At 32.6% G+C, this 51,170-nt stretch overlaps 1 long non-coding RNA gene and 1 pseudogene across 1 annotated transcript; both read left to right on the forward strand.

The window, feature by feature from the left end:
- The first annotated feature begins 3,013 nt into the window (after positions 1–3,013).
- LOC134234639 (uncharacterized) lies at positions 3,014–28,559 on the forward strand (annotated as a pseudogene).
- On the forward strand, positions 14,686–15,563 carry LOC134234638 (uncharacterized). Its single transcript, XR_009985219.1, has 2 exons — positions 14,686–14,960; positions 15,457–15,563. It is a non-coding gene; the product is annotated as an uncharacterized LOC134234638 (long non-coding RNA).
- Positions 28,560–51,170: the final 22,611 nt, after the last annotated feature.

Below are 51,170 nucleotides of genomic sequence, written 5' to 3' on the forward strand. Positions count from 1 at the left end.
GAATCTACACTACAAAAGGATGCTTCAATATGACAAACCATGACTGCTGTTCTTGAGAGGAAGCTTTCAGATTCTTTTTAAAAAATTCCTATGTTAAATTTTGATACACCATTGATACCCAATCTTGGCCCCACCCAACCCCCTGGGGTCATAATTTGAACAAACATGAATCTACACTACCTGAAAATGTTTTCATAGGACTATGACCAACCATGGCTTTGCTTTTCTTAAGAAGAAGATTTTTAAAACTTTACCTATGTATTCCTATTTTTAACTTTTATCCCCCATTGTGGCCTCACCCTACCCTCTTGGCTCATGATTTGAACACTTTTGAATCAAAACTACCAGAGGATGCTTCCGTAGAACCTTGGCCAATCATGACTTTGCTGTTCTTGAGAAGATATTCCACCATTCAAGTTCTTGAGAAGAAATTTTAAAGAGTTTTCCTATGTATCCATATGTTAAAACTCAATATCCTATTGTTGCCCCACCTTAACCCTGGGTGTCAGGATTAGAACAAACTTGAAGTTACAATACCTGAGGATGCTTCCACATGAGTTTAATCTTTCCTGTGGCATTCCCGTGTTAAACATTGAACCCCCATTGTGGCCTCATCCAATGCCCAGGGGGCATGATTTGAAAATAAAAACTTGAATCTATACTACCCGAGGATGCTTTCACATGACTTTGATCTTTCCTGGCCTATTGGTTCCATTAATTTTTCGCTAATTTATAATTATCTCCCCTTGGAAGAGGAGGCGGACCTTCATTTAAACATACTTGAATGCCCCTTACCCTGGGATATATTGTGGCAAGTTTGATTGAAATTGGTATATTGGTTCTTGAGGGGAAGATGAAAATGTGACAAGTTTACAACGACAGACGGAGGACACTTTTTGCTCAGAAAAGCTCACTTGAGCCTTCGGTTCAGATGAAAAAAATGTGATTTTAGATTTCTCAAAAATCTACACATTGAATATATTGTTTCAAAGTGATACAAGATTATTGTTAACTTCATTTATTCTGAAATTCGTATTTCTCATACTTAGGAAAAGTATTTTGTCTCATCCGCTGAAAGTTAAATATTGTATTTTCTATTGTAAGTTAAGTTGAATTTTTAAATTGTTTTGTGATACATGTACATATATTTGTATTTTTAATTTTGTTGAAAAGTATTTTTAGAAGGCTATCAAATTTTAAATCAATAGTATCTGGATCATAAAACTTTTTTCTTATATCTTCATAAATAAAACTCTTTTTTTAATAAGAGGTGGGCATTTTGCTCACTCTCACATAATTTGCATATGTACACGCAACTTTTTGTTTACATAATTTCACAACTTTTTTTAAGATTCACATATGAGACATGTAATATGCCTTCTATTCCATTTCATTTAGGAAAAAATAATATAACATAATATACCTTACTAATAAAATATCGTCCTGTGCCTAACTTCAAAGTTCGAGAGTTTACGTTGACTTGAAAAAGTATAACATTCCATAATAGTGCTCTCAAAAATTCGTATTTCTTTATAACATTGTCATTTATTTTAATATATAAGCATACTCAGTACTTATATCACATTCATTTGAAAGAGAACATATTAATTTTTTTCATGAAAGGTAAAAAAACACTTTTTCTTTAATTTCAACTTTCACATTTCTATCAAATAAGTATACAAAGTATATTCATACATATATACTCACTCAATAACTTATTATAAATACTGTATAAAGATATCAAACTTACATAAAGACACACCCATAAACATATACACATCTAAACACATGTGAAAGTTGTTTTAATATAGAAGATAAGCCAAAGGAGAAGTAAAGGAGAGAAACAAAAAAAATGTATAGGGGCATAGTGGGTTTTTTGATACATTAGGGGGGTAATAATCAACGTTAGTATCGTGAAAATTTTATATACACAAAGGCATGTACAAATAATATATAACATATCACATATGCTCTGCCAGTTCTTCTCAAGCTCTATATAATTACATTGTTTTAAAAGTAAAAATATCTATATCAAGAGTCTTTCCACAATAATTGTCTTTAGTGTCACAGTACGTAGAACTGAGGGGTTTTAATATTTAGTCGAAAATATATATAACTTTTAGTTATCCATGTAATCAAATTTTGAACTTTATGGAGAAGTAAAGGACACTTGTTGATGACTTCAAAACGACATTTAGATATGTAGACAACGTATTTTCAATTATTTATAGAAACTTCAATTCAGGTGTTGACTCCACTTTATTACAGTGAACTTGAAATAAAAAATAGAATGCGAAGTAGTTTGACACTTCTTCTTCATATTTGGATATTTTTCTAGAAGAGGATGTTAATATAAAACTACCACAAAACTATAAGCAAAGCAAAGCGCGATGACTCTATGTACTAGGATCATTATGTTTCTTAAATTGAACTGTTCGTTGACAATAATTTGCTAAAAAATGATGTTTTAAAAAATATGTCCATCCTTTGTTACGAGTAAAAAAAGTCTCTTGTGTACAGTATAAATATATTTAAGTATTTCTGTTTGCAGTAAATAATTTTATGTCGATATTTAGAAATATCTTATTCAAACTTATGCGTATGTAAAAAAATTAGTTCATGAGTTCAGGAACAAGCCGACCAACATCACATCGGTGTTAAATTACATTTGAATCTAATTTTTCCGTGATTAAATGCAAGGAAAAAAGATATAGGTTGATATAATATTTTAGTCTTCATATTTAGAATTATCATATATATTTTGCAAAAAGACAAGCATGCATGTATACTTTGACAGAAAATTAAATCTGTAATTCCTGTTTAGGAAACATTCATTGCAAAGGTAGGATGCAGGAAATTGTTTGGAATTGTTAGCATACCAATATACATGTATGCTACTTTCCAGTTTATAGTATCTAGGTTTATTCTTTTAATGGAGTGGAGAGATTGTTTTTGTAAAATATCTCATTATCAAAATCACACCTTATTTCTTTCTTAGATGGCGACGTTTTATCTAGCCCTGGTTGTTTCTTTTTCAATGGCACAAGGGGAGACACAGACCGGAAGTTGTAAGGATATGTTACAGGGTTATCTAACCGGACAACTGTCGTCTGCTCTTGGAGTGTATCAGGTGGAAGCTTTAAGGCGGGAATTCAAAAGCTTTACTGACGTCATTGGGGAGTCTATGAAAAAGTTCAAGGAGCAAATAAATGCTAGCATACAGTATGAAGGTATGAATTCAATGTACATGGGAAATGTTTTTTATATTATGCCATGTTTCTAAAATCAAACAATTTTTTATAGGTATCGGAAACAGAGACATCGTATATACAAGATGGGGAAAGAAGAAATGTCCTTCAAACGCTAAATCAGTCTATTCAGGTGAACATATACATTTTTAAAATACGTTCACGAAGAAAATACTTTCTAGGAGAAGTGTAACCGCGTAGTTTTTTTTTTTCTTTTCAAATTTTCATAAAAATGGAATTTTTAGTGAAAAATATCTGTTTAGATTAATAAGGATTGCTGCTAAATGGTAGAATTCTAAACATCATAGACGGTTTACAATTTCTAAATATTTTGGAAATTTATTAGCTGCATCATTTGCAAGAAAGATATGCCAAGAAATATACACTAGTGCAGACATCCATTTTTGTTTGTATTATATGTCCTTAATTGAAAAATTAATAATTGAATTAATTTATGTTTTTTTAAATGTAATTTAAACACAGTTATATAACCTTTGAAAACAATTGATAGGATTCGTCGGAGGATCTCATTATACCCATAAAGGAGCAGCTGTAGACCCTCTTTGTTTACCGAGTGACCCAGAGTGGTGGATCTATAGGGATGGATTTCAAGGAGATAGAGCTTATGTATACGGAGCAGAGTATGAAACAAATACCTTTACCAGTCACTTTACTTCCTTACATAATCATGATGTACCGTGTGCCGTGTGCCTTGTTCAAAATAGATCCATAGTTAAAATGTTTCCAGGTGAGAAAAATTTTATTACTACAGGTTGTCTGGAAAGAAAGGTAACATTTTCAAACTTTTGGAATTCTTAATATGTCAAATATGTCAAGTAGGGTTATTTTTAACAGCATTTAGAATCCATTCAACCCGCAATTATAGATCTAAAAGTTATTAATTTGGAATTCGAAGAAAACCAGGAATCAGCAAGAAACCTGGCGAAAGACATTAAAAGGATTAAGATGTTATCGCCAGCAATCAAAGTTTAAATTGAATTTTATTTCACTTTATTTCTGAAAAGGGGGAAATCGATTTTTAGTAACAATCATTTTGTCTTCCGTCATTTAGAAAGTGTTTCGTGTACGTTGACTCATCTCCTGACTAAAAACGCTTTCGTTCCTGTTTGCTAGCAAATCCTTGAAAACGGTTTAGAACCTTACTAATTTTTACATTTTATCCCGTTTTCAAAATATTTTGACATTACTTGTAATTTTTAAAATGTCATCTATATCTCATATCATCCTTTATCATTTATAAGTTATACATCGTTCGAGAGTATTCTCCCCTCTGCTTTAAGCATTGTTTTTGTAAAAGAACATACACCCACTGTTTAAGGTTCATTTTCAATTTCAACTGATGTTGTATGTTTTTAAGATTTTATGCATTTCAAGATTATCTTAATAAGAACAATATTCTAATATTTTATTTCAGCAAGGAAAACCTGTTACAAAGGATGGAACCTAGAGTACGAGGGTTACCTAATGGCTGGATATTATAAACATGCTGCTGGTACCACATACACATGTGTAGACAAGGATCCCGATACCCTGCATGGCGGCCATGCTGATAAAGATGGCTACCTATTCTATTTTGTAGAAGCTTATTGTGGTTCACTGAAATGTCCACCATATGTTCAGGGAAGAGAACTGGTTTGCGCTGTTTGTTCCAAAAAGTAAAAAGAATAAAACATTTTGTCCTGACTTTTTATATTCAATTTCATACTGTTCGGTTGCCAACATTAAATTTTATATGTGAATTTCCATGTTTCCTTTAGGTGTATCGTTTAATCGGGTCACATCAAAGCAAGTGTACTGTGGTCAAATCTACCATTTACGTAAGAACACAGAAAGTGTACACATTAAGTTTATATGGTACACAAACAGCTGATAAAACAGTTTTTAAAAAAAACATGAATCTGAAACATGTATATTTATAAACAAGAGGTACAAGGGCCTTAAAGACCACCTTTGTATCATGCAACAACTTTCCAACAGTTTACATTTGGTTTGTATTTAAAACCAGAGCCCAGTCACCCACTTGGTTCATTGGTTAGAGCGTTTGCTTTAGAGTCGCAAAGTAAGGAGTCGATCCTTACGTCACGGGTTCAAATCCCACTGTGGGACGTAGAGACCCATCCTGCGGATAAGACCATATAAACCGAAGTTCCGTGTTACAGTAGGTGATGGCAATAAAATTTGTATTTTAATTTTAACTTCATATGATGGTGTTTTATCTTGTACTTGGAGACTGGACGATGTAAGGACATGATACAGGGTTATTGTCGTCTGCTTCGGGTGGAAGCGTTAATGCGGGAATTCAAAAGCTTCACTGACGTCAATGAAAAAATCTATGAAAAGGTTAAAAGAGGATGAAGTGAATGCAAGCATGCTATTCGAAAACATCAGTTCTGTATGCAAGCGGTGTAACAGGAAAAGAAAGATGTATGACTGAACCAGGAATCGAAACTGGGGTCACAACCCTTCATATAGTGATGCAGGGTTGTGATTCAGGGTTGTGATCCCAATATCGATTCCTGGTACTTATAACCACATAGTGACCTGTTAACTAAAGTCCATGATAATTATATTATATAATCACTCAAAGTGAATTATCTCACACAGTTCCAGCTGAACTGACTTGCTTGTCACAATGTACCAATGTTTCTTATATATTATGACGTCAAATTCTTAGCAGAGACATGGAAATGTATATAATATAGCGAGTTAATTTTGCGCAGCTGAACAGTGTATCGTGAGATATCATAATCCTAAGACGCGCTTTGGTGTCAGTATTAGAAAAGAAGGAATATGATATGACGCCCTATCAGCCAATAAAAATTACAAAATTAATCTTCTTATATACCATTAGACAATTATAGACTTCAGTGTTGGTCGATGATTACACGAATATGGGTAAAAGAATCACAGCAAGTGATATTGATCTCGGACTTTTTCGGACCTTACTTCGCCGGATAAAGTATCTAGTGATGCACGACCACAATTGCTTCGGATACTGAGTTTGACCGGTACATGTACCCACAGTTCATTTTTGGATGTAAAAAAGTCAATCAGGCAATAAGCAGAATTAAACATGTAGATTTAGTTAGAACAACATCAGAAAGGATCAGGTGTTCGGCAGCACATACAGAGAAAAATTGATTTATATAGGAAAAATACAAAGAAACATAGAATGATCAAGGCGGTAAATCGAAAAGTAATTGTAGAATTTTTAAAGTATCGTCAAAAGCAGAAACAAGAAAACATTGATGTAACCATCAATTTTCGCCCGGGAAATATATAAAGTAAACCATGAAAACGAGTCTTGATCAACAAACCGCTTCAATGTGTGTACAAATGTAAAAAAGGCATGCGTCTAATTAATGGAGACGATAGTCGCAAATATTTTTAAAAACTTGTAGTCAGATAAAAATCAATTAAAAACGATACCATTTTAAACTTGGTCAATTCCTCGAGTAAATGTTGGCTGCATAAAATATAAATTGAAGTTAGACACACGCATCATTTATATTTAAAAATGTATTAATTTTTAATTTTAGAATATAAAACACGAACTGTGCAGAGTACGTTTTTATCCGAGAAGTAAAACTCGATGTTCTAAAAAAGGGGACCTGTCGTTGTTTCGATAGTAAATGATAAGTAACTTTATATATTAAATATTAAAAACATATACAATTGTGTATATTTTTACAGATTTACTTTATGGAAGTAAATATACTATGTATCTCGTAATTTATAAACGGAAAAAATATTCTGATTAAAAATCTTTTCAATGTTTAGAAATCCTTTAATTCTGCATAACTACTCCCACCCCAATCCCCATACACCAACACTTAAACTTATATGTATAGAGCAGCGCGGTCCTCCGGGCTCCAATAACGAAAATGGAGGCCAAATTGCATAGACTAGATGGGCAACAACAGAAAGAAATTCGATTAAGGAGAAATCTGAAGGATTGGATTATATAGCATCCTATTCCTACTAAGATCCTACTAAGACCAATCTGATTTTTTCCCATTATTAACAAACTATACAAGTTGCGCCTTGCAGAAAACATGAACAGAGAGCAGGTAAACACAATAGAGAAAAGAAATAGCATATATTTTAGATAAGGAACGGGAAAAGAAGATGAAACAGAACAGTGGCTACTGAATCTTAGAAAGGAGAATCACTCTAAGTAGTGTCGCGTCGTGTTTTTTGCACGATATGTTTAGTTGGGGAAGTTAACTCGCTGGCAGTGCAGAGGACCCTTAATGACGTAATGTCCAGTCCAAATAGGTTTGGGACGATAAGTTTGAAATTAGACACAGGGAAGCGTTACGTAAATGATACTGCTTTATTCAGGTCTCCTATAAGATAGTCATGTTGGTAACTTAGTAACTTGTTGATTAAAGTTTAATTAAAATGTTTGATAACAATACTGGAAACTATATTGGGAGTAATAGTTTTAATTCAAAGCAAATGTTTGCTATGCGTTTCTATTTCCTTTCAGTATATATAGAGATTTCCAGACAGCATCAAGTAAATTGACTTCAAAGCTATACCAACTCTGTTTGATTCTATTTATCCATGAACAATAATACGTTTCAAAGCTGTCAAAAACGTTTCATTATTTTTTTATGTTAAATACTAAAATCTGATTAGTTTAGAAGCAGTTAACAATCCGTTCTATTACCCTTAGCCTTAGCAACACCTGCGATAACGGGTAACACAATGATAATGTTACATGCGTGTAAGTAATGTGCGTGTTGTTCACCGTAGAATCTCAAAACGTCAGTTGTGCGTTCAATGGAACTGGAATAAACTTGACGTTAATAATGTGACGTCATAGGTAACCATATAATGGCAATGTCCATGTTTTGCTATCGGAATCCTAAAATACGTGTCAAATAAGTAAAAGAGGAGATGCACAATTAAATAATAAGTAATAAGCAATAAGTAATAAAGATTCTGTGAAAGTTTCATTTAATTTCACTCGGTAGTATAAGAGGAGTTGCGGATAAGAGATTAAGCGTAACAGACGTAACAGAAGCTTCTTGATAACATTTGATAGGACGAGTCATTCCTCTATACACATTACCCTGAAATAATATATAGCGACACATGGACAATATGGGAGACGGGGGTTATCATTTAGTGAGCTCATTGCTCACAGTACCTCTAGTTTGAAATAATAAAAGTACGAGTGATTTTAAATGTAATATAATGAAATCAAACGAAATTAAATAAGCTAAATAAGCTATTAAATAAGTTATAAATTCCATTAAAGACCCATTTTTTACCGTACGGTTACCTGAGGAGGGGGAATGGTCTTAGTAACAGTGGTGTTATTTACCTGGAGACCCCCAATACCCAAGATGTCAAAAATCTATATACATGTACACGAAGCATTATACAGGAAGTCTGTGCCTGGTTATCAGGGTCAATATTCCCTGTTTCGTGTCTAAATTTGAGTGAAACTACTTGAACTAATTGAGATATTTCAATAAAAAAAAATTATAAATACTTTCAGCGATATATAAAGAAGAAAAAAATTATATACAGAAATATCGTTTTCATATTTTTAAAAAAATGACAAATTAAAGAAAAGAACACAGAGTAAAACTACAAAGTAAACATATATTTTTAATCAAACTTTTGTAAATATCAAAATAAACAAAAATGATAAAATATTCCATTCATAGGTAGGCCTATCCGTCGTGTGATATAATAGAAAGTTGTTCAATGTACATTTGAAAACATTCCTTGACGAGTAAAGCAATATGTGTTTCCTTTTTTGTTGAGTACATATATGAAAAAGGACTCTTAGAGTATTAAGGTAGTCCGATCCTCAGGTTTATAAAATTAGCAGTTAAGTAATCAAAAATACTCATAAAAGTATCTCTGAATCCACAACGTTATGTAAATTTATCCACAATATTTCTCTAAAGTTAAAGATTAAAGTTAATCATATTATATAGGGAAAATTGTCAAATCTCCAATATTTTTGAAGGAAAAGCGAATTAGAATATCAACAATGCATTTTCTAATTGCAAATTAATCAACAAATACATTTTAGGCTAAAAAAGATAGGTATCCAGGCATTCAGAGAAATTGTCATAATTTTTATACTTATTTGGTATTTTTTTGTCTTCTATTTCTGTCATGTATTCTATAATACATAGTGTAAAAGGCTTTTGCTATCATTGCAAGGCACCACAAATCACTTCTCATTTCATATTATGCTTATAAGCATTGGTATCTAAGGCTTGATTCAAGAAAATCTTATTTTTCTAAAACTGTATCATTTTTTTCTTCTTTTATGGAGTACAATTGTCAACTTTCATAAGACCTTTTCTAAGACTTCCAAAGACCTTGAATCTTGTAAAGATGCATAAAATGACAATTGTTGCATGAAAAAATTTCATTTTTAAGCTTTATTTTAATACATTTCAAATTAAATATTAATTTTTGGAGTTATCCTTCCTGGCTGAGGATCGGATATCCTTAAACAAACAATAAAGAGGTCAATTAATCTTTTTCGAAGAAGCGGGGAGTTTGAAACGTGAACGTAAAGACGATCGACAATTTTTTTGCTGACATCCTAAATCAATAAGACATTCAGTATAATAAAATAAATCGTGCATGTTTTGGAGAGAAACAATTGAAATAGACACTCCTCGGAAAACCTTTGTCAATGGTTTTCCTTGGGTTGTCTATTTCAAATGCTACCCTCCAAAACAGGCGCCATTTATATAATATTAAATGCAATAATTTATAAAAAGTGTAAAAACCATTCTGATCAATGTCAAGAAATAAAAGGGAAAAGAATTCTTATACATGCACTACTGGTACTTCTTAATATGTGCATATATGCATGAGCAGATGCATGGATGTAAAAGTCTTTGAAGCAGTAATGTATACTTTAAATGAAGCAGCAATAAAATAAATAAATAAATAAATAAATAAATAAATAAATGCAGCAAAAATCGTTTAGTACGAACACGGATATTGCGAATTCATGGATATAGCGAGGTCTTATTGGATCCCCAGCTATATAAATGTAATGAATTTCTTATATGTGTATATATTATATGGTTATATCTTATATGGATATATCGAAGTAATTTCATAGGTCTCAGCGACTTAGTTATAACCGAGTTTTGCTGTACTTGTTTGCAGCAGTAATGAGTATAAAGTGGTAAGAATTATTATGAAATGAAATGGTTATCAATATGCCTCCACTCAAACTCAGTGTATTTGTAAAACAAACAAAGGTGTGCTGACCAGAAGAAAGATTTGACAGCTTTCAAACTCAGTGTAAAGGTACGAGACGAAAACAAAAATGTTCTACTCGGGAGCTCTCAAACTCAATGTACAGGAGAGAGACTCATACAAAGTTTTGTTGACCAGGAGAAAGCATTGGCAGTTCTCAATCTCAGAGTATTGGTAAATGCTCAAACAAATATGCGATGACTAGGAGAAAGCATTGGAAACTCATACAATTGTTTACTGATCAGAAGGAAACATTGACACCTGTCACATTCAGTGAAGAGATAACAGACTCAAACATTAGGGTGCTGACAAACATAAAGCTTACACAGCTCTCAAATTCTGCGTACAGGTAGAGAGTCTCAGACAAATATGCATTATATGACCATGAAAATGCAATGGCAACTCTCAAACTCAGTATATGGGTAGACTCAAACAAAGGTGTGATGACCAGAAGAAGGCTTTGACAGTTTCAAAATTCAGGATATGGGTAAAAGACTCAAGCTCAATGTACAGGAAAGAGACTCAAACATACGTGTGCCGACCAGGAGAAAGTTTTGAAAGTTTACAGGTAAGAACAGCTCTCAAACTCATTGTACAGACACATACAAAGGGTGTGATGACTAGGAGAAAACTTTGACAGCTCTAAAACGTACTGTACATGTACGAGGCTCATACAAAAGAGTAGTGATCAGGAGCTCTTAAACTCGGTTCACAGGTAAGAGGATCTTTTTAAGATGCGCTGACCACAGTATCACGGGAAGAGTTGAAGTGCATGATGGGTTTTGTTCACTGCCAATGAATCCATTGCTAAAAGAATTAAGTATACTTACCCTTCAATATTATAGAACAAATGGCAATGTCAATGTTTCGCTCTGGGAAACCGGACGCTGAAATATGACTCCAATGATCAAGTATAATAGGATGTGCACAATGGCAATATGTAACAAAGATTCTGTTAAAGTCTCATTAAATTTTATTCAGCGGTATAAGAGGAGTTGTGGATAAGAGATGGTTACCCCAAACAGACTGACGGACGCTCAGACAGACATAAAATTGTCTGTTGTTGTTGTCGTTGTTGGCATGGTTGTCATCATTGTCGTCGTAAACTTTTCACATTTTTATCTTCTTCTCAAGAACCATTGGTCCAGTTTCAACCAAACTTGCCACAAAGTATTTTTGGATAAACAATAATAAAGTTTCTTCATATAAAGGGCCAAACCTTCTTCAAGGGGAGATAATTATGACTCAGTGAAAAATTCATTGCATTTTTTAAAAGTATTCTTCTCGAGAACCACTGGTCCACGAAAAATTAAACTCATGTAACTAGAATCATTTGCAGGTAGTGTATGTAGATTTAAATTTGTTCAATTTCTTACAAACAATCACATTTACCAAATCAGCTGGATTCTGTACATTCTATCCTAAATCGAAAATTCGTGGGATTCATTGGACGAGGGATTTGTTGGCTTTCGAATAATACACCTACTCTCAACCATTAAGACTACCGTCGGAAGGGTTTTATTAATAATATTATGAGAAAAATATATGCTCTGATAAACTCAATACACAGAAAATCAACCCTGTTACTGATGCACAAGGGAGATAAAGTGAATATTCATTTGAATATTTTTTTGGGGGGGAGGGGGGTATTGACATATCAATTTCAATGACTCATGAATTATCAGTCATAACACAGATTTTGAAAACATGTTGTTGATAGATGAATTAAAATATTTGATTACAGTTCTGGTAAACAAATTTGAAATTATAACAGATTTAATTTAATTTACCATGCGTTTCTTTTTCCATTCAGTATACGTATCTGTACATGATATGCCCTCTTAATGAGACTGTGTGCAGTATACATTTAAAGGTAGTTATTTGTTATATTGTTTCATTACTTTACTTTTATGTATATGCAAATAATTTCATTTAAAAGTTCATTAGAACCTGTCTTATTTTTAACTACCATTCTGACTTACATAAAGCTTATCTTTTCAAATCTTATTTTATCCGCTCTATTTTTTATTGTGATTTATCATTGTTTATTCGAACATATGTTCGATTGTTTATTCCCGGTCGTGACAAGGAGCACACGGTGAATACTTTCAGTCTTCATGGTTATTTAGACTGTTTGAGTTTTGTAAACTGTATTTATCACAATTTCATCCAGAATGTTTCTATCAAAAATATAATTTGACTCTTTTATGCTTTCCTTTTGAACAAAGACGAATGAGGTCCAAATTATATCAATTCTTAATGCCGTACATGTAGCTTACTTCATATATGTATTATACATTGCTATCTAGGAATAATAAAATGTTCTCATACTTTTAGTTGTTTTATTACAATTTGATGGACTTCCATAAATCGGTGTTAAATGATATTTTAAGTTATCTTTTTCGTGTCTCAGAATGTGTAGGTTGATACCAGATGTTCCATACAAAGAGAATAAAACATATACACGGACTGAAAACCACATTGTCTTCATCAAGGAAACATATAACCACGAAGGTAGGATATAAAGGAAAAAAAATATTGTTGTGTAGATCTGTGTGTCCTTTTCAAGAAAAGAAATTTATCTTTTTTTAACTGAAATTAACCATACAAAATTATTATATATTTTTTTCGTCTTTGGAATGGATATTTCATTTCAGCAGTACAATATACGAGGTAACCTTTCAAAAAAAAATTTTAAAATAAAGAAAAATCAATTATACTGATTTAATATCTGTATCTAAGTTAGAAAATCAATTATACTGATTTATTATAATATCTTATTTTGACTTTAGATGATGGCGTTTTATCTTATTCTGGTTTTTCTTCTTCACGCTGCAAACGGAGATACACAGACCGGAAGTTGTAAAGACATGTTACAGGGTTATCTAACAGGACAACTGTCGTCTGCTCTAGGAGTATATCAGGTGGAAGCTTTAAGGCGGGAATTCAAAAGCTTCACCGATGTTATTGAGGAATCGATGAAAAAGTTCAAGGAGGAAGTGAACACTAGCAGAAAGGATGAAGGTATTCTATTCGATTGATTGATTGATTGATATTGTTTAACGCTGAATTGGCAATATTTCAGCCATATTTCGACGGGAATTCTATTAATCGAACATACGGTGAAGATAATGTATATCTAAATTGATATTTATCATTTCGCACAATAAAATGATGTGATTTTGGGGCTTCTCAAGGTACAGGAACAAGAAACGCTGTATACACAAGATGGGGAAAGAAGACTTGTCCCTCCAACACAAAACTTGTTTATTCTGGTAAATGAATTTTCACTTAGAAACATAAATTGTGTTTTTGTAAATTATTTTGAACGTGTTTTTAAATTGTATTTATTCGGGAAAAAATGCTCATAAATTGAGAGAATATTTTCTATTTTTAGTGTACCTTATGTGTAAAGAAACGAGAGGAATTGCAAATGAAACTCATCCTGGATTCCCAGGTAGCACAAAACATTTTCATAACATTATATTCCGGTTGTAAGGAAGTTATTCCAAAACGTTTTTGACATAACGTTTGAAAAATGTTTTTATAACGTTTTATCTAGGTTATAATGACGTTTTTAGAAAACGTTTCTCAAAAACATTTTAAAAATGTTTTTCATAACGTTTAATACTGGTTGGAAGGAAGTTTTTAGAAAACATCTTTGCATTACATTTTTATAATTATAATAAGATTTTTTTTATTGCTTAAAAAGCATTATAAAATATGTTTCATATTCCATTGTTTGAGAAAAACTATTTCAAAAATTCATAATATGATATTAAGAATATACACAGTGTGTTGTGTACGTTGACTCAAATTTTAAGAATATTTATTTTGAAATTGAATGAAATTTATTATAAATTCCGATTACAAATGATACCAGAAAACATGAATATAACATTGTCTTAAAATGTTTGGAAAACGTTGTTAAAACGTTATAGAAACAACAAATATCTCTATATATTTCAATTCTTAAAAATATACATTATAGTATTTACTTTTTTGTTTGTTTGTTATTAATACTAAGTGATATCTTTTAAAGCATATTAAGGAAAAAAATTAAACAAAAATGTTTTTAATTCAGTTCTTTTTTAATTGTTTTATATGCCACATTGATTTCCTAAAAAAAAAAAATAATGATTGTGAAAAATGTATAAAAAGCCATTTTAAAGTATTTTTTTCTAAGATGTGATGTAGTTCATCAAAGTAATGCAGTGCATTTATTCACTTGTGTTGTTTCCTCCTGGATAACGCGTTTATCAAAAGTTAATTGATTGACACAGCGGGATGCCGTGGTCAGCGCTGATGAAACCGCTCCTTGCTGCAAACTATTTCCACGTGATCTATATAGGTCAACTTATCAAGATTTTGAAAAACCGGGCAGCATTCTTGAGAGACAAAGAACAGGATTTAGGGAATATTTTACATCACCGTAAGGTATGTTGAATTTAAAGTTGTATTCATCGTGTATACATGTATTAAGAAATAGTATTATAGCTGCATGTGTATGTATAAGCCTGAATCATTCCTTGTAAACAATGGTAAATGATTGTATAAATCTTGGATATTTGAGGGCGGTTAATTGGTTGTTTTTGAAGTAAACTGATCATTGAAGTTTATCATGATTGTGCATTTATTTTACATATGTATTATGTCTTGTGTCTAGTGTGAATTTTCTTTACTAATGTGTACTTTAGTATAATCACCCCAGGCTTAGAGATAGATTTTCAAATGGAAAGCTTCAAAACATGATTTAAATAGATCGAGTAGGTTGAGTTTGCGTGTTTGTGTGTGTGTGTGGAGGGGGGGGGGGCTTAACGAGTTGGTTTAATACTTCTTTGGGAATGTAAAATGATTTGTATTTATATACAGTGTCATGTATATATTTTTCAATTTACAATTCTCAAAATGAATATCATTTTTCATTTTACAGTGGCTGTTTGCAAAGACTAAATATTACATGTTATGAGAGGAATTGGACAGAATGAAGTTTGCTACATACCATCTTTGAGGGATTTACCGGGGTATTAATTTTAAAGATATGTTTGAAATTTCCTGACACGAATGCATAACGGAGATAGATTTATCATGTTTATTTAGTATATATTTTATAGAACTGTTGCCAAAAACATACACACTTTTCTTGTATTTATCGGATTTATGACTATGCATAGTTTTTAAATCTTCTAAAATTATTCTCTATATCTTTGTTTTTCAGAAGAAAACAAAGAAGTCCAAGTGCCAAACAGATGATTTCCAAAGGAAGAAGGATATTGTGATTTTTTTTCTTATTTCAATTGTGACAAATCTTCCCTGTTAAGAAGACTGTTATTGACTGTGTTGATGTAAAAAGAGTTCATGGATTATATTTGTGAAAGAGTTTAAACGAATTAAAACCATAGGAAGTACAATACTTTTTTTGTTGTAAATTTTTTTAATCCTTTAAAACATGTTAGAAATGTTCTGAAAAACGATTTTAAAAATGTTTGGAAAACGTTTTCAAAAATGTTTTCCAAACATTGCAGGACAATGTTTTTGAAAAACGTTATGATAACGTTTAAAAAACCATACAAAATAACGTTGTAATAACGTTTTAGAAAATGTTTTTATAACATTTTGAAAACGTTTTGATAACGTTTTAATAACCTTGTTGTGCTACCTGGGTTGATCTTTTAAAGGATTCACCGGAGGATCATATTATTCACAAAGGGGCAGCTGTTGATCCTCTTTGTTTACCGAGGGATCCAGAGTGGGGGATCTACAGCTGGGATGGAAATCAAGCTGATAGGGCTTATGTTTATGGAGCAAAGTACCAACTACATTACGTCAAGAATAGCTTCAGTACCAAGATGTACCCTGTGCAGTTTGCCTTGTTCATAATAGATCAATTGTTAAAATATTTCCAGGCGAGTAAATAATATTGAATAATTGTAACAGGCTTGAAAATCCATTTGTAATAGCTAGAGAATTATTTAAATATTGTATCAGGATTTTAAAAATTATATTTGAAAATGAAAAAAAATTACAGTTTTATTAAATAATGACAATAAATACATTCCTTGTTTGAAAAGTTTTCTAAATAAAAAGCATTTTTTATGCAGTTAAAATTTCCGGACAATATCAACTTTTTGTAACATCTCAAATAAAATGTCAAAACCTGTACTTATAAATTCAGAATAAAACCTTCTTTATATTTTTAAAGATGCTTTTATATGCTATTGATATTGTACATGTTACACAATTTTAAAGGTTTTGAGCATATATATACTTTAAAGAAAGCTGTGTAATTTTTTTTTCTATCACAATCCATTATTTTCTTCTCTTATGGATTTTTTTTTGTTACAATTAATAATATTTTTGTTGTATTTTTTTAGCGAGAAAAACCTGTTACAAGGGGTGGAAACTCGAATACCAAGGCTACCTAATGGCTGGGTATCATGGTCATCCTGCGGGAACAGCATACAAATGTGTTGACGAGGATCCAGACACCTTACATGGCGGCAAAGCTGGTAAAGAAGACTACCTATTCTATTTTGTAGAAGGTCGATGCGGTTCATTGAAATGTCCACCATATGTAGATGGAAGAGAAATTGTGTGCGTCGTTTGTTCTAAAAAATAAAGAATAAATACAAAAAGTGCTTTATTGAATTATTTTCATCAGTTTATAATCATTTATCTATCATTGTGTGCGTCCAATGTATTTTGTTTCGTTTAAAAATGTTTTAACTGCAGGGTTGTCTCGTACAAATTAATTTTATCACTTAAATATTGTTTTTCCTTTATTTTACCAAAGGTAAATGAAATAAAAAAGGAAGATTCCGTTGAAGTACAAAATACGTATGTAAATATCTATGGAATTTAATCGAGTTCTAAAATCCAGATCTAGATTTGTAAGTTTGTAAATCTAATCTTGTAAGTTGTAAATCTAATCTTCTAAGTTTGTAAATCCAAACTTGTACACATGTACGTGTATGCGTTTAATATAATCTACATATCTAAGTACGTAAGTCTGACATCCAACAACGTACTTCCGCACAAAAACTGTGTTGACTGAGTTATTATATGAATATCAAGAGGAGCGATGTGGGGCATCTGTGGAGACATTGCTGATTTTTAACTACAACTTATTTTCTACCAATGACCCCCACCAATTCTCCAAAATGGCCTCAGTCACCGTCAGATTACAAAAGGTGTCCGGATGGCAATCAAAAAGTGCTGTATTGGATTATCAAAAGATACATCGGTTTCTCAACGTATACCCCATCGCTGGATAATGTGACTGATACCATAGTGGGATTCGAACCGGTGACGTAACTATCAACTCCTTACTTCACAATTTTAGAGCAGATACCCTAACCACTGCACGCCTTGATTTAAGAATTATTGTAGTACATAAAATGTCGCGGAGTCATTGCGTTTTGCTTTGTTTGAAGTTGTGTTGTAAGGTTACATTTACGTCTTTTTTTTTTTAGAAATATATCCAAATATGAAAAGTTAATGTCAAAAATGGCATCCACGTTTTATTTTAGGTTCACTGGAATAAAGCGATTCAACATCTAAATTGAAGTTTCCATATAGATTTAAAAATAGGTTGACAATTGAAACATATCTAAATATCGATTTGAAGGCATCTTGTTAACAAGTGACTTTTTCTTCTCATGAATTAGATTATGAATACCTTCTCCTTGAACTGAGTATAAAAGTAAGTCTACTTATAGATTTGAAAATTTAAAAAAAAATGATAAGATTTGTAGATTTGTAAGTTTGTAAATCTAATCTTGTAAGTTTGTAAATCTAATCTTCTAAGTTTGTTAATCCGAACTTGTACACATGTACACGTATGCGTTTCATATAGTCTACATATCTACGTACATAAGTCTGACATCCAACCATGTACTTCCGCACAAAAACTGTGTTGACTGAGTTTTTATATGAATATCAAGAGGAGCGATGTGGGGCATCTGTGGAGACATTGCTGATTTTTAACTACAACTTATTTTCTACCAATGACCCCCACCGATTCTCCAAAATGGCCTCAGTCACCGTCAGATTACAAAAGGTGTCCGGCTGGCAACCACGCCATTTTTATCAAAAATGCATCGGTTTCTCAACGTATACCCCATCGCTGGATAATGTGACTGATACTATATGGTGGGATTCGAACCGGTGACGTAACTATCAACTCCTTACTTCACAATTTTAGAGCAGATACCCTAACCACTGCACGCCTTGATTTAAGAATTATTGTAGTACATAAAATGTCGCGGAGTCATTGCGTTTTGCTTTGTTTGAAGTTGTGTTGTAAGGTTACATTTACGTCTTTTTCTAGAAATATATCCAATTATGAAAAGTTAATGTCAAAAATGGCATCCCCCTTTTATTTCAAGTTCACTGGAATAAAGCGATTCAACATCTGAATTGAAGTTTCCATATAGATTTGGAAATAGGGGAACTTAAAATCCCAATGAAATGGGATAGAAAGAATATTACATGTATCATATATGAATCATATATGAATATATATATATATATATATATATATATATATATATATATATATATATATATATATATATATATATATATATATATATATATATCTGCATGTACATATGCAAAATATGTGAGAGTCAACAGCAGGTGAATCGAGTGTTCCATCGATTTCTACAAATTGACTGATTTTAAGTATTATTTAGAGAACGAGACGGGTTCTGAATCGTAGATACATTTTCTTTTTTTTGGGGGGGGGGGGGTAGAGTGCGTAGCACGAGTCTCCAACCCAAAATTTGTATTCACGATACAGAATCTGACGAGTTCTCTAAAATATTTGTGACACGATCAAAGAAAAATAGCTCTGCCCACTTTTTAATTGTAAAGCATCCAAACTTCTGCCTAATTCTGTATATGAGGCCTCGACGGGGAGTACGCATCCGCAGTATATTTCCACGGAAAACGTAAAATTCGGTCTTCGGACTTGAACGAGTTTGCACGAGGAAAGTGGATGTTCTCCATTATTGTGATTTTCCTTTTCGTTTGGATCGTAATTACATGTAGATTCTGTGTGGAATAAGTTTTTAAGTGATTAAGAAATTTTGACATTTTACATTTCCAGGGAAATATTTCTCCAAAATTTATAATAAAACAAACATCTGCATTTACTATTTGTACGTGCTTCTGATAAATAGAATCAGATTTATTTTTAGACTGTGCTGTATTTTAGATACAAATAAGTTGGCTAATACAAGACAGTATATAGGGTTAATACAGAACGAAAAGTAGCTCCGCCCACCATGGTCCCGTTCTGTATTACTAAAACAGAACAGTAAACAAAGAAAACCCCGCTATCCTGTCACAATTCCCTTTTATTGAATAAGAAGTCGTAGCGTAATTGATATGGTAGCAGATTCTCACGCTAGAGGACAAAATTGATTCTGGCCTTGGGCCCCTTTTTTGTACTAATTCTTTTTAAAATTTTTATTTGAAATAAGATGAATTAAATGCTATTGTATCAGGAAAAAGTGTAATACAATTTTCAGTTAAAAATAAGCCGATTATTCAATAAAAGGATTCGACTGAATGATAACTGAAAGGTCGCTGAAATGTATATGCGATTCAGTCGACTAAATGGTAACTGGATGGTCACGAAAAAGACACGGGAAAGGATCTTTTCAATGACCTTTCAGTGACCATTCAGTGGGCATTCAGTAACCATTCTGTCGACTGAATGGTGTAATTTCATCCTGTGTACATTTATATATGTGGATAATGTATTTTCAAATACCTATGGGAACTTCAATCAGATGTTGACTCGCTTTATTATTGTGAACTTGAAATAAAAGGTGGGATGCCCCTTTTGACACTTTGTTTTATATATGAATATATCTCTAGAAAAAGACGTAAAAGTAACCTTACAACCCCATTTTAAAACAATATGAGCTGCAGGCCTGAAGGTGGAAAATTTTATTGCAAATTTAATTATCAACTATTTCAATGACAGAAAAATAGAACATTTTTAATCTTCTTTTGTTCATATTTGTGATGGAAGAATTTTTTATAAACTTTTATTGAAGCAAATGACATTATTGTCGTCCTGTACATTATTGATTTCTTATATACTTCTATATATTTGATTGTACAGAAATACTTCTTCTGAAACAATCTAAATGTTTATATTGCTTTAATTAATCGAAAGGGTTTAAATTACATGTACATAAATATTAATTATGACAACACTTTTTACAGCAAAAAATTTTTCTCAAAAACGAATCTCATATTGCTTTAAACAAAACAAAACGCGATGACTTGGCTACACTTCACGTACTACAATAATTTTCAAATCTAGGCGCGCAGTGGTTAGAGCATCTTCTCTAGAGTTGCGAAGTAAGTAACTGATCCTTACGTCGCCGGTTCGAATCCTAGGACGTAGAGACCGATCCTTCGGATGAGACCGTATTAACCGAGGTCCCGTGTCACAGTAGTGTACTGGCACGAAAAAGATATCTCTCTACTCGATGGCCGTAAGTACAGAGTCTACAAATTTGTAGCAAACTTATAGCTATACATACATGTAAGTCAAAAACCAGTTGTAAGTCACGAGGCAGAGTTCAAATACATTCCGATCAATTTCAGGTGTTAAATTACATTTAAATATAATTTTTCCGTGATTAAATGCAATGAAAAAGATATGGTTGATATCATATTTCAATCTTCAAATTTTTTATATTTGAGTTGCGTCAAGCGAAAAGGGACCTTCGTGACATAAACGTAATTACGTCACAATAGCGCTTCAAAGACGTGACGTCGCGTCTGTGCGTTTGCCGATGAATTCGTACGATATAAAACAAAACAAAAATATATTATCGGAATACATATATATTTTTAAAAAAGACACATCTAAAACTATCTTGAAAAAATGTTTAATGTCGTCAATATATAGATTTACTGGTAATTTTCCAAAATAATATATAAACTTATTTAATTTTGATTGTTTTTGAATGGTTTTATTCTTGAGCTGTCAAAAAATGTTCATCAACAAATCAATGTACCTGACTATCTCATTAAGATCTGAAACCAATCGCTTCTTTGGCCTTTACGGCTGAGCTCCATTTTTTACAGGTAAGCAAGTGATCCCTGCATTTATTTCAATGTTTTGTTTTTTCTTTTGTTTTGCTTTTATTAAGGGGGGGGGGGGGGGATATGTGTAAAACATTCCAGATTCTTTCTCCGTTAGACAGAAAGGCCCGAGAATTGGCGACTCAGTGCCCACAGTTTGTCGTCCAAGATTAAATATTCGAATCAAGTTAACCACTTGCAACAGCATTTTGTAAATTCATATAAGGAAAAAATAAGAATGCAGCAGCTGAGAAACAGCCATGTCATAAAGGATGAAACGGCGAAACCCATACGGACTTCCGTATTTACTCATAACACGTAACACGTTGGCGCAACACTATGAGGTGACGCAATAAAATGTGAAGATAATAAACATTGGTCATTTTCAAAACTAATTTGTGGTCTTGTATTCATTGCCTAAATTAATTTCAATAAATTAACACTAAACACGGTGACTTTAGGTAAAATTGAAGTCGAAAATTACTGACGAGCGAATTCGAAATACTGTGTAGGCCATGTTAAATCAGACGCATGAAGGCCATTTGTTTTATTCTCTGATAACTTCAGGGAAAAACAGTACTGTAAATATACTATAAATACTATACTATACTATAAATATGAACACATCTTGAGATTAAAATCTTACATATTATTGTAATGAAATGATTTGATTCCCCCCACCTTTTTTTTGCATGTTTTATTACTAATGAAACGGGAAAGGGAAACCTTTCAAAGAATAATTCCGATTTTTTTTCTTTATTCTTTCTTGCGTTTTTAAAATCAATTAATTTTTGTTCATTTTCATTTTTACGTATTTAATTTAATACTTTATATTTTTTAGATCGACCATTACCACTTTGAAAACATACCCCCCCCTTTTTTTTTTAAATAAAACATCGATCATATATTTGATCAATGAACAAGGTACCGGATTATTGTCTTGAAATTCACATCATCAGTAAAGTTTCGTAAATACTTCTTCGATAGAACTCCATATTCTTTCTTAATTATAGACGATATTTGCAGAGGATCATGATAATTTGATATTTGGGATTTTTGATTATTTGCTTATATTTACGAACACTTATTTTTATGAACTCTATGAACTATTGGGAATAATTTTTCCCAATGACTCCCTTTTTATCTCTGTAAAGTAACCTTTTCCGCAAATGGAGTTGCTTTGAAGAATCAGGAATGATAGAAATTATTCTTGACCTTTTTTATTTTAAGAATTACACACCCTACCATAACCTGACTATAAGAAAGAAAAGTTAGGATTATAAAAAATTAAAATACGCTTTTTGAATATTATCCTACAATCATCATTAATTTGTTACTTCGTGATTTTTTTTTGGGGGGGGGGGGGGGGGTAATTGCGTACACATATATATCCCTCGGAGCTCCTCGGATGTCTCGTATACGAAGTGTAGCGCAGTAAGCCGAGGATTACCGACTGTAGTGTGCACATTATGCATAATGAGATCTATCTATCAAAAAAAAAAAATGCAAATAATTGAAGCTTATGCTTACAATCACATGCTGAGAATAAATTTAAGAAATTTTATACCGATGACAGCATGTATACATATTGAATACTGTTTTGATTTTCAGGGGTGAGGCCCATTTCCAACCATCTTTACATTATATTAGTTGCAGCCATAAAATATGAATTTAACTCATATGCATCGGAACGGGGGGGGGGGGGGGTAGGTATTGAAATTGGGATTTACCTTTTTGTTGCTTTAGCCCCCACTTTCAATTTGCTTCCGACGCCCATTTAACTGATTATTCAATTTACATGTATGTAAATTTGTAATGTACTTCTATATTCAAGTGATGTTTAGATTGTATATATATGCAAGTTAAAATGTCGTCGGGACCCTGACTTGGTCAATAAAATATTTCATAAAGGATCGGACTAACTCGTGAAAAGTTGGCACATAAGAAAAGCTTAAACCGGTCAAAAATATATCAACCATTTTAGTACACTCTGAAAGTCGAATTTTACGTCTGACATTGAATTGTGGTCCATCAAGCCTAGATATATATTACGTAACCTATACGTAACCTAGGTATTTTTCATCGGTATTTTTAGTGCAGAGCAAATTAAATTGAACTCCTTGATATTTCGAATGAGAATAAAAAGCACGTTTTTTCACACTGTACAACACAAATCAAATTGAATGAATGAATGAATGCATTGAAGTAACGCAAATTTGTTTCTGTCAGAATATGCCGGGCTCATTTTCGAAGAAGACGTCCCCCTCCCCCCATTTCCCAATGTACAAAAATGTTCAAAAATTTTATTAATTTCACTGATGTATGGTAAAGTCACAATTTTATTCTACAATATGTAAACCAGTATATTTAATTTAATTTTAACACAGGCAAGTAGCATCACTGGAGGGGATAAAAAAAACACGTTTATTCTGATTTGAATTTCTAATTTTCTAGATTTTCTTTATTTCAATACAATTTTCAATTAATATAAAATAAAGGGAAATCGTTTATGAAAGAAGTGTGAAATAATTGAAAGGTAAAAATTACGAAGCTTGAAGTTTCACCCCCCCCCCCAACCACTCCCAAAATTTAGTTCAGGGAAGCCATAAAAATATAAAGGTACTGCTTCAGGGTTTGTTTTTGTGAAGGCGAGTTTGCCGATTATACCGAAAGAGAAATAACATTACTTTGACCAGGATCAATCCTTAAGACCTTACTACATGCCTGAACAGCGATGTCAGATATTCTTTTTACCCCACTGCGAGCAATCGTAAAAACTCGGTGAATTCCGTGAACACTAAATGATTTATCTTGAAAAATAGCCATGTTGTTACGAATGTCTTGCAAGATGATTTCAGAATACTAGGAACTTAATTGTTTTTATTGATGGTCAGCGATCTGTCCTAGCTGGTCAAAGATCCTTTCAAATACAAATTTATTTCAATATGTACATGTACATTTAGATTACTGTAAAAGTACTTTTTCACGTGTGGTATTAATTAACACTATATACGTACGCGGCCATAAATTCTCCAAGCGTACTTAATGTAAATGTAAGGCATACAGTGCCAGTCTAGAACATCCGCGTAATTTTCTACCCGTGGATTAAACAGAAATTGAGATTCCGCGGAATTTTATGACCCCCCTGAAAAAAAAGTACGTCTACAGTATATATTTTTTAACAACCTTTAAATTATCACTATTTCACAATAAAAATGCTAATATATCGAGAAATATATATTTAAAAACTTTAAAATACAAGTAGAAAAAATGATTTATAACCAGTTCAAAAGGGTATTTTATTAATGACGTTCCAATTATCAACATATGACGTTATGTGACGTTATTCAACGTTTTACGGCGTTATCTTGTTAGATTAAAATTTTGCATTGTTTTAAATTGGAATTTTAATTAAGATTTAAAAGGTATAATAAAAAGCTTGGTATCAAAATATTCAGAAAAACTAGATCTTTCAGAAACGGTGAAAAACCGATTTTCGAAAATTTGGTCATGAAGGTCCCTTTTCGCTTGACGCAACTCAATTTATATATATATTGCAAAATATGTATATTTGACAGATAATAAAATCTACATTTCTTGTTTGAGAAACACTGATTGCAAAGGTAGGATGCACGAAATTGCTTTGGAATTTGTAAGCATTCTAAAATATGATACATTTCAGTTTATAATAGCTGATTGATTGTATGTTGTTTAACGTCCCTCTCGAGAATTTTTCACTCATATGGAGACGCCACCACCTGCCGGTGGAGGGCTACAAATTTTGTCCTATGCTCGGCACTCAGGGCCTTTGAGCAGTGAGGGTCTTTTTCGTGCCAGCGCCTACTGCGACACGGGGCCTCGGTTTATAAGGTCTCATCCGAAGGACCGGTCTCCCTGTCCCATATTGGGATTCGAACCTGCGACGTAAGGATTTACTCCTTACTTCGCGACTCTAGAGAAGACGCTCTAACCACTGCGCCACGCAGGCGACCAGTTTATAATAGTATTCGACAGTTTATGATAGTATTCGGCACTATTCTTTATTTAACAGGACAGAATTTTATTTTTGTAAAATATCTCATTAAGAAAATTGTACTTAATTTCTTTCTTAGATGTTGACGTTTAATCTAGCGCTGATTATTTCTCTTTCAACGGCAAACGGAGACACACAGACCGGAAGTTGTAAGGATATGTTACAGGGTTATCTAACGGGACAACTGTCGTCTGCTTTAGGAGCGTATCAGGTGGAAGCTTTAAGGCGGGAATTCAAAAGCTTTACTGACGTCATTGGGGAATCAATGAAAAAGTTTAAAGAGGAAGTGAATGCAAGCCTGCAGGATGATGGTAACTACTCGAACACATGAGCACTATATGCTTTTGAAATGGAATACTGTCAATCCTTTTGATTGCCCGATGAACATAATTATACACTGTATTTGTAAACATTAACAAAAACTCCTTAAGATAATTTGAAGATATTATGTCTGAATCAACAAGAGATGTATGTTATTTGACCTCTTCTTTTGTTGGTTTAAGTTATATTTATCCTATTTAGTATAAATTGTGACAAATAGTGAAGATTGGCCCTTGTATTTGGGCAAATTGAATATCTTGTGAAATATTTTCTTAATAAATAAAATCCAGACGTGCCCCGTGCACTTTATTTGTGCATGTACCAAGATGAAGATTAATTAGATATGTGAGATTTTTTTCAATAATGTTTTGCAATTGTTCTGGTATTATTTATGTGCAACATTTAGGAAGTAATTTAGTGCCCTTCACGTGATCAACAAAGAAATTTGAAATCAAAATACATTAATATAATACTTAATTAAATTCTCATCACAAATTGACTGCAAATTCATACATTGATAAGATATTAAAATGTACTTCAAAATTGAATTCATATTTAAACGTATATAATGCTTTGGAAAGCCTAAACATACATGTGCAATTAGCTGTGAATGATAAATATTAAAAAAAACTCTTGGTTTAGATATAGGAAAGAGAAACGCTGTATACACAAGATGGGGAAAGAAGTCTTGTCCCTCCAACACAAAACTTGTTTATTCTGGTAAATATATTTGATAAATGGTAGCACATATTTGTTTGTGTGAGTATTTAAATTTCATTAAATGTTCATATAAAATGTTTTCCTTTTAGGAAAATATACATATACTGATATATAAGTGTTAATTTAAACAGCACAGTATATTGAACAAATTCCCAGTGAGAATTGCTATATTAACCCAACGATGTATGCAAATGTTGACACAATATCCGACTTACATTGGACTTTAGTTATAAATATTTTGGCACTGCATTGACACAACATTAAATTTAATTTTGATTAAGTTATCAAACTATGCTCATTTTTGGCCCATCTATGTTTTGCCAAATTCTCTATATAACCAACATGACAAAATGGTTACCAACGGTGGACCAGTATATTTTTGCTGACTGAATGGGTATAGTATTCTAAAATACATGTAATCGGAAGATGTTGTTAGGCATAATTTATGAACATTATAAATGGTGAATACCTCAAAATTTTAGGATTCACTGAAGGATCTCATTATACACATAAAGGAGCAGCTGTAGATCCTCTTTGTTTACCAAGAGATCCAGAGTGGGGGATCTAACGGAATGGAAATGATGCCAATAGGGCTTACGTATATGGGGCAGAATACGAACTGGGTGCCTTTCCGAGTCGCTTTACGTCACTTACTCATCAAGACTTACCCTGTGCAGTTTGTCTTGTTCAAAACAGATCCGTTGTGAAAATGTTTCCAGGCGAGTAAATTAATATCACATGTTTAACAATGAATGTTTGATTGAGACGTATTTTATGTTTATTAAGTACATCCCATCAATATTATTGTTGTGGGATAATTTATTCCAAAGCGTTGAGTAGTTGTACGGAGTCAAATTCTCCGGCATTGTCAACTAGTATGATCTAAAAGATAAAAAAGAGAACCTGCGTGTATATTTGAGGAATCGCTATCTAGTTTGTATTGTATGCCAGAGCATCAACGATAGTGGGAAACATGGAATAATTTAAATAATGGTGAAGCCCGTTATGCATAAATAATCCCATGTTTCCCACTATCGTTGGTGTCCAAAGCATACCATACTAACTAGACACTGATTCATTATCTTTCGATTTTATTGCGAAATAAAATTGTAGTTTTAATTTAGATTTGAAAAATGAAGACATAGATTTATATAACACATGGACTCCCATGCCAATTTCAAAAGTCCTCTACCACTGACGTCAAACAGAAAGGCAGCCGAACAAAAATTATTCAGCCTCCTTAGCGTAAGACACAGAGACACATTCCGCACGAGATTTGCATGCATATTAAGCCTCCTTAGCTCCCGACCTATCGACCTCCCTAATTTACATTCCGCTAAAATTATCCAAAAATCAACTCCGCTAACTTTCAAAGAGTTATCAAAGAGAAAAAGAAGTTAGAAATGGAAATATATGTAAATATATATATATATCGTTACCTCAATATATATCCAGCTTTAAAGATATTGCAATATAAAACACAAAAGGTGTGTGCATAATTTAAGAAAGCTGTATAAAGTAAATTTGTTTTACTTTCAGCAAAACTTATTTATGCTTTCCTTTTTTTTAAAAATCTTTTCACATTTGTTATTGTGTTATTTTTAGCAAGAAAAACCTGCTACAAAGGATGGAACCTTGAATACCAGGGATACCTAATGGCTGGGTACCATGATCACGCAGCTGGTACAACATATAAGTGTGTTGACGAGAATCCAGGTACCCTGCATGGCGGCAAAGCTGGTAACCATGGCTACCTATTCTATCTGGTAGAAGGGCGCTGTGGTTCTTTGAAATGTCCACCATATGTTGAGGGAAGAGAGATTATTTGTGCTGTTTGTTCAAAAAAATAAAGAATAAATACAAAAAAGTGATTTATCAAACTAAGTTTTTTCTTTATCTAAAATGTTTGCTCGGTAATGTATTGTATGACGGTTATTAATGTTTCCTTTATTTTTTTCGTTAAAATAATGTTTATCATTAACTTAACTTAAGGGGGATGACTGGGGGTTTCATTCCATCATAGTAGAATAAACCTTATTTACCATTTAAAATTTATCATTTTCACAAAATAAATTAAAGAGGCTGGGTGGTCGGGGCCTTTTTTAGACTATTTTGATCTTCATTAGAAGAAAGGTTCCATATAAAGATTTAATAAAATGATCAAATTTTAAAACTAAAATTTATGAATTTTTTTTTCCCAATTGATAGTTGACAGTTTAAGATATCATATCCCAAAATTTAAGTTATATCTGATGGTTAATTGAAAAAAATAATTAGTTGACCCCCTAGCCTCCTTAAAAATTATAAGTGCAAAAAATTGCACTTTCCAATACAATCCTCATAAAAGTAATTATATACCTGTATTTTGAGACGGTCCCTTATAAGACATAGATGGTGTTTATCTTTAAAGCTGACATGAACTCTTAAAAAGGCATCAGTTTTTATCTTTGTACGACTTACTACATTCCTGCACGCCCTTGTCCGACATATTTCTCCGATTCCGCCATATTTAATCGAAGATTTTTGGCCTCCTGTACCTGATATATATAGCCTTGACGAATTGTTTCACTTGAGTGATTTACTAGTCTGGCTGTCGACATGTACACATCTCCGATAGCATAGTTTTTGGAAGTCCATAAACTGACCAATACATGTTTGAAAAGTAAAAATTCAACAAAAATAGAACTATACCGAGAATTAAATTATTTTTGAATGCATTTGCTGCAATATAAAAAGTACTCTAATACGGAATACATTTATGTACAGCAAAAATCCATGCAGGTCGAGAAAACGCGTCAAACGCAGTGATAAAACATTTACCTGAATACTGCTATCGTTACAGGGATGTGCACATGTCGAAAGAATTATCCTATTTCACTTTTATTGAAAAATGCATCTCAGAAGTCATGTAATCCATTGCTAACTCAATAGTAAAAGATGCTTGGACATACGTGGTCCATGCCGATCATTTTATTTGGTCAGGGAAAATATCAAAGGTTGAAAGCTCAGTGGGGTTGATAGAATTTGTTTTTTTCAAAAATAAACATTACTCTTGTTTGTAAATGTAGTAAATAAAATTTATGATTACATGGTTTAACTTCATTAAATTTAAAATAAAGCATATGTATTGTTACGAATCATTCACCTTTTGAAGATATTTTTCTGTGATAGGAAGGGGGGGGGGGTAATAAAACATGCATATTAACACTCTCATAAAAATAATTTTAAAAAAACGTCTGAAACAGATTAATTATTATCAAATAAATACTGTGTATAGGCTTTATTATTCCTAATACAATTTTATTTAAAGTTTGACGAAATTGTGTGCAGCGGATTATGAGGATTTGCTCTGACATACTGCCCATATCTCAATATTCAAGATATGGCTAAAATCTAAATGTAAAAGTGCGGAAATTCCCGTAAAAATAAAGAATTCGGAATTTTCTGGTGATGTGCAAATTTACACACACATTGTCTCCTATAAATATCTGCAAAATTCGACAAAACTCTGTGCAGTGGTTTATGAGAAGTTGCGCTGACCCAAAAAAAAAAAAAAGAAAAAAAGGACTGACTGACGGGTCAAAAACATTATATCCCACGCAACTTATTGCGAGGGGTATACTAAACGAGTTTGATTCTGTGGTGCAATGATAATGAAAATAGAATTTCATGTTAATTAAATTTCTAGACATAAATAAATAATGATTATTATAGAGAGCATATAGGAGGAGAGAGCAAACTCCCCGTGAGAATTCCACATTCTACCTACAATTAGGTTTTTTTTAAAAATTCTCTTGTCTGCATGGTGTCCATGTCCAGGTTCGACACGTACGTTTTAGAAGGTATTTGAGAAAGTTCTTAATGTTCCTATTCCTGTGATGTATATTTCATGTTTATTATATCCCCCGCTTGAAAAGTATAGTAATCGTTATGTCCGTCCGTCTGTCCATGCGTCTGTCTCTTACGCTTTGGGGTACCAATATCTTATCCGCAAATCATCTTGTACCACTTGGTGAATTTTAATGAAACTTTCACAGAATCTTAAGTTTAATACATATTACCATTGTGCTGCCCCCCTTTTTCCGGCGACCTAACTTATACTATAGGAAATGTTAATTGAAGGTGTGGTTTTGGGTTGTTTTTTTTTTGTCAACTTTTTCAGGTAATGAATAAAATTTCTCTGCCTGGCCACCACTTTTGAATACGATGCTACGTGCCTGCTTTTTGATTCGACACATATTTTGGGTTTAGCGACAACAGCAAAATATACTTTGCCATTATAACCATATGGGAGGCGGGGTATCATTTAGTGAGCTCATTGCTCACAATACCTTTATTTTCTATTTCAATTTGGGCGTGTCCAAATTAAAATTATTATTCAATTTATGAAGTTTCGACATCCCGCCTGAGAAAAATCCTTGATCAGTTCTAAGGCTTAACAAATGGTACAGCACAAAGTGCGTAGGATCTTTTACCTATTATTGCCCTAACAGATAGGAGAGGGAGAAAGAGAGAGAGAATTCAATAAACAAAAGAGTTAATAAAGATTATCCGTATTCAACCAGTGTAAAGTATCCCTACCTTTGGTCTTAAAATTATCTCTCAATTACTCCTAAAGAAATTATTTTTATACAAAAAAATAGCTAGACTAACAGGCAGGGATACTGAAATCTCGAAAGACACTCTATAACAACATAAAACAGTTACATTCCTAAAAATGCACATACTTTGTGTTCGGAGTGACACATTTAAAAAAATCTCAAAATTGAATTCGGCAGAAATGTCTGTTTTCCAAGAATATTTAAATAACGGTCATGTCAATTATTTTTGCATGCTCCTCCCACCCCCACCCTCGCGCCTGAAAAAAATCAAATGCCTTTAGAAAAGTCAATCTAAACATGGAATGGCCTTTCTCCGTGTGTGTGGGTGTCAAAGAACGTATAGATGTACACATAAAAATTTGTATTCTGGTCAATTGCTTTTAAGATTTGAAGGAAATGATTACCGTGCCTCAAATTACTTGGTTTAGATTTGAGATTAGTACTAAAATAATCAGTTATTCTTGACAAATGAATTTTGCGATGCAAACCAACTGCAGACTATATACATGACTTTGTACAGAATGTATATTAGAACTACATGTAGATAGACAATTCACAATTATAGCTTATGAACAGCAGTTCAAATACTTTAAACCCCCCCCCCCCTTTTTCAGCCACGCAAATACCAAATAACTTCTCTTTCCACTTGTGATATTTTTCCTGACCAAAATGTGATCAGTACAGACTAAGTGTATCAACGTGCTAGTCTGTACGGAGTAATGACAGTGTGTTTACTATTGAGCTTTTATGGAGTTTATTTCTTTTTTGTGATGCATATTTCAATAAATAGAATTTTGGGTGTATATCACTTGCCTTGTGCACATCTTTGAACCGATGCAGTAACCTTATTTCCAGGTATGGGTACGTTTACAGCGTTCGAGGCGTTTTCTCGATATGCATCAATTGCATAGGACCTGCAAATAAAAGACATAGATTGTTTTGTTCCATTCAGATGATATAATTTCAAGATGTGTTTGCAGTATTTTACTGCTTAGTATTTCAAGTTTATTCTGCATAAATTGGCGCACTGTAAAATACATACTCATGCATCTAAATTTCTTTTCCAAACTTGCATTTTTTTCCTTTTGATTCAAATCAATAATTATTCAGAAATATGATTATTATGTTGTTTGTTGTGGTTTTGAAATGTCTTGATCACCTCATGTGGTCTCATATGCTTTACCATCGGAGATGTGCACAAGTCGAAACCCAAGCCAAAAAATCATTCAAGTGTAACGACCGCATTGGGGTATATATCGTAACAATGAGACAATGTATCTGAAAGAAATATGGCGGAATACGGCTATTGTTGGTATGAAACAAGTCGTACATAGATGAAAATGTTGCGTTTTTATGAATTCATGTCAGCTTTAAGATTGGGATGTATACACTGAAGTCAATGCAAGTTACATATTATATACTGACACGCAAAAGAAACGCAACAAGCAGTAATCTACAAATGTTTGAAATTTTTATTTCATGATTTTTAAAAAAGAATACAATAAGGTTAAACTCACTTTTCAGAACATCAGAGATTTGATAAAAATGTTAAATGTTTATCTTTTAACTTTACTAAGTAACCTATGACTTTTAAAACACCCCCTCCCAGCCACTCAATTACAACGTGCAAGACTGTCCTGAACAACATTAGCAGCTTAATTTCTGCGATACAACAGGTTAGTCAATATCGAGATATGTGCAAAGGAGTTATTCTTTGCCATTTTTTAAATATCTGTTTTTCAGATGATTAGGTCGAATTTTCTCTAACTTAGCGCATTGTAGTAATCCTTGGACTTCCGGTCCAAAGACTTTAATTTATGAATATAATACGTAAGACCCCACTGAGACGTAATGTGGTGTATTTTTGCATCATCAACTCTCCATCACCTTTACTTTGAGATTTTCCAGCTAGAGCAATGGAAATGCGCACTTAAGCCATTTTCAAGAAGCTTAAGCATCGTTAGGGGAAACGAAAAGAGATTTTATTTTTTGAAATATTGCTGCATTACTTAAGATGAACAGTGCAAACTCTTAAAACTACATAATATTGCCAACTCTTTTGTGAAACATGCAATTTTCGATTTCTGTTATGCAGACTCAAACTTGATTTCCGGTTATGGTATGAAAATCGTTCAACCGTTAAATTACCGATATTTACCAATTTTTATGTATCCATAATTTTAAGATTAAATTTTTTTTGCTTTACATAAGTATTTCACCCTAAAGTAGGGTGTTGCGTTTCTTTTGCGTGTCAGTATATAAAATTAAAGCGTTTTTCTTTTATAGTTCCCATATAATAAATTCCCAGTCGGCTTCCATTAAGTATTAAATTAAGAAGACGGATAACGGCTAGATATCAGTTTTCAATTCCGCCGACATAAATATATATTATTGTAACAGTAACTTGATCCGAAGGGTCGTATCACGTCGAGTTGACAGGCATGGATCATCAGATCAAACGCGCCGCGACGCGTCGAGTTTGATCTGATAATCCGCGCCTGTCAACGAGACGTGATACGGCTCTTCGGATCAAGTTACTGTTATAATGATAAATTTATTATATACCCCTTATAACTAAATAAATATAGCAGTATAAAACTTTAGAGATCAATTGTATGATATTTATCCATAAAACAAACTAGGGACTTTTTAACGTGCAAGAAAAATAACGTCATGTTTTTGCGTACTACGTCATCAGTTTCAGAGAGTGGTGATATGGATTCAGAAAACCACAGTGTGGTGATCCTGAAAATTGGATCAAACTAAACAAAAAACTAACAATAGCAAAAACAAGGAAACACTGGATGAAAAATACAGTTTCCGCATGGCTGAAACTCTACTGAAACTCTGCGGAAACTTAAGGTTACTAATAGTTTCTGCAAAGTTTCAGTGCGGAAACTTCAAGTTTCATCAAGTTTCCGCAGTACGGAAACCAAAGGTGTCCACGAATCCAAATAGTTTCCGCAACTGAAACTTGCTGAAACTTGAGGTATACGCAAGGTTTCAGCATGCGTATACTGTTGAAATACATATGGTGTACCATAGGTTTCCGCAACTGAAACTTGCTGAAACTTGAGGTATACGCAAGGTTTCAGTATGCGTATACGGTTGAAATACATATGGTTTACCAATGGTTTCCGCAACAGAAACTTGCTGAAACTTGAGGTATACGCAAGGTTTCAGTATGCGTTTACAATATTGATATACATAGGGTATACTATAGGTTTCCGCAACGGAAACTGTAGTATTGACTACACAATTTAGCCCTGGTTTTCAACCAAAAGTCATTTTCCCCCTGAATTCACATATTGGAAGAAACAACAACACACTAACACTAGTTATCAAAGAATATTTAATGTTATTATCAACATTTACATACATCGGGTAGAACATTTATTTTCTCTTGCATCATAAACATTTTACAGCTAAGTCCAAGCCCTCAAGTCACGACAGGAGGACAGAGAAAATGTGTGCAATTAATGATGTCTCATACATCAGAGATATAATCTTGCGAGGGGAACTTAGAACTGCATTACTGCAATAAATCAACTAAATCTGAATTCGGTTTATGCAAGTCTAGTATTATCAAGGAAATGTAAAATTACTTCGTATAATAAATGCACAAGTTCACATCATAAGTAGCCAATAAGCACCAAGGTGGATTCCTTTGTTAAAAATACAGTTTGTAGTCCATCATCAACCAACAGAAAAGTCCTTAATGAGTGGTTCTCATTTTTTGATGACCCACTTTCACTTATCATGCTTATGCTAGTGGTGGCTGCATGTTTTCGGAACTGTGCAACACATCAATGTAGTCTGCATGTATGACCTGTTCCAGTTTCAGTCGACTTTAAAAATATCAATGCTTGAGTATAGAGAGACTTGTTTTCATCATTGGAGAAATGATATCATGTTCAAGTTGGATTGATCTGCTCATCAGTTACTTCAACCTATTGAAAATATATATAAATATAGTTTAACAAAATCCCAATCTAAATAAAACAACATGTTAGATCCTCTCGCATACTCGCTACACAACATCTAACATCCCATAGAAGGTCACGTCAGATGTCAAATACGGAACAACTCTAGACTTATTCATTTCAATATATGAAAAACAATAATTTTGCAGTTGACTATTTGATTGGTTAATAGAATTTGACCTCTGATGTGACACTCTACAGGATGTTGTTAGATTTAGGCAGTATCTAACATTTAATATTAATTGGATTGACAAAGTCCCTAATGCTGTTCTAGTACAAGCCTTTGTTTGATTAATTTCACATTTTAAGCATTTTTTTTTTTTATCAGAATGATTTAAAATGAAATCTAAAAATTTATCAAGTGTAAAATATCATTAGTTTATTAAGGTCAAAGGAGACGTTCCTCAAAATCTGTTTTGTATATCTTCGTAATGTATGAAAAATATTCAAAATTCTAATAACATTCTTATTTCTAAACCAGTTTCTAAACGTCTTTAAAAAATCCAAACCCTTAAAGATTTGAAACTGGAAAATTATTTTTCTTCCCCAAAGGATTATATAAGAAAAACTACCCCTGGTATTTTGCAGAAATGCCTGGTAAGGTACCTCAATTTTTTTGTGAGTAAACATGTTTAAGTAGCAATACTTCAATGACAAACTCCTAGAAAAATTTATCTATTATTAAGGAACGTCTCGTCTGTCCTTAAAGTTGCCTCTTTTAAACACTTGACTAGGACAAACTTGAATTTATTTAAATGTACCTGAATATGTATGTATAGATTTGTTCCTGATTTTCAGAATAAATTAAGGAATTTTCTTTCATTCTACTTGTTCATCAAAATATTTTTTTATTTGAATAACAACTAGAGGCCCACAGACCTAATAGGTACATGGATTTTTCACCCCATTTTGGGAATGGGGCCCGGCCCTTACCATTGGGAATTTTAAAACATTTTACAACTTTTTTGGGAAATTTTATTGCAAAATGTTTTTCAATTATTAAACACTTACGATAGTTAAAACTGATTTTTAACAATGTTTACTTTATTATTCAGAACTTTACTTCAGAAAATAGATCTATTATTATGAAGTTTTAGCCAAGTCTTCAAGAATTATGTTCATTTCATTAAGAGTTCAAACCTCATCATGTTTGTTTTACATGAATTTTTCAAAAATTAAACACAGGCTGTTCATTTTTGGGAAAAATGGAGTGATTTTGCAATTGGGAATGGGGCCCATATTCGGCCCTACACGTGGCAGTGGAAAATCCCTGTAGGTATCATGTAACAACTTGCACTCCATTGAATTTGGTTTGTGTTTTAAACAAAAAGCCATGAAATTCCAAATTTTGAAAGACGCACCATTGTTTATCATAATTATACACTTAGCATGCTTACTTTGGTTACTCAATACCCAAAGGTGGATCAGAGTAATAAAGATAAAATGCAATTCCATTTTGAAACCACCAGTTGTGTACCCCACCCCACAGGAACCACTAACCCTGGGGCCACACAATTCAACATTTTCTAAATGTTATCTAAGTTTTATTTCATCATAAATGGTTGATTAATTCCAAAGAGCTATATGGACCAATCCTAGTACTAGAATCCCTGACCTTGGGGCCATGAATTTCATAATTATGGTAGATGACTCAGTGCTCATTACAATCATGCCAACAGTTTGACTGCTTGATGTCCAGGAGTAAAAAAGAAGGGGGGTATCATAAAATTTACAAATTTTGTTCCCCTTCACCCTTAGATGCTTTGTACCAATATTGGTTGAAATTGGTTGAGCGGTTGCAAGGAAGAAGCTGAAAATGTTCAAATGTTAACACACAACAGACAAAACAGATAGTAATAGGTCACCTGAGTTTACTAAGGTGACCTAAAAATAGGCCTATTTATAAATACTTATTTTAAATAAATCATAGAATTTTAGTAGGTAGCACGCAAAATGAGACTTTCTAAGAAAATGTTAACATCCGTTAATTTGATGGAAATGCCGAACATATAAAGATATTATATTAAGCTTAAAAAGTAGAGGAAAGCAGCTTACATCCCCCCTCCCCCACAACACACACACACACACTGACAACCACTGACTATGATAAATAGAGAGCTTTAAATTATACAGTGAGATTAAGAAAACAATAGAAAATAAAAACATAAACTTTGTGCTTTAGTCCTTAATTTCCTAAAATAGAGTTACTTAAGTTCTTACTACTAAAACATACTTTTTAACAGAAGTATTCTTCATCTTCTCTTTTTTTTCAGATGATTTGTTCCATGGATATCTGAAATTAAAATAGATCGAGTTAGTACAGTACCGTACAGTAATAACTTTTTTGTTTTTAGCATGAGCTCAGAAAAGTCCCAAAAACCACTTGCATGTCCATTTCCTTGCACCTGACATGCAGTGAAAATTCTAATGGACACATGACAATGAAAAAATGATTGGAAATTATCACAGTCACACTCTGGTCTAATTCTAAGTGGCAGTCCTATCAGGCTATCACAACCTTTACAAGATCTTGCAATGCAATTATATCTGAGAGTGAGACAAATTAAATAAGTTATAATTTTCAATAAAAACAAGACTACAATCTAAATTATGTTTGTTTAAGATATGTACATGATGTAGGCCCTGGCCTCTCCATGTTCTCCGATTCAAAAGTATAATTTATCTGACAATTTATTTTATTTCATATTCTATTTTACATCAAGGGAAAATCATCTGTATAATAAGACACAACTAGGACTCTTCAGTGGCTATTGTTGAAAACTGATTTAATAAGTGATAGAAATATGGCAAATGGTAAACAGCTATAAACAGAGAGATTACAAAAGTCTTATTTGTGTATCAGTCATTTTATCAAGTCAATAAAATTTAGAGATCATGAATTTAAAGTATTATGTCAAATTTTCATAATGGGTCACATTGCCAGTGGTTAGTGCGACATGCCTAGAGTTGGGGAGTAAGAGCTGATTCCTACATCAAGGGTCTGAATCCAATGTAGTACATAGAGACTGGTCCCTCGGATGAGACTGTGTTGGTGACGTGTCCACATTAATAAAAAGCTCTCTAAAGGGTAACAAATAAATACAAGTATATGACTGTATAATGAATCAATACATGTAACTTAAGAAATTGAAAATGGCCAATTGCCCATTTCATCAAGCTCCAGTCTAGATCATAATACCCACTTCACGTAAATACTGTTCTGTTCATATCTGATCAAGAGAATCATTTTTATGGTTGTGATTTCTGATGTATTTAGAAACTGCACCACATTTAATACACAAGGTACAATAAAAACATGGTATTTCTAATGAACAATTACACCATGCACACTACCGGTAAATCAAGTTTTAGGTTGCTAAAATAGTGTTAATTGTTTCATATAGATCAAAACATGCACATGTGTCAGCATGAAATTACAATTGATCTCTTAATTTAAAAAAATAAATATCATTTTAACATTTTACGTTTAATTAATCATAATTATGCCTTGTAAGAAAAGATGTTTATGTATCTTTGTGTATAACTATTTTGCTCACGTACGACAATGTTTCAAAATCATAATGTATGGTATGAAACTTAATAAAATACTTCAACTTGAATAATGTGAGGCATTCTGAAAGTTATCAATTCACTTAATTCCCAAAATCTATCTCACTTTCCCCAAATCTGCAAGTTCTCAGGAATTTTACTTTCATGACTATACATGTACAACATGTACAAATTGGCATTTCACAGTGATACAATACTACACAATGGCATTCTCCCAACATGATGCCTTCTAACATGTCTAATATTTACGATTGTAGACTGCATGTATGTTAAAAATATATTCAACCCCTTCCTCGGCTGTGCAGCACAGTCTTCCATCAATATTATAATAAATACAATTCAGCAAAAAATAAATGTAGGATTCAAGAAACTACTCCTGCGAATAACAATGATCACATCCAGCAGTTATAATTAACAACAAAGCTCACCTTTTCTGAAAGAACATAAGCCTCTAAAGGCACATTTAGATTTTCCGAAAAAGTAAACACCGGATACAAGTTCATAACGATATTATCCTCTAAAACCAACCTACATTTAAAATTCCGGAATACTACAACACGTATTTCTTTTTAACGTGATCGGGAGGGTGACTGGAAATTCCAGAAGCCCCACGTTTTTTGGAGAATACCCATACAGGAGGGTAGAAGCCCCAATAAAGTGGTAGAAGCCCCATAAAATTGAATGATTTAGGGTACATAAAACCCTAAGGTGATGTTTAAATGACTTATATTGATATCCGTAAACTTTTATAGCCAATTTTACCTCAAAGTTGACAGAAATCGGGCGCTATTACTGTTTTACCGTACACCACGCCCGATCTAAATTCGAAGCGAGCTGCTGTTTATCATCGTATAGATAAAGTTAAAATAATTTATTCTAATTTAAAATGTTTTTTATGCAAGATATGTAGAAAATATTATGTAATACATATTTTAAAAAAAATTAAGGACGTTAGCCATTAAGATAATATGAATTTGTGTATTTTAATTCATATTATCCCAATGTTACCAGCTCTAGCCACGTGGAGGCCTCCTTTTTTGTAGAGCCATAATTTAAGTTTTTAAGATTTTAGAGAAAGTCTGAATTTAGAGTTAAAAACATATCCAAAAGCTTCACAGCAACAATAATAATAAAAAAATGATAATTAATTCATTAATAATTAGTTTTATGTTTCAAAGAGAACCAAAAAAAATAAATAAATAAATTTCAAAATATGAAAATACTGAGTTTATTTGAGATTTAATTTAGACAAATTATGAATTTAGAGATATAAAAATATGAAATTCAAAGGTCCAAAGCAACAATAATAATTAAAAATGAAAGTAATAATTACTTAAATGTTAAAATATGAAAACACTGAAACCTGAAAAGAAATTAGTAAATTAATATCAATTTTCAAATATTAAGTTTCAAATATACTGTATATAAATAGTTTATTTCAAAGTATCCTTTCTAAGTTCTTTTCTTAGAAAAAAAATCAGATTTTTAAAATATTTTACATCAGTTGTTTATATTTTTAATTGTCTTTAAATTAAAACAAATATGATTTAAAAAAATTAAAAAAAAAAAAAAAAAAAGTAAAGTAAAAAAAAAACAAACCACAAAATAAAATAACAGTTTTTATTGAATTTTAAGTATGAAAGAATTGAGTGGTTGAAAGTGAAATGAAAATCTTTTATCATCTCCAAGCATAGGTATTTTATGTAATTTTACATTTCATTGCCAGTTGAATCTGTCGACTAAAAATTTCCATTGCCTCTCTGTTCAAACTAATCCCATTGACATGCCAAATGTTTTTATTTGAATTCATTAAACCCCTACATCTCCAAAATATCACATTCTGAGAATTTCCATATTTCCTTCGTAGTGTGTTATTTATGTCAAAAACCGTAGAATTGTACTTTCCTGGATCCATGGTTCCACAAATCATTTGCCTGAACAGACTTCCAATAAATATTTTTTGAACCGCATCATTTCTTAACAGTTTTTCAATAATGTTTTGGATTCCTAATACTATTTCTGACACAGAAGATGAATTTATATCTTTTTCTCCCACTTGTAGAAACACTTTTGTTGGACAAAATTCAACTGCTCTTCCGAAAGATTGACTATAAATAAAGCTTTTTGTTGTAGTATCTATGTCACTAAAAAATTGAACGCAATAATTATTTGGCAACTTAAAATTCACAGAACCATTTGCTACACTATTCCCTAATTCTAGCACATGATTTTGCCCAATTACCGCAATTCTTTCTGAATAAGTAATAGATGGACCAGGTGACTGAGGAGATGTAGGGGTTTCTACAGAGGAAGCTGTTGTAGGACCTGTTGGGAGAGTAATTAAGGGAGCTGCTGAAGGACTCAGGGTGGGTACATGATGGCTTGTAGCTGGTGCAATTGACGGAGCTGAAGCAGGAGGAATTGGTGAAGCTGCAGTAGGGATGGGCGCTGGAATTGACGAAGCTGATGCAGGACCTTGGACAGGTACAGGGTGCATTGTAATTGGGGAAATAGTTGAAGGAGCTGCTGGAGGACTTGGTACGGGTACAGGGTGAGGAATTGATGAAGCTGCTGTTGTGATGGGTGCTGGAACTGTAGGGGAACTTACTGATGGAGCACTGGATGCATTGGCCATTTTATGCCTAAAATGCATTAGGAGTTTACCTTGAATATTTTTACCTTTGCCATTGCAACCAGTGCCCCAATATGAGTCCGCAACATTATGCATCAGTACCCTTTTGTTTGTGCTGAGAAGGTATTTTTTGAACTCAGCACATTGGTTGAATTTAATAGCCAAAACTTTTAGCATAATTTTGTTTTTGATTGAATGCCAATGAGAGGTGGTATTTACAAGTTTTGAAATTTGTTTACTTATTTTAGCTGTCGGAGCGTTTTGAATTTGGTTTGCCAAATAGGGGTCAGAGTGCTCGACAGCTTTTAAGTACTGATACAAATGTTCCGAACTCTGAAATATAAGACCCTGGTACATTAGAACACATGGATAGAAGTTTGAGAGGATATGGTGCTCTCCCTTGAAGTAGATGGGAGAGCTGGGAGTTGGATTTGGAACAGGAGAGGAGCTTGCAGTTGGATGTTTAATAGATGCTGTGACAGGAGGAGGAGATGCTGAGTGAGGAGGAGGAGAGGGAGGAGAAGCAGTGCGAGGAGGAGGAGAGGGAGGAGATGCAGTGCGAGGAGGGGGAGAGGGAGGAGATGCAGTGCGAGGAGGAGGAGAGGGAGGAGATGCAGTGCGAGGAGGAGGAGAGGGAGGAGATGCAGTGCGAGGAGGAGGAGAGGGAGCAGATGCAGTGCGAGGAGGAGGAGAGGGAGCAGATGCAGTGCGAGGAGGAGGAGAGGGAGGAGATGCAGTGCGAGGAGGAGGAGAGGGAGCAGATGCAGTGCGAGGAGGAGGAGAGGGAGCAGATGCAGTGCGAGGAGGAGGAGAGGGAGGAGATGCAGTGCGAGGAGGGGGAGAGGGAGGAGATGCAGTGCGAGGAGGAGGTGAGGGAGGAGATGAGGTGCGAGGAGGAGGTGAAAAACAAGACAAGATAGAACCTGATGGCCGAGCTGTGGGTAGCAGCGGCCAATCCTCTTCCTTGCTGATGGTCAGGGTAGGTGTCTCGGTGGAAATGTCTGAAATTCTAAAACATAAAAAACCACTTCAAGTGTTTAGTGAATTAAATGCTAAATATGATGAACTAAGTGGGCCTTCTAGTATACATCAGGTACATGACAAAAAAAAATATGACAACAAAAAGATGCGACAAAATGAGTCTGGACATAATAGCTAAGGATTTTTGCTAATGTATTTCTAAATTTTGCTAGTGTTTTTAACTGGAATTCAGACTTGGGAAAATTTGATAAATAATTAACTTACAATTGTGTTGTTAACTGTATTTCATGGATTATTATTGTTTTATGCCAAGTTGGAAATATTTTAGCCATATTTTGGCAGAAAATTGTACGTTTGTGTACCAGTTTCAGCATCATAATATTGCTTTGAATATTCATTAGACACAACCATAAATGGAAATGGATTTACAGTTCTGAAGTAGTTATTTGCGGTTTCAAGCAGTATTTTTAAACTCATTTAAATATTTCGCTGAAAATAACTGCTTCACGACTGGTTGAAAACTGCATTTGGATGGCTAAGAAAAACTGCCTTGAACCGCCTATTTCTATGAATATTAAATCAACTTGTTTGAGGGACATGCAAGGCTAAGGGAACTGCTAATAAACTGCTTAAAAAAAATAAAACTGGGAAGACTTAATCATCGACAGACTGCCAACAGACTGCCTTCCACTTTGACATGGGTCGAGGCCTCCACGTGGCTAGAGCTGGGAACATAGGGAAACTATGAATAATTATTCAGGTACTAATTGAAAAGGTCTTTATTAATTTATCATTATTATTAGTATCAAAATTATCAAAATTCATATTTTCCTTATGTGTGTGCTAACGTCCTTAAAATGAAATTTATATTTAAAACATATCACCAGGTTTTAAAAAGAAGATCATATTACAAAATCATTTATTTTACAATTCAATAATGAAAGTCAAGAACAATGATCAGTGTATATACACATGCCCTGCCAGAGGGGGGTTGGTCAGACTAGCTGAGAACAGGTGTTTGAACAAAAGGAGTTTATTGTTAACTTGACCAAGTGTCAACAGCTGTGTATATAGTGCATGTACACACACACACAGGGGTGCCTCTCTATCCCAGTACAAAACAACACAGCTAGCTGATGTTTAAATAATATTCTCACCATATTCTCATAATACCCACTTTACAAGTGCTTAGCAATTATGCACATCTTTTAATTTTTATGAAACTTTTTCATTTCATAAACCTGGATTCTAATAATTTCATTCTAATGGATACATATTGCTTTCTAATATCAATGAATATAATTATTTCTATTGCACACACACACACACACAAAATAATTAAAAAAAAAAAAGAACTCCCCCAAGTAAAACAGAACCAATAAAAAACAAATCTAAGTAACTGGAAAATAATAATGAATGCATGAATACTGAATTTCAAATTTAAATAAAAATAGAAAGACAAAAAAAAATTAAATACCTTAGAAATTAATTAAATTAACAACTTGATTAATTACTTATTTTAACTTAATTATATATTATAAATGATTGGAATTAGAAAAAAGAAACTTTATTAATTGATTAATTGCCTAGTTAAATTCATTAAAAAAATCAATCAATTAGTATTTTCACTGTAATGTCTATCAACAGGTTAAATCACAACGTTTTTATGTAACAGTACACATCATCAGCTATACAAATATTTTCATATTTTCCATAATGATTTTCGATATAAAATTATCTTTGGTAGGTACAAACAAGTGTGTATAAAAGTATTCAAGTAGGCAATGAAATATGTTCATATTAAATCATAATTCATATTTTATTTCATTTAGGAAATATGTAAATATTTAATGCTTCGTTTATAGTCTTAACTTTCCTTTCATATTTTTTTTTAACATAAAAATCATATATTATATTATTCACTTTTGATCAAGATTACGCTAATGATTTACTCGAAACGACTTCAGCGATCGCGATTTTAGATCGGGCGTGGTGTACGGTATATGAAGAATAGAAGAAGTGGCGCCCGATTTCTGTCGACTCGGAGGTAAGATTGGCTATAAAAGTTTACGGATATCAATATCAGTCATTTAAACATCACCATAGGGTTTTATATACCCCAAATCATTCAATTTTATGGGGCTTCTACCACTTTATTGGGGCTTCTACCCTCCTGTATGGGTATTCTCCAAAAAACGGGGGGCTTCTGGAATTTCCAGTTACCGTGATCGGGACGATGCAGAAAAACATATTCTAATAATCATACGAAAACATGCAAGATAAATACAATGGTACAAAATGCATGCGGCCGTTTTAACAGTAATTAATTATACGTATAACAACCAAAGCTGAGAAAGATTTACAAGGCGCTTTTTCAAAATAATTATAACTGTACTATGGTCAATTTGAATTTTTGAAAGCGCCGTTTTGACCAAACTTTATTCTTACGATTGCAGTCAATAAAAACAAAAATAAAGGTGCTATGAAGTGTAACAAATAACTACCTGTATCTAATCTGCCGTTTGGGGTGCCTTTCTTCTGTGTAGAGTCAAAAGATCTTCTCATCTCTGTTGATTTTCTTGAGCAAGTTCTTGGTGTTTTCTTCGCCATTTTGTCCCTCTTTCCTCTACTAAAAATCTAACCAATGAGAGAGAAGCATTCTATCGCGATACGCCACCTAGTGATTGAATGCCAGTTCACCTTAGTTTTTGCATTTCTCTTTTGGCAATATTTTTTTACGTTTTAATTGCAGACGTCCTTGCATTTATTACAACAGAATGAACAGTTTTAAATGCTTAAATAAAATTGATCATGGAATCGAAGTGGGTATAAAACCGTATTTTAAGTCCCTTATTATCATCATTATCATGTAATTGTTGAAACGGACTGTCCAGATTTTTACAAATAGATTGAAAATCATATACACATGTACTTAGATTATTGTGTAAAAAAAAAGTATACAAGTCAAAAAAGTTATGCTGATGGCATATTATCCACAAACAAGAGCGATTTTATCCCCCCCCCCCCTTCTAGTAAGCGATACGAATTAGCTGGTTAAAATTTTATCACAAGTCTGCAAATTTATGTTTTTGTTTTTTTTTAAATCTTAATCTATGGGATACATTTTTATTTGTGTCCTAAAATAGAATAGATAAATTAACAAAGTACATGTAAGTTTATAATCATTGTTATATAGTGAATTATATTATGATTTATTTTGACCTTCGTAACTTAAATAAAACGAAGAAAAAAATTACAAACTATATATTAAACGGGGGTTGTATGAGTCTCTGTCTCTCTCTCTCTCTCTCTGTCTCTGTCTCTCTCTCTCTCTCTCTGTTATTGCTTTTTATACCTTTGTGAAACTCAAAAGAAAAATTGGGGTTATAAGAATTATTAATCAATTGTTAAACATTTCCATCTCAGAAAATATCTACATGTACAATTAATTATAAGTCTATATGTTAACTAAGAAGATCGATTATGTAGATGTAATTCCAACAGTATAAATGATAATCAAAATTCATTTTTTATAACACGGTCATGTAAAAAAGATGATCATCAAAGAAAAAAAATTCATTCCATTGATAGTAAATAGCGCTATATCTCGGCATAAGATGATGAACAAAAAATTATTATTTATTACTCAATACAGAAGAGCAAATTTATAAATGATATCATATGTAATAGTAGTCATAGTCCTTTACACATGTCATGTATATTGTTGTTTACTAAATGTATTTATCTTTTTTTTTTTTTTATCTTTTCCTTATTATTGTAATAACCTCACACTTTTCTGTTTTGGACTCTAAATTAGAAATAAAACGTTGTTTTATTGTGTACTTAGAAATAACCTACAGAAAAAAGTTATGAAATAAAATTCATAGACTTTGTTTTCATTAGGTTGCGTATATCTCTAAATATTTTCAATGTTTGAAGTTTACATGCAATGGTGGCAAACAAGGAATACCATGAATTGTCGATTTTTTTGTGATTGCCGATTTCTTTGTAGAAAAATTGTAAAATAATACTGATTTTTTTAAAATAGTCTATTGAACTAGCAAATATTCTCCTTACCTGTAGATTAGTTTTATTATTTATTAGATTGATCTATAATAGATAAATATCTGAGAGGTTTTTCCTTTTTTTTTCTTTTAATCACCAACACATAATAAACTTAATAGTTTATATGAAACATTTTATATAGAATATTTTATGAAACAATCTTATTTGTTTGATTTTAGGTGAAGTTTTTTATATATAGAGTGTGTGGTTTTTTTTTTTTTAAATTTTTAAAATTTGAATTCAGACACCTTGGGGTCATTACTAGTGACTATACTGTGTATACCATGTACTGCATGTATATATTACGCCTGGTCACAGCCCATTGTTCCTCTAAGGTAGAAAAACCTCTCAATCCACATAGAATATACAAAATATACACCAACACGGTAGCAGTTGTCTTCGCGACACGTGTCTCCCCACCTGTGGCACGTGAGGACAGGTGCCCGCGAGTGGGGTTCAAACAAAAGGATTGAAAATTTGATCAACTTACATACTACTTTAAAATATAAAAAAAAGTGTTTTCTAAATCACAAATTTAGCACATTATACATCTCAATACGAATATAATTGACCATATTACTAAGAAGTATAGGTACCGCGTTTTCAGTAATATTGCATTAATTAACATCACGAAAGCAAGATATTTGAAAAAAAAAATAAATAAATAAATAAAAAAGCCTACACATAATATGCAATCTAATTAAAGTGAGATTTTCCATTCCCTCCCAGGCTATTGTTTCACAAAAACAGACTTTTTACATTAATAAGTCTTCTTCGTGCGAATAAGCATTTGGGTAACAAATGAGACGATTTAATTTTAATTAGATTGACATAATATGCTGCAGATCTTAAGAACCATGGCATCAAATGTTCAGGACATGTTTTCTTGCAATATTTACCCGCGGCATGAGAACGGAGATAAAAATACATATATATGTAGGTATTAAATCAACATGATCAATGTAATTATAAAAACAACTAGTAACTATTGCACTATATATCTTATGTCGAACACTGAATAGTAAAAAAGGCTTTCTAGTCAGTATTTGCTGTTAACAAATTGAATTATTGAAATGATAATTTTCCATTCAGGAATATAGATACATGTATAAGGAAAAAAATGCCAAACTTTCTATCTCAGATAATGTAAACGTTCGCTCTCGTTATTATCTGTATTTCATGCACCATGGAGACACACTAATTTTCTTTTTTAAACAAATTTATAACATTAAATGTAATTGTAGACAGAGGAACCTCCATATATAACCCTTGATTTGTTCTCATACGGAAGTAATATTTTGTGAACATAATGTATGTTATGAAAAGAATTAATACCCGAGGGGGAGTCTCGAGTTGGGTAATGTAGAAAATCCTGTTGAGAGGAATCGATTTTGTTTAAAAATGATATTTGTTTAATTCCGGCACAATATGAAATAAATTAATATGAAGCAAGGATCTTGTATAAAGTGCTTATCATTTATATCAATATCGTGTGTGTAAGTTTACACAGAGCACATCTCAAAATCTGAACATGAACTAGTAGATATTTTAAAATAAAACCATTTTTGAACATGTATAAGTAAATAAAAATATGATATGAGTTGATTTTTCCACCCTTTTAAAAAAAAAATAATCGAAAAAGTTTCAGTTCGGTTTCAGCATGCGGAAACCATATGGAATCGAAATCAATAGTAAAAAAATCATTTGAGTTGATTTTTTACCCATTTGAAAAAAAAGAAAAGAAAAAGTTTCAGTTCGGTTTCAGCATGCGGAAACCATATGGAATCGAAATCAATAGTTTCCGGAAACTGAAACCTACTGAAACTAAAAAGTATCGTTAAATTGACATTTCATTAAATTTTACATTGGTTTCCGTTTTGCGGAAACTATTTGGAAACAAACCTAATAGTTTCAGCATACGGAAACCCTACAGAAACTTGCTGAAACTATTATATAGTTTCCGCATTGCGGAAACCATACAGGAAACTTCAACGCCAAGTTTCAGCAAGGTTTCCATATAGTTTCAGTTTTGCGGAAACTGGACTTTTCACCCAGTGAAATTGATGGGTATATGATAAAACTTAAGCTTATCTTGTAAATATCAATTGGATACACGTGCGTTTATCCACAAGCAATGTCATATTTAATACAAAGTCTTCGAAAATTAATGATTTTCATGAAAACTGTTTTTAATATTACTTCGATCTATTTTTGACTCTTGCTGTTAATTTCTTTCAGATGTATCCAAAACATTATAGAATATTAGAAAGGATTCAATCTCTGGTCTCGATAATCGCCGCACAGCAAAAATATACCAAGGTCCTTATGACGTTTCTCGTTGACACTTATTTTGAATCTAATGCTACAAAGTTTTTACAACCCTAATTCCCCAACCCCCACCTCAATGAATTTTCAAATAACATTTGGATAAAGTTTATATTAATTTTAATATACCATCCGAAACAAGAAGGATTATGCCAAATGACAATAAGGGTAATTGAAAAGAAATATGTGAGAGGTTAAAATAAAAACACCCCGAGTGTTCCTTGTCATGATCGGGGGTAAAATCCGTCGATAATTCAGTTTACGAATAATGGACTAACAATTGGTAGGAAAAACGTTAGTCAGCAGTTGACTTAAAGATAAATTGTATTTGCTTACAAAGTCATTGTATTGACAATAGAACTTACGAAATGACGACTTTAAAGAAGACTGTTGATATTCTTGTTTCATCAACTTCTTTGGCAATAATTTACCTCCATTTGGAATTGTTCATACGCAGAACATGTTCTTGCTTATCGATCGAATCACCTGCATCGTCTTAATAGAAAAAAGCTTTACGTTGTGTTATTTTGATATTTTAGAGAGTATTTCACATAATAGATTAGATTGAAATACACAAATTAATACCCGGTATATAAAGTGGTATTTATTTCAAAATTTGAAAATGACATTTAAATATAATTTAGGATTTGTAAGTTACTGTAGTCGTGGATCAACCCTAGTACCTATTTCATCATTCATAATCAGTTCACGAAACGTAGCATGCCATGACATTTTCCAAACTTTTAATAATTCAGAAGTAAAATTTTTCTTGAAGAAAAGTGTTCTATATAAGAGTTCTTGTACCTCAATAAAATTCCCATTTTTTTCATTTCAAGAGTATTTGTGGAAAAGGCCATTGCTCAAAATTTTCCCATCCTATAGCTAATATTGGAATTCAACTCTTTGGAAAAGTTTATATTTACTTTTTTCCCGAACATGTGTATTTTGCCAAATTCAATTCTAACAAATATTGTCTCCATGTTTACTAACAAATATTGTCTCCATGTTTAAATATGTGCAAGGTGGTAATAATTGACTGTGATCGATCTCATTAGATTCCCCAAGTAAAGATAAACCGCGAGCGGGTAAAAGAAAACTATAAACAAATATATATATATTAGAAATAAATGGTCTCCCCATGTCAAAGGTCACTTCCAGTTAACAATTGACGTGTGCAAAGAGACAATATATTTATCTATAGTTTTCACAAAAAAGGTAATTTGATATCTACATTTTGATCGAATCAATGTATGCAGAATTTCGTATTCAATATTTATAATTTAAATTAAATATCACATTTTTAACATGAGTACTGTTGTCTAACAGAAGTCGTTTCAAAATAATTTTGCAAATGACAAAGTATGCATATATTTATGCATTTAATATCATTCAAGAATCAGGTGTTCACACATCAATTGTTCACGTATTTTCAGTCATTTCCCGTCCGTGACAGGGAGCACACGGCCGGTGTGACAGGGCAGCAGGGGATGCTCATTCCTATATTTCATTTTATCCCACCTCTGATGTTTTGGTCCGTGTTTGCTCTGCTCCATAATTTGTATTGCTTAATGAACTTCTTTTCGGTGCCCAATACTCTTTGTTATTTCCATATGTAATTGTGCATTATGTAATTCTTTTGTCTTTATACTATCTTGGGGAACGGTTGTTCAACTTTGTGAAATAACCTGTTTTCTACCCATACCATATTTTGGTAACATTTTGTGAGATCAAAATTTCTTACAGTTACTTTTTTTTTTAAATTCAACATTTATGTAACACAATGTCTCCAATTAGCTAGTATTGTTGTTGTTTAGTATTCGTGAAGCATCTAAATTTTCGTGTAATTAAAAACGTTTTATGAAACAATTAATATTTACTGTAGTCCGCTATGTATGGTACAAAAAACGAGAACATCTTCTTGGGATGATTTTTATGCAATGTAGAATCAAGTATAGGCATTGTTGATTTAAATTGGAAATGAAATTAAAGATATAGAGATATCGAACACAGTATTCATGCTCAGAAATCCATTCACCAACACATTTTTGAGCAGAGCAAACATGGAACTCTACAACATCAATGGTACATGTAGGTTATTTCTCGATCATGACTAGGAACACACGGTGGGTGTGATCGATCGGCAGGGGATGCTCACTCACCCATGGTACCTGATCCAATTACTTTTGATATTTAAGGGGGCCGACTATAGTTTTATTGTGTGAAAACTACAATAGCGAAACTCTTCATTTTTATACCATATATGACTTACATTAACTTCAGTATACATGCAAAGTTTGGGAAAAT

Source organism: Saccostrea cucullata, unplaced genomic scaffold, assembly GCF_032062105.1.
Source record: "Saccostrea cucullata isolate Sc308-1 unplaced genomic scaffold, CSIRO_AGI_Scuc_v1 ctg8742, whole genome shotgun sequence".
Lineage (NCBI taxonomy): Eukaryota > Metazoa > Mollusca > Bivalvia > Ostreida > Ostreidae > Saccostrea > Saccostrea cuccullata.